Source organism: Carex rostrata, chromosome 20, assembly GCF_964058835.1.
Source record: "Carex rostrata chromosome 20, lpCarRost1.2, whole genome shotgun sequence".
Taxonomy (NCBI): Eukaryota; Viridiplantae; Streptophyta; class Magnoliopsida; order Poales; family Cyperaceae; genus Carex; species Carex rostrata.
Genome location: NC_135937.1, coordinates 9,009,405 through 9,061,816, shown reverse-complemented (window position 1 = coordinate 9,061,816; position 52,412 = coordinate 9,009,405). Strand labels below are relative to the sequence as shown.

Below are 52,412 nucleotides of genomic sequence, written 5' to 3'. Positions count from 1 at the left end.
TTTGTACATATCTTAAAAAAATAGCAAAAAAATTTTAAAAAAATATAAGATTTTGTGTTCAAATATATTTTAATATGAAGATCATATTGAGCAGTTCGGATCGACTGTTTAAACTTTGAAAATAAAGATAATGATGTTGGAGTATAATGGGGCACAAAACCAATGAGATATTTTAATCCTACTCTTTTTTTTTTTTTGAAAATAAAGATAACGATGTTGAAGCATAATGGGGCACAAAACCAATGAGATATTTTAACCCTACTCTTTCTTAATCGCTATTTCCTCGGAACATGCCATTCACTATACATGTACAATTCAATCAACAACCTAATTTGCATAATTTTAATTCTAAATCATAATAATAGGTGGATTGATTATAATACAAAGCAGAAATTTTGTTTTTAAGTTGCCATAACAAGACACGGAAAAACCAAGTGGAGAAGCGATGATGATTAACATTTGTCCCACATATATAATCTCAACTCCACACCTTCACAGGATGATAACAAGCCACCTGCCCACATATAAAATTTTCTTTGTTTGACAAAAATAATAGAATATATAAACAAAATTTGGAATAGATTTTGTTTTTAGTATAATTACAATCATATTCAAATTTTTTTTAAAAAAAAAGCAGAAACAAAATAACAAAGAGAAATGAGTTAATTATATATGGTGGAACCGGTATAAAAAAAATAAGGATGAGCAAAAAATCAGAGTAGAGGTCTAGAGGACATGCTTATAATTATTTAGAAAGAAGGGCATAATTTTATAATTATATTTCTTAGCAAAAATTGTCTACATTTCGTTTATTCTCACACTTTTTTTTGAACTTTTGCATATAATTTGTTGCACAGTTTTTTTTTAATTCCCTTTTTCTTTGTCTCTCCTCTTCTGCCTTCTCCCCCTCTTCTGATTTTGTCTCTACATCTTCTCCGTCACTATTGCCTTTCTTTTTGAACCTCCTCAGCCTCTTCTCCTCCTCCTCCTCTCCTTCTGCGACGCAATTTTTATTTACATGAACTCAATAGAGATATAAAAAATTTGCATTTTGAACTTTTTAAATACTTAATATGCTAGATATAATATGCATAAAGAATTGTTGCAAATACTCTTTAGTGTTGTTAATTGAGATATAAAAACTTGCGCTATGAGCATTTTAAAGACTTGATAAGCTACGTATAGATAATTTATATGTTAGACATAAAGACTAGATATGCTAGGTATAAAGACCGGAACATACTTTTTTGCAGTGTTTTAAATAGCGCGCTATAGCGGCGCTATAGCGCCGCTATAGCGTTTTCCGACCAAAAAAGCTATGGCGCTATGCCCAAATAGCGCCGCTATAGCGCGCTATTCCGCGCTATAGCGCCGCTATTTGAGCATAGCGCGATTTTTTTAACCCGTACGCTATTTCGTGATAAACGCTATTTAAACCATTGCTTTTTTGTATTGTTAACTGAGATATTTTAGACTTGCATTTTGAATATTTCAAAAATTTGATATAAAGACTTAATATGCTAGATATAAAGTTTGATATTGACTTGATATAGTAGTGACTTTTTAAAGGGTGGTTTCAATTATTAGCCACTAGTAGAAGTCTCGGAGAATTTAACTGGAAATTAATCTAAAAAATGTCATCATGTCTAAAATAAATTATATAGAGTGAGGCTATGAAACTATGTACAGTGCATATTGTTTCGTATTACGGATCAACATTTTTATTTTTAAAATTCTAATTGTTCATTCAAATTGTTCAATATGGCTTCTGTACTTATAAATTAAATTTTACATTTTTTATAATCTTTTTACAATTTGTTTAGATGCATGGGTGAAAATTCACGGTTTTTGAATGATCCAGAATTTTGATGTAATTTTCTGATCTAAGTGATATTCTATCCATTATAAAGCAGTAAAAAATAATAAAAACATATAAAATTTTGTTTGGAAGTACATATTTATAAAAAAAAATTAAATTAAACGGTTCAAATCAATCATTAAAACTTATAAACTAATAATTTGAATGCCTAGCGCATACCAATATGCGGTTATGCATAGTAACATGGCCTCAGTAATTATATATTAAAAATACTACATTTTCGACTTGGTCACTTGATCAAACTTTTGAAGGCAACATAGTCCAAATTAACTGTTATAAATAGTTATTATCATTACAAATTTGATTAGTGAATTGGTTCCAAGCAGTCCTAAATTTATATATATATATATATATATATATATATATAGAGTTAGGCTGGGTCCTATGGATAGCATAGTGGCCTCTATGCTATGGCTCAATATTCGAGTTTTCAAAATCCAAACGGTCGATCCGAACCGTTCATCTTATTCTCCATATTAATATCTGCTTGAAGACCAAATTTTAAAATTTTCTGAATTTTTTTACTATTTATTAAGCCACTTTGAAAATCGCTAATCCAACGGTTTTACTGTTTTGTGCAGCCACCGTTGGATCAACAATTTTGTAAAATACTTAATAAATAGTAAAAAAATTCAGAAAAATGTAAAATTTGGTCTCCAAGCAGATATTAATATGGAGAATAAGATGAACGGTTCGGATCGACCGTTTGGATTTTGAAAACTCGAATATTGAGCCGTAGGATAGAGGCCACTATGCTATCCATAGCACCCCAGCCTAACTCTCTCTCTCTCTCTCTCTCTCTCTCTCTCTATATATATATATATATATATAGAGGTAGTCTACGGTGAGTTGCGAAGTAAAACGCGTTTCTACTTCACGCTGTATTTTTATTTTGAAAGTCCAAATTACCGATCCGAACCGTTAGATATTTAATCCATATTGAAATGTGCTTGGAGACCAAATTTTACATTTTTTGGAATTTGTTTACTATTTATTAAGCATTTTTAAAAATTGTTGTTTTGCTGTGAACAGTAAAATTTTCTGAACCATCAGATCAGCGACTTTCAAAATTGCTTAATAAATAGTAAAAAAATTCCAAAAAATATAAAATTTGGTCTCCAAACACATTTCAATATGAAGAACAAGATCAACGGTTCGGATCGACGTTTTGAACTTTAAAATTGCAAAATATGAGCGTGAAGTAAAATAGTCGCTTTACTTCGCAACTCACCGTAGCCTAGCTCATATATATATATATAGAGAGAGAGAGAGAGAGAAAGAGGTGGACTACGGTGAGTTGTGAAGTAAAACGTGTTTCTACTTCACGCCGTATTTTTATTTTGAAAGTCCAAACGACCGATCCGAACCGTTAGATGTTTAATCCATATTGAAATGTGCTTGGAGACCAAATTTTACATTTTTTGGAATTTTTTTACTATTTATTAAGCATTTTTGAAAATTGTTGTTTTGCTGTAAACAGTAAAAAACAGTAAAATTTTCTGGACCATCAGATCAGCGACTTTCAAAATTGCTTAATAAATAGTAAAACAATTCCAAAAAATGTAAAATTTGGTATCTAAACACATTTAAATAAGGAGAACAAGATGAACGGTTCGGATCGACATTTTGAACTTAAAAATCGTAAAATATGAGCGTGAAGTAAAATAGTCGCTTTACTTCGCAACTCACCGTAGCCAAGCTTATATATATATATATATATATATATATATATATAGGCTGTGGTTAATTTGCTACCGGCAGCATTTCTGCCAGCGGTGCTGCCGTCCATTTTTCTGTTTTGTGATGTCCAAACAACAAATTCAAACCATTAGATGTTTAATCTATATTATAATCTACTTGGAGACCAAATTTTACATTTTTTGGAATTTTTTTACTATATATTAAGCTGGTTTGAAAAACGCTGATTTCAATGCTGCAGAAATTTACTGAAATCAGCGGTTTTCAAACCAGCTTAATATATAGTAAAAAAATTCAAAAAAATGTAAAATTTGGTCTCCAAGTAGATTATAATATAGATTAAACATCTAACGGTTTGGATTTGTTGTTTGGACATCACATGGCTAAATTGATATCTCCATATTATATCTAAATTACAGCCCTGATTTACACTGAAACATGTGCTTTAAAGCCTATAAATGTGGACTTTTTACTTATATTTCGATGAAATGTGGTACTGCTGTGCTTTGTTTGGTATTTTGCAGGAAAAAGGGCGAAAAACTGGATCTGACTACTTTTCATACGGCCCGTATGACATTTTGTACGGCCCGTACAGGATCTGCCCAACTGCACATAAGGTTCAACAACAGAGGCACAAAGTCTCCAAGGCAAAGCACAGGCATACGGCCCGTACGGGGTCCCCTACGGCCCGTAGGGCGCTAATTCGGAAAATCCAGCTGGAATCTGAAATGAGCATAATTTAAGGAGGCCGAAAAGGAAGCCTCTGGGGGCGCGATCTGGGGCATTAAATGAGATATTTCCTCACCAAAAAAAGGGGATTCACAACTGAAAATTGGACAACCTTTCTTGGAGCAAAAGACAAGAGGAGGAGAAGAGAGAAGTGAAAAACGCGAGTTTGCAACGGATCTTCGGATTTCTCCACTGTTTTGTCATGAACTCTTTTATTTTCTGTTATTTGTGTTATCTTATGAACATTAGTAGCTAATTTACTTTGTTTCTAGGGTTAAGATGTATTTTCTAGTTTGGTTTTGTTTGCATGCTACTTGGATTTTGTGTTGAATGCTTTGTTTTTACCTTGTTGAGTAGTATTTTGATTGCTTTATTTGTGCTTGCTTGAATTGATTAGTCATCCCGTTAGATGAATGCGCACATCTAAGTGTTAGGAGCCAAGTCTATGACATTTAATCCAACCGAATAAAGTATATGAAGTAGGGTGAAACCAAGGAGTACCCGAAAGGTGAAACTTTCCTTGAGGCGAAAGTCCTTGGATACTTTTAGTAAACCAACAAGTAACTTAGATAAATTAGGCCAAAATGCGAAAGTTGAGGTTTAACGCATCTAAGAGGGAAGTATTTGAGTCCGGTAATCGGGTACTAGGCCAAAATGCGAAAGTTGAGGTTAGGTATCTAGATCTGGTCGATAGAAACCCTAAACATTAGCATCAGCGCAGAAAACAGTAGCTGCAGCATTAACTCGGGGTCCCCTACGGGCCGTACGGGAATCCGTACGGGCCGTATGCCTCGGGGCTGAACAGAAATGAAGTCTGAACCCTGGAAACGCCTTTCTATCAATTAAAAACAACTTTAATTTTCTTTTATTGTCTTTTAAACTTGTCATAAATCATTAGAATTGTTAAAACTAAACCAAACCAATTTCTCTCACTTCTAGAATCTCAAGTGATTTTAGGATAAGTCCGGTCATTTTCTTCCGTCACTGTGGATCGATACCTGAGCATACTCATCGATAGGATAGTGTACTTGCTATCTGATTTGACAGAGTATAACAAAGGTTTAAAAGGTATAGCTTGCTATACTGAAACTTTGTAGCATATATTCTGTGCGAACAAGTTTTTGGCGCCGTTGCCGGGGACGGCAACGAAAATTCTAGACTTTTTCTTATTTTTGCTTGATTCTAGATTTTAATTTTAATTTTTTTTATTATTATTATTTCTTTTTCCATCTTTGCAGGTACATACTGGAAGAGCCACGGCCCAAGAACCACTACCATCTCAGAAGCAAGGGGCAAACTTCCAACACATTCGTTCCAGCACCACCACATCTGTCACCTCTCCGTACGGCCCGTACAAGATTCATACGGACCGTACAAGTCGACAACAGAGGCCAGACAGACCCAGAAGAAGACGCCATGGATCTGATGTATAACATGGCGACAAACCGACAGTGGTTTGGCTGCGACAGTTCTCGAGCTGGAGGAGGCGGTCGATCCAAAGTTGATCAGATCACAACTCTATTTGCTAAAGCTACCAAGCTGGAGGAGGCTATGCAAGAGGCTTTAGCCAAAATGAGCGTGAAGACAGTCAGAAACCATCAACCACAGCCATGTGACATGTGTGGGGATAGGAGGCACTCTTACGAGTATTGCCCACTGGCGGAATGGGATGAGGAACCCGAACAGGTCAACTATCTCGGCAACTACAATTGCAATTTCTACAACAATGCACCATTCGACACTTCAAACAACTGCACATTCCAATCAGATCCACCCGAACCGTACATCGCTCCCGCTGTGAGTGATTTCATGCATGAGCAAGGAAAAATGAACCAAATGATCTTCGAGCAATTGCAGGCTCTCAATGCCCAATTGGCCGGTTCAGTTGCTCAGAACATAAGGAATGAACAAATGAGTCATCAAGCTGCCTCTGCACAACCACCTCCTGGAAGACTGCCCAGTCAACCAGAAATGAACCCCAGAGGAGAGGTAAAATCCATAACCTTGCTGAGTGGGACAAACTATGAAGGACCCTCCATGCCTGGTACGGGCCGTACCAAATCTGTACGGGTCGTACCAAACCCTGACCATGCAGAACCAGCTCAACCAGTAACCTCATCTGACTCCACACCACCTTGCACAAACCGTACTAACCCAACACAGGTCGTGCCAAAGCCATCTGAAGAGATCCATGACCGTGCAGATCCAACGCGGCTAGTAGTGAATGTTGAAGATTCTTCCGACGCGGGCCGTACCAACCCAGCACGGGCCGTACAGAGAGAGCCTGAGAACCAGAGAAGGAAGGGGGACACTTTGCTTATGCTAGACCTTTTAAAAGAGGCTGAGAATCAGAGAAGGATGGGGGCCAAGAAACCACTTGGCACGCCCAGTGGGACACAGTACCAAGGACCAGCCATACCTGTCGAGCCAGAAACTGACCATACGGTCCGTACGAATCCCATACGGCCCGTATCGACCTCCCCTGAGATTCCGGAGCAGTCAGAACCTGATCCGATTGAAGTTGTGAATGAGAAGACAGACCATACGGTCCGTACCAATCCCGTACGGCCCGTACAAAATGAAGCTGACAGACAGAAAAAGAAGGTGGCCGAGAAACCACCACCCTACCAGCCACCTGTTCCTTTCCCTCAGAGGCTAGCTGAACCAGAAACATGCTGTGCAGTCAACGTGGAGGATCGATTGGCTAAGGGACAACTCCGTGAGGGATACGGGAGCTCAGTTAAAAATTACTCTGATTATTTATCTGAGTTGCAGGATGAAACAAGCAAGTTTGAGACGATCTGCACGGCAGACATGACGCCTATCTGTCTGGAAGAATTGCCATACGGACCGTACCCAGATCATACGGATCGTACCCAGATCATACGGATCGTACCCAGATCATACGGATCGTACACCAGAGGAATCTCAAAAAGAGAAGCTGGAGATTGAGAATGAACCAAAAGCTCAGGCTGGAGCTGAGGCATACGGTCCGCACAATATTCATACGGACCGTACAACCAACCAGACAGAGCAGATCACTCCCGAATTAAAGCCTCTCCCAGCTAACTTCAGGTATGAGTTTCTAGACCCAAATAAATCTTGTCCTGTGATCTTGAATGCAGATCTCAGCCCTGATCGGACTGCCACGCTCTTGGGGAAATTGAAAGCTCACATAAGCGCGAATGGGTGCTCAATCAAGGACTTGAAAGATATGGGGTGGATTTTTCTTTTGCAAGTGTTTGAGAACACGACACTTCGCTCAGATCCGCCCCCGAATCGCACCGCTGGACTCTTGGAGGATTTAAAAACTCAGCGAACTGTGATCGGGAACCTGATCGAGGAGCTGATGGGCACAAACCCAGCCACGTGTATGCACAGGACCTTACCAATGGATGATCATAGGCATACGGACCGTACAGACCAGCATACGGGCCGTACACAACCAACCTGGTCTATGCATTCTGTCCCTTGGTGCATTAAAACGAAAAAACCACCCGACCAGTATAAGAAAAGAATGGTGTATCCCTTCGACATATTCAACACGGCGCCCCACCAAAAACCACCCGACCCACCTCCCACCAATCGGTGAGGCGCCCCTGCCTCTTCCCTCACTCCATGTCTGGTTAGTTTTCATATTTTCTTCTATTTTATTTTTCTTGTGTGAATTCAAGCATTGAGGACAATGCTTCATTCAAGCTTGGGGGGTGGAATAGAAGAAAACTGTATCTGCATTTAGGTCATGTTTATTTTTCAAAAATTTATATTTTTAGGTGATAAATTTGCGTTATTGCTTGAGTTAGGGACTTTTGTGAAAATTTTTGGGTGTGTTTGGGATGACCTTGAGAATTTACAACTAACCCCACAATTGATCAAAGAACTAATTAGGAAGGGATGTTTTGAGAACTTGAAAATATGAAAACTTGAATTGTATCGAAAAGTCATTTTGAAACTGAACTCTGCCTTTTAAAATAGAGAATTGGGGATTTTAAATAATAGAAAGGTTGGGATATCCATTGGTATGAAAGAATACCTTGGATGTGTGTATTCATGATATATGCAAATGAAATAAATGAAAAGATGGAGAAAATAAGAGTACTGGCAATAAGTCCTACTGGGCGCCTTTGAGCTCGTCTCCCAAAGAAAAAAAAGAGTACTGGCACAATCCGACGGGATGCCTTTGAGCTCGAAAAGTTTCAAAAATATTTGCAGTTATCAACACATGAAATCCGCGACTTTCTAACCTAAGCTTGTTTCAAGCTTGGGGGGGCGAAAAAGGAAAAATCACCACAAACGAGGGCATAATTTCAATGTAAGAATGAAAAATTGATCAATTCAAGTAATTAGTTTTTTGCAAATATTAAAGCATCTCAAAATATGAAGTTTGATTAATCGATTAGTGGGGTGAATCAAAATTCATCAAGGAAAATCCAAATTGTATCCAAAAAGATTCTCATGGTTTTTTATAAGAGCAGTTCATGTAAATTTTCACATTTAGGAATTTATTTGCATTTAGGTAATCCAAAGACCAACCCTATACCCATGTTGGGATTTTTGCTTGAGGACAAGCAAAGTTCAAGCTTGGGGAATTTGATATCTCCATATTATATCTAAATTACAGCCCTGATTTACACTGAAACATGTGCTTTAAAGCCTATAAATGTGGACTTTTTACTTATATTTTGATGAAATGTGGTACTGCTGTGCTTTGTTTGGTATTTTGCAGGAAAAAGGGCGAAAAACTGGATCTGACTACTTTTCATACGGCCCGTATGACATTTTGTACGGCCCGTACAGGATCTGCCCAACTGCACATAAGGTTCCACAACAGAGGCACAAAGTCTCCAAGGCAAAGCACAGGCATACGGCCCGTACGGGGTCCCCTACGGCCCGTAGGGCGCTAATTCGAAAAATCCAGCTGGAATCTGAAATGAGCATAATTTAAGGAGGCCGAAAAGGAAGCCTCTGGGGGCGCGATCTGGGGCATTAAATGAGATATTTCCTCACCAAAAAAAGGGGATTCACAACTGAAAATTGGACAACCTTTCTTGGAGCAAAAGACAAGAGGAGGAGAAGAGGAGAGAAGTAAAAAACGCGAGTTTGCAACGGATCTTCGGATTTCTCCACTGTTTTTGTCATGAACTCTTTTATTTTCTGTTATTTGTGTTATCTTATGAACATGAGTAGCTAATTTACTTTGTTTCTAGGGTTAAGATGTATTTTCTAGTTTGGTTTTGTTTGCATGCTACTTGGATTTTGTGTTGAATGCTTTGTTTTTACCTTGTTGAGTAGTATTTTGATTGCTTTATTTGTGCTTGCTTGAATTGATTAGTCATCCCGTTAGATGAATGCGCACATCTAAGTGTTAGGAGCCAAGTCTATGACATTTAATCCAACCGAATAAAGTATATGAAGTAGGGTGAAACCAAGGAGTACCCGAAAGGTGAAACTTTCCTTGAGGCGAAAGTCCTTGGATACTTTTAGTAAACCAACAAGTAACTTAGATAAATTAGGCCAAAATGCGAAAGTTGAGGTTTAACGCATCTAAGAGGGAAGTATTTGAGTCCGGTAATCGGGTACTAGGCCAAAATGCGAAAGTTGAGGTTAGGTATCTAGATCTGGTCGATAGAAACCCTAAACATTAGCATCAGCGCAGAAAACAGTAGCTGCAGCATTAACTCGGGGTCCCCTACGGGCCGTACGGGAATCCGTACGGGCCGTATGCCTCGGGGCTGAACAGAAATGAAGTCTGAACCTTGGAAACGCCTTTCTATCAATTAAAAATAACTTTAATTTTCTTTTATTGTCTTTTAAACTTGTCATAAATCATTAGAATTGTTAAAACTAAACCAAACCAATTTCTCTCACTTCTAGAATCTCAAGTGATTTTAGGATAAGTCCGGTCATTTTCTTCCGTCCCTGTGGATCGATACCTGAGCATACTCATCGATAGGATAGTGCACTTGCTATCTGATTTGACAGAGTATAACAAAGGTTTAAAAGGTATAGCTTGCTATACTGAAACTTTGTAGCATATATTCTGTGCGAACATAAATATAGCCCCGGCAGCACCTCTGCTGAAATGCTGCTAGCAGCAATTTAGACAGACCCATTGAACCATAAATCTAAAATTCAAAATTCAAATGACCAATCGAAACCGTTCATCTTGTTCTCCATATTAATATGTGGTTGGAGACCAAATTTTATATTTTTTCTGAATTTTTTTACTATTTATTAAGTATTTTACAAAATTGTTGATCCAACGGTGGCTTAACAAAACAGTAAAATCAGCAGCCACCGTTGGATCAATAATTTTGTAAAATACTTAACAAATAGTAAAAAAATTCAGAAAAATATAAAATTTGGTCTCCAAGCACATATTAATATGGAGAACAAGATGAATGGTTTGGATCGGCCATTTGAATTTTGAATTTTAAATTTATGGTCCAATGCACAAACCCCTCCATGCATTGCAATGCACCATAGCCCATCTCTCTCTCTCTCTCTCTCTCTCTATATATATATATATATATATATATATATATAGAGTAAGGCTTGGGTGCTATGGATAACATAGAGGGCTACGGTGCTACGGCTCAATATTCGAGTTTTCAAAATCCTAACGGTCGATCCGAACCGTTCATCTTGTTCTCCATATTAATATGTGTTTGGAAACCAAATTTTACATTTTTTGAAAAAAATTTACTATTTTTTTAGCTAGGTAGAAAATCACTTGATCTAAAAAATTCTGCACCATTCAGATATTTGATTTTCTACCTATCTAAAAAAATAGTAAAACATTTCCAAAAAATGTAAAATTTAGTCTCCAAACACATATTAATATGGAGAACAAGATGAACGGTTCGGATCGACCGTTAAGATTTTGAAAACTCAAATATTGAATCGTAGCACCGTAGCTCTCTATGCTATCCATAGCACCCAAGTCTTACTCTCTCTATATATATACACACACTTTCATTACCAAAAAAAAGATAGAAGATAAAATACACTTTATTAATAAATTTGTTCGACCGTCAAAAGTTGGTTAAACGGTGGCCGATGACAGGACAAAAGATGACAAAACATGTTGGGTGTCTCGAGCAGGGTCCGAACCAAGCCACCTGTCAAAGACAAGATTTAATGACACGTTGCAACGAAATGTATATAATATAATTGAATGGGTGTCCACGGACCACGGTAGGCCATTTAATTTGTAATTTTTAAGGCGTATATATTGCATGATGATGATGAGAGAATTCAGTACATATATATTTACCCGTACTTGTTTCTTGTTACTATTTAAATTAGATTATAATAAGTTGCACATGCAGTGCAACCCAAATAAAAAATGGAGGAACAGATGTGAATTTTTTTTTACATATGACACATATGGCTGCTAATCATTTCATTAAGGTTCGGTTCAAACTCAGTTCGGCTAAATAAGAGAAGTAAAATGATTCCGCTCTTAACTCAGCTCAGTTCAACTCGGCTTGGCTCATGTAAACACTTAATTCAACTTGGTTCACGAGCTTACGAGCTGGCTCCTATTTTTAGTTGATGTTTTCATCAACTTAAATAGTGTAATTCATATTTACTTTTAAACCAAGTAGCAAGGCATATATAAATATTGCCTATTTTTCGCAAATGGTCCTGTTGGTGTCTGATATATATTTAATATACTTAAATCGTATGCAAATTGAAATTTATTACAAATATTTAACCACAAATTTTAAACTTCTCACTAACAAAATATTGTTACATCATATCATAATTTGTCTAATTTGTCATAAGTTACTTCTCAAAAAGAAAATTTCCTAATGTAACTATTATTCCCTCATTTTATAACACGTTTCACCTTTCAAAGTAAGAAAAATTATAATCACGAAAAAAAAAAACTAAACGGATCAAATTTAATGAATAATACCGAATTTCAGATCATAATACAACGAAACAACGACACTAATCTACTTGGAAAAAATATTAAAAAGAGAAAATATCCCTCTCTCAAATTTAGATGTTTTTGATGTTAAGGATTTTTCAGATCTAATTATGTTGGAAGAGGAAAGAAGTTCTGATACGACTCAAGCGATGGACCTTCTATTGTCCCTCGCTTAGGAAACACCAATATTGGAGAATTTGCAGGATTCTGACAATGATAACCCTCCATCTCCAATGTCTGGAGAAGAGAAAGAGAATAAAGACTTAATTATTAGATTTGTAGTATTTAGTTTTGTGTATATTATAATGTTTTGATATTTAGTTTTCTGCCTTATGTTTTGTAGATGTTATGATATATATATTTTGTTGTTGCTACTTTTGTGTGGTTTGAGATTCGTGTAGTAAACAGTTGAGATATTCCATAAAGTGACGCAAAGTTTGAGATATCTGAGAGGATGTTCGATCAGTATTTCTATTTGGACCAATTTGTTCGTTGAGTGACTGTGTCCATCAGTCCATCAGTCCACATGTCCATGTGGGGGTGAATTAATCATGAATTAATGGAACAGTCCAGATTTAATATATATATATATATATATATATATATGTCTTCAATCAGCTCCCATTTACATTTACTCATTCCACAAAATATATATCGATCTCATAGGCTGCGACTGCGACTGCGACTGCGCATTTTTTTCAGTTGCCTTGGTTTGGATTGAACTGTCGCATGAGGAAAAAGAAAAAGAAAAAGTAAACTCTGAACTTTGAAGAATTAGCACCTTGCCGCTGATTTTGCAAAGCGCGCAATTGCTGATTGTCCAGCTTGCACCTGATATCATATCATGGTCCTTTAATTTGTTTGTTAGCAAGTAGCAACTCACTAATATTATCACCAATTTCAGCAGCTTAATTAAATACATAATTAGTACGTATAATACCAAGACAACTTAAATAAGGTTTCTTCAATTACTCTAATCTATCATTTACCTATCATTTACGTACTTTTAACGCAATAAATTAAATATGCATGCATGGGATCGATGTACATCACAGCTTCTGTTATTGATTCTACTACTGTTCAAGTCATTACAATTTTTTGTGGCAGGTCAAATATTTTGGCTCTAGCTAGCAAGCTAGGGCTAATTAAATATTAAAAAAGAAATTGAGAAGCTTGTGTTATTTTTCACTTGCTATATATATATATATAAACGAGGTCTAAACAATGTTATCATTTATATTCAAGTTACATATATAGATCAAGTAAAGGAAATTAATTAAGGATCATAAAGCTGCTTAAAAGTGCTGTTCTTGTTAGTTCTTACCCTTCCACACAACAACGGTTGATCTTGGATTGAAAAATAAATCAATCTTTTTAATCAACTATTGTAAAGAGTAGATGATATTTTAGTTCATAATTCAGGACTTCACATTACATTGCTTTGAGGCTTTCACGCTCATCACAGAGCAAAAAAAAAGTAGACAATAATTTTGATTAAAATATAGTCTAAAAGTATTAATTTTTAACATCTCAAACAAGTAGTGATATTATAAATAGCAATCGTTTTTTTTTTTTTAATTTAAGTAGTGAGCGAATGTCGACTAGTGTAGTATTTTTTAATAACTAAAAAAAATTAACTACAGTACAAGATATATGTATAAAAAACAAGAATAGGATAAAAAAAAGGAATCTTGAAGAAAAATGAATTGAAAAAAAAATACAATAAAAACACCTAACAAATCCAGCACCGAAATAAATCTTATTTTTTTAAAAATACCCAAAAAAAAATTATTTTATTAAAAATAACCAGGTTCTGAGTGGAATTTTAAAAATACCCAGGTCCCAGATTTTTTCCGCGCTCTGATTTTTTTTTTTTTTTTTTTTATTCAGAGCGCGCAAAAAATTCGCGCTCCGATTTTTTTTATTTTTTTATTCAGAGCGCGGATTTTTTCCGCGGCCCGGATTTTTTTTTTTTTAGAATTTGGAGATAGAAAATATCCATGATTTAGTTTTTTTTATAAACTCATTTTTTTTAATAATATATGTATAATATATGTGTATGTATATATAATGAGGAGGGATCAAGTTACAACAATTTATGAGTTACAACAAGCATTATCTATATTTTTCAAGTCCAAATCGTCAATCCAAACCGTTAGATGTGATCTCTACAATAAAATGTGCTTGGAGACCAAATTTTACATTTTTTGGGAATTTTTTTACTATTTATTAAGATGGGTACAAAAACTAGTCAAATTCAGACCATTGAATTTTGTACCCATCTTAATAAATAGTAAAAAAATTCCAAAAAAATATAAAATTTGGTCTCCAAGCACATTTTATTGTAGAAATCACATCTAACGGTTTGGATCGACGATTTGGACTTTGAAAATGTAGAAAATGCTTGTTGTAACTCGAAAAAAATCTGCGACCTGGACATTTTTAAAATTCTACTCAAAACTTGGTTATTTTTAATAAAATAATTTTTTTTGGAGTATTTTTAAAAAAAATCGGGAAATAAATGGGTCTGGCAGAAGTGAAGGTTCGAAGAAGCTTCGTATTTGTGTGGATGATTGATTGAATTATGGAGCAGCAAACAAAAAATGAGAAGGATATATGTATGTCCGTGACTGTCATATTTATGTGGCCTAGGCGTAGGCCTGATCTGAGACTGAGACTGAGATGGCCGGGGTTGGGTCTCTGTCAGAAGTCAGAACTAAACTTTAACTAGCTAGCTAGAGGGAATTTTTTTATAAACCATAAATAGAAAAATAATTTTTAGGGAACTAGTTGTTTTTTTTTTTTGAAAAACCACAAAGACCGAGTGGAGCATTCGGTTTCCACTTTTTTTTTTCTCCAGACCGAATGCTCTACTCGGTCTCACCATTTTTTTCAATTTTTCACAGATTTGGCCACATAAGATCCGAATAATCCTTTTATGTTTATGTATAGAGGGTGACTTGAAATTTTAAAATCCAAAAAGTCGATCCGAACCGTTCATCTTGTTTTCCATATTAATATGTGCTTGGAGACCAAATTTTACATTTTTCTGAATTTTTTTACTATTTATTAAGTCACTTCGAAAATTGTTGATCCAACGGTGGCATAACAAAACAGTAAAATTAGCAGGCACCGTTGGATCAACAATTTTCAAAGTGGCTTAATAAATAGTAAAAAATTCAGAAAAATGTAAAATTTGATCTCCAAAAACATATTAATATGGAAAACAAGATGAACGGTTCGGATCGACTTTTTAGATTTTAAAATTTCAAGTCACTCTATACATATACATAAAACATATGCCACACCGTTTGCCGCACGAAAAAGTTGAAAAAAGTTGAAAAAAGAGTGAGACCGAGTGGAGCATTCGGTCTGGAGAAAAAAAAAGTGGAGACCGAATGCTCCACTCGGTCTTTGTGGTTTTTCAAAAAAAAAAAAAAAATCATACTGGTTCCTAAAAATTGTTTTTCTATTTATGGTTTATAAAAAAATTTCTAGCTAGAGTGCGTTTCATTACTTGCTATGCGAAGTTAACCACAAACATGCATGTCTTATTGATTTGATTGTGTCATTTTCACTGACGATATGAAATATATATTCTTCCTAGCTAACAATCTTATTTGTATTCTTTGCCTTTACACGTCGCAACTAGTTTTACGCACTTATTATTCTTCCCTGTTAATTAATTTCAGCCGCAACTAGTTTTACATATATATTAATTTCGGATGGGGATGGGGATGGGGATGGGGATTGGGGTTGGGGACAACAAATTAAGAATCCAAGTTGGTTGGTCGCTCATCTCATCTGTGATCTGTCATCTGTATCCAAAAATTGAATGTATCCAAATTCCAAAGGCCTAATCCCATTCTATCCGATGGTTGCCGTTGATTTTGTTAAAACCAGCGGAATGCACACGTACTGTACTTGTCGCTCATTAATTCTGTTGCCAGGAGGAAGCTGGTCGGAAGTTTCCTTCTCTTCTCTCTCTATCTATACTTCTATCTATACTTCTATACATGGCCACATGGGGCTCCAAATAATATACAAGTGGGGTCAAACTTCAAAGGGGTCGCTCTATTGGCAATTTACCAAAATGACAATATCATTTACAGAAGCAATCCTACCAGTACCAGTACGGCAATCCTTCTGTGTCTTTTTTTGTTTGTTAAAATTTGGATTTGTCAGACACAAAACTGGCGAGACAGCACCGGATTTTGTGTTGCAACTGTTAAACAAATAAATAAATAAACTCTATTTGAATTCCGGTCATCCACTCCAGTATGGTACGAAAAGAAATTAAATTATTTTGAGTTTTAAATCTAACCTATTTAAAAATAAATCTAACATATTCAAAAATAAATACAATTACTTAACATATTCAACAAATAAATCTAACCTAGTTATATAATGAATTTCAAATACAACTATATTTAAAAAAAAAACAGAAAAAAAAAAAATTAAAAAAATCCGAAAAAAACAGAAAAAACAGGAAAAAACAGAAAAAAAAAATTTGAAAAAACAAAAATAAAATCTATTTTGTTATAAAATAAATATGAACAAGCATAAAGAAGAATAAGCAAAATAGAGATGAAAAGATGTCAATCTCTTTATTCATACATTTCTCATATGTGTGTACAATACAATATTACAAAGCCTCTATTTATAGGCTACAAATTGTAAATGAAAAACCATCTAAATAAATAGAGAAATAAATTTCAATAGTGGTGGCCATCAATTCCAATTGTAGTGCATGGAGTAGTGGGAATAGTGGAGAATTAATGTTCGGAGTTATGGACATCCACATTAATATTTTATTCATAACACTCCCCCTTGGATGTCCATTACATAAGAATATGCCTCATTAAAACCTTACTAGGAAAAACCCTATGGGATAAAAACCTAGTGAAGGAAAAATAGTACAATATTCTTCTAAATACGCAACTACAGCCTTACCAGGAAAACCCAGTGGGAAAAACCATGGTTAAGGAAAATATAGTGCATATGAACTCCTCCTCATGACAGCATCAGTCAAGATCTTTAATTCGGCGAACTCCAATATTACGAACTAGTTTTTCGAATATTACAGTAGGGAGTGCCTTTGTGAATAAATCTGCTGGATTTTTTTCACTTGAATGAATTTGCTGAACATTAATAACATTATTCTTTTAGAGATTATATGTAAACAAGAATTTTAGTGAAATATGTTTTGTTCTATCTCCTTGAATGTATCATTCCTTTCATTGAGCAATACATACAATATTATATTCATATATGATCTTCGGGATCATTTCTCTAAAAGACAATCTACATGTCTGACGAATGTGTTGAATCACAGATCTTAACCAAATACATACTTGACTTGCTTTTGTGTATTGCTAAATTTTCTCATAGGTAGCGAAATATATGTTTAATTATATGCCAATATCTTCGCGTGAGAGAAGAACTCTATCTTGCTAATAAATTTACTATAAATGATATATCATGTATTGTATGCCATCAAGATAAGTGTTCATATTGCACTAAGATATGGTACTTCAGGACCAAATAGTTATTCATCATTTTCTCGAGGTCTAAATGATATTTATTCACATCTAATGATCTTACAACCATCAGAGTGCTTAATGAATGTTATTTATCTAAATAAAATTATTTCAGCACTCTTGCAATATAATTTTCTTGATGCATAAAAATATCATTTTTAAATGTTCAATTTGCAATCCAATGCAAAATTTTGTTCTTCCAAGATCTTTCATCTCAAATTCTTCCTTTAAATAATTTATTCTTTTGGAAGCTCTTCAGGAGTTCTAATGATACTTAGATCATCAACATAAACTGCAATTATAACAAAATCATTTCTATATCTTTTCATGAAAATACATGGATAGGTCGTATCATTCTTATATCCATGTTTCAATAAATATTCACTTAAACGATTATAGCATATGCGTCCATATTGCTTTAATGAATATAAAGATTTATTCAATTTAACTGAATAATGTTCTCGAGAACCTAAATTATGCTTCAAGCATCTTAAATCCTTCAGAGATTTTCATATAAATATCATTATCAAGCAAGCCATTTAAATAGGCTGTAACAATATTCATTAGGTGCAAATTAAGTCCTTCATGGACTGTCAGACTAATTATATATCAAAAAGTTGTAGCATTCACCACAGGTGAGTATATCTCAAAATTTCACCTTTCTCATTTTATTTTCTCATAAATATTCATTTATATCCTACTGGTTTTATACCTTGAGGTAGAAGTACTACAGGTCCAAAAACTTTTCATTTTTCAAGAGAGTTTAACTCTACCTCAATTGCACCTTTCTATTTTGGCCAATCATTTCTTTGTCGACATTCTTTAATAGACTTCTAGTCATGATCCTCAATATTTATTATGTTTAGCGCTATATTATATACAAAAATATTATTGATATCAATTTCATCTCGGTTCCATCTTATTTCATTCATGATATAATTTATCGAGATCTCATTATTTTCATAAATTTCAGATACCTGAGTTTCTGCTGGAACTCCAATATTACTTATAATTTTATTCTCTTCTGGAGTTTTATCTGAAATTATCATATCCTCGACTTGACCATTTTCATTCTTTGCTCCTTTTCTTTTTCGAGGATTTTTATATTTTTAATCTTTGGAACCCATTGCTTTTCCACGCTTCATGCGTGTTATAATTAGTCTGTCCAACAGGGACATCGACTTTAATTGGAGCATTAGCAGCTGGTACATGTGATTTGGTCACTTTCTTTGAGTCTGTGAATGTGTCTGGCAATTGATTCACTAACCTTTTCAAATGAATTATCTTTTGAACATTTAGTTCACATTCTTTAGTACGAGGATCAAAATAAGACAATAATAATTCATACTAATATATTTTTTCCAGCTGATAGTTTTCTCCCCCTAAGGTTGGGAATTTTTTATTCATCTAAATCACAACCGACAAAATTAGCCATGAATAAATCTCCCATCAATGGTTCTAGATACTATATTATATATGGAGATTCAAATTCAATATAAATTCCCAACTTTCTTTGATATCCTATTTTAGTGCGTTGTGGTGGAGCAATTATAACATATACCGCGCATTCAAAAATTCTTATATGGGAAATATTAGGTATGTGACCAAAAACTAATTATAAGGGGAAGTTTTAAGTTGGCATGATGCAAATTAGTTTTATTGTATGTAAAATATCATATCTTCTTTTTATATACGAACATCTACAGGATGTTTAACATTAATTTCGATATTGTCTAGATGTATTTTCATAATTGGATTATGCTCTTTAATCAAATCTATTTAGCAAGTAATTTCGCAAACGCCAGGTTGCGATTTGATAATAAACATACACGTGACCATCTTATTGATGCATCAATTAAAATAATAAAATATTCAAATGGTTCACATGTTGGATATATTGTTCCACAAATATCATATTGTATACGTTCTAGAAATAAAACCAACACAAAAAAAATTCATCAGATTAAAGAATCTTCTAGTTCTTTGATGAATGTTCATAATAATTATCTATTATTTTTCGCATCACTATTGATCCGGAATGGTCCAACCGGTCATGCCAAACTATAAACATATTCTTGTATGTAAACTTCTGGTTTACAATAACATGTGTTTCAATTGTACTAATATATGTGTAGTACAAGTCAGAGAAAAAACATATGCAATTTATTTTCAATATGCATTGTTTTTCATATATTCAATATTTTTTTTTGATTAGTTATCTCAATATGATATCCATTTCGGCGGATATTCTTAAAACTTAATAAATTTATTTGAGACTTACAAGAATATAATACATCATCATCAATATAAATTTGTATTCCTCCATGTAACAACAAAATAACTCTTCTGGAGCTTTCAATCATTTTTTTTTATAAAAATAAATAAACACCATTTCAATAATAATCAATAATAAAAAGAATAAATAAGTAGTACTAAAAAAATTAAACATAAATAAGCAAATTTTATCTTACATTTACATTTTTTTATGCACTACAATCAATATAAATAATAAATAAGTATTAATTTATTTTTCAAAATAAAGAATGAACAACTATTCATTTTTTTTTTATCTAACAATTTTCCGTAACAACATAAAAGATAAAAATTAAAATTCCACCTTATAATGTAATACCTCTAATGAAATAGATAAGCTTCTTTAAGCCATTGTATTAATAGAAACGAACAAACTTCTTTTAGGGCATTGTATTAATAGAAAATTAAATGATTTATGAAAGTAAATCATCTCTTTTCAAATAATTTTGTATAAGTTTGATATACTATATTTTTTTTTCAAACAGTGAGGGCTCAATTTTTCGTAAATGTCACCTATTTTATATATCTCTTTTTCATCATTCAAATAATGTCAAATCATTTGACTAAATTGAGTTTGTCCATAATAGTTCAATATAATGTTTTGACGTACTACAGGTACATTGGCGTACGACAGGTACATGACTAATAATAGCAGGAATTTTCTTATTTGTCATTCTCTTCACTTTCTAATTATTTCTCCACTTCTAGTGGTAATTCTTTTTGTTCATTTATTTTTTCACTTCTAGTGGAATGATGCACTTTTTCTTCATTATCACGTCCATATCTAATAGTTTGTCCATCATATTATTTTCCACTTCATGTGTAACTATTATTTTGTTCAACCAGAACAAGACATGTGGCTTCAATAATTTATTATAATTGAACTTCAGGTCAATTGATAAAATTGATGAAATAGCTTCAGGCCAATTTCATTAATATAATTTATATTCATATGGCTTCGGGCCATTTCATTAACATAATATAATGTAAAAGATAATGTATAAACTCAAAATATTTCTTGAATCGTCTTCGGGAAGAGTACATCAAAAAATTCCACATCATATAAATCTTATTGAAATCTTCTTCAAGAAGATATATTGAAATATTCTCATATTAATTTTTGTGAGCCACATAAATCTTCTTCAGGAAGATTAAATTATTAAAAAAAAATATGAACATCACATTAATATTTGCACATTATTTAAATTTTTTTTCATTATCTTTCCACTTCAGGTGAAAATATGTGTTTTTGTAATAATCACCATGATAATAAACTCATTCTTGTACGTCCATGTCCACAAGTTTTTTTTTTTTCAAATTTATTATTATATATTACTACATTTACTTCAAGAAATGAAGCATAACAAATTGAATTATTTTGTCCAACAACTCATTATAATCTCTTCAACTATAAAGAGATGATAAATCAACTTAGAATATCTCTTAACTTCTTCAAGAAGATTAAATTATTGGAAAAAAATATATATAAACATCATGATAAATTTGCGCATCATATAATTTTTCTTTATATCTTCTTCAGGAAAATCTTCTTAATATCTTTTGAAATCTTCTTCAAGTTGATAAAATGGCTACAATGGCTTCGGGCCAATTGCTCGGTGCATTTTATAAAATTGAAAATTTTCGTAATATCTCTTGAAATCCTCTTCAAGAAGATTCAATTATTGAAGAAAACAAATATATGAAAAATATATGAACCACTATACAATATTTGTACATCATATAAATCTTCTTCAAAAAAATTTTTCTTTTAAATCTTCTTCGGGAAGATTAAATTAAAAAATGCACTTCATATAAAATTCTATGAATCATACTAAACATCTTAAAATAAATATAAATAAATTGATAACTTATTTCATTTAGCAATTACTACGAAATATTATTTATATAAATAAAATTGAAATAAAAGTTACTAAAATTACCTCGAATCTTCAACTAGTAGAGCTCTCGTGCTGATAACGTGTTATAAAATAAATATGAACAAGCATAAAGAAGAATAAGCAAAATAGAGATGAAAAGATGTCAATCTCTTTATTCATACATTTCTCATATGTGTGTACAATACAATATTACAAAGCCTCTATTTATAGGCTACAAATTGTAAATGAAAAACCATCTAAATAAATAGAGAAATAAATTTCAATAGTGGTGGCCATCAATTCCAATTGTAGTGCATGGAGTAATGGGGATAGTGGAGAATTAATGTTGGGAGTTATGGACATCCACATTAATATTTTATTCATAACATTAAAAATAAATCTAACATATTAAAAAATAAATACAATTACTTAACATATTCAAAAAATAAATCTTAATAATAAATCTATCATATTCAAAATAAATATAAATTATTCAAAATAAATCTATCATTTTAAAAAATAAATCTAACATATTCAAAATATTTCACATATTCACAAAAATGAATCTAACATATTTTTTTAACCTATTAAAAATAAATCCGAATTTCAAAAATAAAATCTAACATATTCAAAATAAATCTAATTATTTCACAAGTTCACATAATCACATCTAACAAATCTAACATAAATTAAATAAATCTAACATTCAATAAATCTAACAAATCTAACATAAATTAAATAAATCTAACAAATCTAACATAAACTAAATCTAACATTCAATTTAAATTATACATTTATCTACAACAATAAATCTAATATCAAATTTTAAATTACTCTACAAAAATAAATTAATCTAACATAAAATAAATCTAACCTTTAAATTTCGCGGAAAAATCTTGCGGGAGGTGCCGAACTTTGTAATTTTGATACCTTCGTAATTCCGTAACGGGTTTAGCGAACCTCTAATTCCGTTTGCGTATTTGTAAAATGAATTAAATTACAACCATATGTTTTTTAAACAATAAATTTAAAAATTGAGAATAATGAAAAATGAGAATTTGAGATTGAGTTTGAGAGATTGAGAATTTGAGTTAGAATGTGGAGAGGAAGAGGATTAGAGGGGTGTATTTAAAGAAAAAATTGGAGAGGGAATAAAATTTGAAATAAAAAAAAAAACCGGTTGATGTGACCCGGGTGGGTTCGGCCGGGTTTGATTTGACCTGGACTGGGCCCCTCTTGAACCGGCAGAAAAATTCAAAAGAATTTGAATTTCAAAAACTGGGTCGGGTACGGGTTATGGGGACGGGTACGGGCAACCGGGTAAAGGCTGGTAGACGGGTACGGGTACAACGGGTTTTTTTTTAAATTATGTTGTCCGGTCCGTTTATTACCCGTACCCATCTACCCGTTTGTACCCGGGCAACGGGTACGGGTACCACGGGTAACGGGTACGTGCCGGGCAAAACGAGTTCAATCCCTAACGGGTTTAGCAAACCTCTAGTTTGGTGTCACTTGCCAGATGGTTGTTGTATGCATATGATAATATGATTGCAAATTCTAATGATTATGTTTGGTTGTAGGGTCAGACCAGGTAACTAATAATTTTATTTTACATTTAAACGGTTAATTAAGAAATACAATAAAAAAAATGAAATAAACTCTTAGTTAATTTAGAATAAGTTACTTCATCATTTTTTTTAGGTGAATTAACTTATTCCACCTTCAAATATTTACTCCACACTTACATCACCAATACAATTCACTGTTATAGATGAAGATTTATTTTTCAGTATCTTACTCCTTCAATCAGATTAATTTAAGCTATTAAATAAGATGTAAAATATGAGGAATAAGATGGAATAAACAATTTTTTTATTTTTTTTTCTAAATTTTAAGTAGCATTAAACACGATCTATACTAACTAGTTTTTTTAAAAGAGGATGATATTATGGTAATTTATTTTAAATTGAATTATCACAATTTTTTCATGTTAATAATTTAACAAGTCAAATCCCAAACTACATATTAGGATCGTTGATCATGATCTAAAATGAAGAAATGAAATTCATGCATAATACATACATACATACATATAAAGTATTAAATTTGCTTAATTCGAACTAAATTGAAATTAAGATACATTAATTAAATAAAGTGTTGTCGTTTTTAAGAAACATTAATTCTTGATATTTGCCAAATGAGTACAAATAGTTGTAGATCTGAGATGCAGATCGATGTCACTTAAGAGTTGCGACAGAAATCTATTTCCAATTAATGATTGAGATCTATAATGAATTATCTCTATTGTTGTTGAAGGTTAAATTATCTCTATCTGACTATCTTGAAGGTTGAATATGGAAAAAATAGTGAAATAGTGCAGATGTTTGTGTTTTTTTGATGAGACTGCTCATGCAGATCTGATCTGTGAAGCGGGGCCACAAATAACTGGGCCTTTAATTTGTCCTTGTATAGTCTTCGTCCGTGGTCCGTGGTCCGTTGGAAGTTTTGTTGCTGCTCAAAACAAAACAAGGTACAGGCCTACAGGGTAATTCCGTTGCGTGTGTTCTTTTTGCATGCACTAGGAGTCTAGGACTAGGATCGATAGTAATCTGGAGATATATTGGACAAAGGTCAAAATTATAATAATTGTGCTAACGTCAGAAAAGTTACTAGTTTTAAATTTTACATACATATTCATTTGTTAATTACTATTCCAACTTTCAATTTTACTATACAGAAACATATAATTAATACACAACACGTACATTATATTTATATATATCGATCGTTTAACTTTAATTGATCGATGTACATATATATATAACTAAGAATACAATAAATTTACAACATCGATCATGATAAATATATATATAATCTCCCAATTAAATCACATCACAGATTCACAGGTGTTGGTGTCAGTGTTTGTTAGAACACGATATATCGAGACCGGTACATCGATCATGTATACAATCAAGTAGTTAGGATGGGAGGCAAATACTCAGACTTATTGCCGAGGACAGCAGCTTTGGTGTCCAGGAAGAACTTCATGCCCGGGGCCGGCAGTACCGTCACCTCTCCATTATTCGAATTAATTCTAATAGGGTAGCTTAGTAAATGTCCCGATAAGTCACGTTGTACTGTCGGACTGGCATATTGATCCCAGTATTCATCTGCTATCTGATTCACCTTCTGGATGCAATCCAGGCTCTCTGGTTGGAGGAATGCGTTGTCCAGTAGCTTAACGTGCTCAAACCATAGCGACATGCGAAAACCATGGATCTGTCCTCTCGCCATCTGATTGTAGGTTGTTAGGTGATTTGGTTGGTAGGCTCCCATGGCAATCTCAGAATCTCTACCTCCATCCATGGACCTCTGATTAATGTTTGCTGATCCGATGATAATATACTCATCATCAACTGTCAATTAATTAATTATTGGATCATCAAGCATATAATTACATGAAATTAACAAGATTTGAGATTATGCAAAAAATTAAGAAGAAGCAAATTATGTTACCGATCATCATCTTGGCATGGACATAAATCATGAACCTTCTAGCTTGTTGTGCTCTGCTGTAGTCTGTATCAGGGTCTGGTTTCTCAGTAGGCTCATACTCTCCATTTCTATACATCTCTCGGTTGCCTAGACAATAAAAGCTCAAGTAATCCTTAGGATTTGCCCAAATTCCCTTAGAACGAAGAGCCAATGTGATATCATTATACATCATCTCGATCGTCCTACGCTGCCAATCCAGGATGGCTTGGACAGATGCACTCTCCGGGATACCCTCTGGCCACATTGGAATAACTATATACACGGCAAACCTCTCTCCGGCCTCAATTTTACTGATTATTTTCAGGGAAAGCTCCCTTGGGATAAGATGGAGTGCACCTATATCCTCGACTTTGACCCCGTCATTGGGTCTCCATGCATAACAACTTCCAAGAAAGTATTGGTTCTCAATATATATGAAGTTCTTCGCTCTTCGTATGGCGTGAATATAGGCATCTTGAATACTTCGCTCGATCACTTGGTTCTTGCCCGTGATGAGACCAAGAGCACATGCATCTTTCGGAGCCTCAGGAAACCCGACAACTGCTCCGCCATCAATTGATCTAAACACTTGCACATTCCATGTGTCTTGATCCTCATCTTCCATTAGCATCTCTAGGTCCTCTATAGCAGCGGCAGAGTCAAGAGGTATCAATAGATCGTCACCGGAACCCTGCTTCTTCCATCTATCTTCAAAATTGCGGAGCACGTCCCATGCAGCTGCCCCTTCCAGCCGACAGTGTATGTCGTGCCATGGTTCTCTCGGTCCCCCTTTCTTTATTGATGACCCAACAAAGTTAGGTTGATGAAAATCATCATAGTGTGTTGTGTTGAGTGTCTGGAACAATGGGTGGTCTTGCGTGTCATATCGTCCATCACAAAGGTCTATACCTCCGACAAAGCTCACTATTTTTACATCGTTTTGTTTTGTTCCTCTCGACCACCTTGCATCTCTATTAGAACCACAATCGACGATCACTGTTTTCTGATGGTGTGTGAACATGGATGCCACCTCGAGATCCTGGACGTAGCTTCCTCCTTCGTCGGGATTACGGGGGCACAAAACACATTGTACACCGGTGCCCTTGAAGTAGCCAGCGGTGTCTTGATCATGTGTTGCCATCAACCCATCCCTTTTGATTGGACCAAGGCCTAGCGATGTCCGATCATCCCAAACCAACAAAAGCACTCTAACACCTTCTTTAGCCTTCCTCTTTAGCAGCTCACCAAGAGTTAGAGAAAGAACAGCATCCCCTTCACGATCAGTCATCCGTGATTGTGGGTCTCTTATTAGGGTGATGTTCGCATTAACAGACCAACCGGTTATGTAAATAAATTGTTGGGCATAGATAATTGCATCAAAGACATCCTCCCAACATTTACGACGCTCGTAATACTTGCCATCAGATAGAGTGATGCGTGGATTAAAGCTTCTTGCGACATATGCGTCTTGATAAAGTGTAAGCTTACACCCGCGTCTCTGCGGGAAGAAAGTGTGTGGGACCCCGGGGAAATTCGGGCCTCCGATCCCTTTACCCCAATTCAAAATAGGATCAGATGACACCGCAACATATTGCACCTGAACATGTATCTTGGCTCCACCATCTACTATTTTATCGCCGTTGTAAATTGCAAGCCATCGGTCTACGTTCTCATTGTCTAAAACTTCTTGCACAGGGAGGTAAGCCCTTCCTATGAGGGTTGCTCCTATGGCTTCGGTGGACTTGACAGTGAATATGATATGGGTTGTGTGATGCGCACAATACACATGGAAAGACTCGTCCCATCGTGGATTTGTGGATTCGTTCGTTACTACACGAGTCCGCGCAAGTCTTGCCTTCTCCACATCTAGTGTTGCATAAAGCTTTCCGGATCCTGTGCCAATGTTAACTTCTACTCCTTGAATAATCTGTCATTGCAGTTTAGTCATGATATACATGGCATGTAATCAGGATATATATAATCTGGGATATAAATAATGAAATAAGTCACCTTTGGTTGGCAAAACGACAACCTCTTGACCCATGAAAATCTTTTCTTAAACTTTCTTGATATAGTCTGCAATTTCAAAATGAATGTCATTTATTGTATCACTAAAACTTGTCTTAAAAATGAATGCTTTGTTAGACTGTATTAGAAATAAAATGAACTCAAATAATTGATTTTGGGCTATAATTGGTCAGAGCATCAGCCTGGTACGGTACAGGTTATTGTGAGGAACAAATACACTGTATACTGGATTCACAATTAGATGCCAATAAGCCTCATTAACTCAATAAATGATCAAGAAAGAAACACAAGAATTTTCAGCATACTGGTAGAGAATACCAGTGCACAGATACAACACTGGAGCAGTTTTTGCTAGCTGCCAGGGAGAGAGATCTGTAAATACTAAATACTAAAGACCCCAGTGCCCAGCAGCTAAAGAGGATCACTTTTCATATATAATTATTTAATTAGGTGTCTATATGTTTGTGGCCAGCACATTTAAGCTAGAACCAGAATGTTGTTTTATTAAACTCAATCAACTGATCAACTCTGTTAGACAGAGACATGGACCAAAAGTTTTTCTCTATTAATGAAGTCTTGTATGTTTTAACAGATCGTATGCTAAGTTGGATCACAAAGTATGGACATCAAATGATCACCAAGTCCATGGACCATTTTTATTTTATTTTATTTTATTTTAATTTGTATGGGCTCACAAAGGCAATTAGAAGGCTCAAACTGTTCAGGTCCACTAATTTTGCTATATAACAGGATCAGGCAAATATATAAATTATGCCTTTTAATTTTGACGTGCTTCAAGGAAAACACATATATAAATTGTAATGTATCCAGCAGTCTTAATCAGACTCGGTGCTATATTGTACCGATAAAATTTAGCAGTACTTGTCAATTGTATTCCTTAATTAAAAAGCAAATGCAAAGTTAAGAGTGTGTGTGTGCACGTGTAGCCGTTAAAAGTACCTTATGGAAAGGCTGTTGAAAAGCATCACGACTTGCCGGCGGTACAGAGAAAATTGCCTCAGAAATAGTGGCTTCGATCATTCCATGGAGTAAAAATGCAGGTCCTGCCATTTATCGGTCTCCTTAATTTAAGTTCCTGTCACTATATGATTAGATGAATTATTAATTCTTTGTTAAGGGGATTAAAAACAAACAATCTGATGCATGCACAGGTGATATATATACCATGGAATTAAAAATACAGATTAATTAATTAATTTGGACATACCAGGCTGCACAATTTGGAAATTCTTTCTCCTTTTCAAGAGAGCTAGATACAAGAATACATTGGTGACATACTTAAAAGGAACTAGTTAAGAAAATGCCCGCCTTCTATGTCAAGAAAGAGATAAAGCAAGACATGACCACAAGGAAGCAAAGGTAAATGTACATTCAAAGCAAAGCAATGCAATAGCAAAGAGGGGGGGAGAGGTGGGGGCAAGGAATAATACAAAAAATTAATACTAGCTAGGGACTAGGGTCAGGGGCCAGGGAATAAATCTAATACTTAATCTAGGGACTAGGGATTTGATTTGATGGGTACGTAATCCATAATCCAATAAAAATTACTTAATTATTTTAGTATCCACTATCCAGTATTGTTTCAATATTAAAATATTGGCAAAATTAAGAAACAGCTAACTAAGCCCAAGGCCTCGGCCCAACACTAGTGCGATTGTTGCCAATCGACACAGTGAGCATGACTTAAAATTAATTAATTATGGTACGTTTCATAGCATATGACCTGTGAATCTGTGATTGTGATGCTTAGAGACCAACCTATATATATATATATATATATATATATGGAGTAAGGCTTGGGTGCTATTGATAGCATAGTGGCCTCTATGCTACGGCTCAATATTCGAGTTTTCAAAATCCAAACGGTCGATCCGAACCGTTCATCTTATTCTCCATATTAATATCTGCTTGGAGACCAAATTTTACATTTTTCTGAATTTTTTTACTATTTATTAATTATTTTACAAAATTGTTGATCCAACGGTGGCTGCACAAAACAGTAAAACCGTTGGATTAGCGATTTTCAAAGTGGCTTAATAAATAGTAAAAAAATTCAGAAAATTATAAAATTTGGTCTCCAAGCAGATATTAATATGGAGAATAAGATGAACGGTTCGGATCGACCGTTTGGATTTTGAAAACTCGAATATTGAGCCGTAGCATAGAGGCCACTATGCTATCCATAGCACCCCAGCCTAACTCTATATATATGATATGCCACCTGATGATCGGATGCTATTGGGAATGCTTCTTTTTGGTTGGTATATAGTCTATTACTCTATTATATAATAATTAGGTATTTGATTGAAACAAATAGAGCTGGTGTGTGATTAATTGTATCTCATAAATAGAATCTATATATATATGAAGAGAAATGAGAAATGATCAAGTTCCATGATCATAAAGTAAAGAACAAATTACTGTTACAGCAAACAAACGTATGGTTCCCGTTCAACACAGAAGCCTCTAACAATTACAACAATAATTAATCACACACATGCATTCACTTAGATCTTCTTTGGGGCAAATCTGGACTTAATCTTATCCACTTCTTTGGTTCCAACTTGGAATGCCTTTGTCAATACACTATCTGGCACCTCTGGTGAAGCCCCGAAAAGAGTTGTCCCAATCGACTGTGTACCTGGTAACTGACTGTTAAAAGCTGCTATGACAGCGGCTGGTTCGGCCCCATTGTTCTTTTGAAAATGCACCAAGCCTCTTGGGAAAACAAAAACCTCCCCTTTAGTTATATTCTTGGTGAAAAGCTTGTTGCTTGTGGTGATGAATCCTACTTTGAGTTCCCCTTCCAAAACAAATATTACCTCGGTTGCACGCGGGTGTGTGTGTGGTGGGTTTAGGCCGTCGGGTGCGTAGTCAATACGTGCTAGGGACACACCGAGGGTGTTTAGTCCGGGGATTTTTTCTACATTAGCGCCAGTAACTACGGAGCCCATGCTGGTGTTTGTAGCACCAGGATTTGCAAGGCCCTTGAAAAAGAAATCATCTGCTGTTATATCTGCCTTGCAGGGGAACCCATTCACCTTCAGATCTGCGCGCGGTTATATATATGATCACAATTAATATCAATACCAATAATTCTTAATTAAGAAGTTGATATATATTAAGTTTGATAGAAACATACTATAATTGAACATATATAATTATAGAGTCTAGACAAAGTAGAGGCAAGAGAATATTATTAATTTATCATATATATATATATATACTAAATGTAGCAAAAGTGTACTTACTGGAATTGAGGTCAGCAACGCATACATCTTGCAGCAGATCAGGATCAGCTGCAAGAACAGTTGTAGTGAAGAGGGAGAGAAAGAGTGAGAGAGAGAAACAGGGAAAAGAAGAACAAGGCTTATCCATGATGCTAATTAAATTAAAAGGGTTTGTGTCTTTTTTTTTTCTTTTTTCTTTTTTCTTTTCCTTTCCAAGCCAGTGTTTGGGAAACTTGGGTTCATTGCTTTGGTATTTATACTTTTACACCCAGGGAGTCGCTATATGGCACATTCCCATTTTTTTTTTGGTGATTTTGTCGATATAATAACTAGTCTAGCATTAAATTCATAGACAACATTTTTTGTCAATCATAATTTCATAATTTTTTTTTAATTTAATAATTCAGTCAGGAATTATTCAAACTTTTAGTATGATGATTATTTTTTTTGCAAAATGTATAATACAGATTAATTATGCTCGCTATAGTTATTTGTAGATTGCTACTTAACTCAAATGTATAACACAAATTAATGTTTATGTACTGTAATAGTCATTTTCTTTCATTATAAATCATTACCAATCAGGAATTAATATTGTTTTAAGGTTATAATTTTCTTGTAAAATGTATAACCCAAACTAAAAAAAAATTGCTAACCATTCATAAATTGTTACTTAATAGATAATTAGTCCTAATTATACGGAAATCAAATATTTAGTAAATCATCAACAATCAAATTTATATTTTTCATTTTAATCATGTTGTTTTTTTTCTTATGTATAAATAATGATAAAATTCACCGAATCTTTTTACAGTGCCTAGAAAGCCAGTTCGAACTGATTAATTGCTAGCTTGCTCTGTAAAAATTAACATATCTAATTTGGATGGGTCAAATTCTTATCAAGATCATGCATCTATTTGTAATCCAAGTCCACCTGTTATATTGTCTTCAATTTATATTGTTTCTATGATTTGGGAGTAAAGGCAAAGTAGCCCTTTCATGTGAAGAAATGTGAAGCGATTGGTGGCATGGAAAATGGATTTGAAAAGGACCAAAAAGGTACATGAAAGAATAATATTGATACGGAGAAATTGGAGAACATAATCATGATTAATTACTAGGATTAGGAGCATAATTAGATATAATTATATTCCCACCAACTGAAGCTAAGAAGTGAGTAAAGGAAACCTCTTTCAATACGAATCATGCATAGGAGGAGATTATTAAATTAGGAAGCGTCTAATTGTCCACAGTCTTTTGTCCACCATTTGTCCACAGCTTTAACTTGCGCGAATATTGTAAAATTACTTCTACATGCTGTATAATTATACAATATATCACATAAAATATATCAGTTAATCACAAAATATCCAACAACTATTTGAAGTGGTCCCATGATAGTTAGAAAAAGATTGCAACTTGCACAACAGGACAAAATAAATGTACTTTCAAACTGTACTTTCAGAAATTACAGTTATAGGAAGTTATTGGCAGTTAGAGTTAGTTATTAGCGGTTATTGGCAGTTAGAGTTAATTATTAGCGTCCGCACTGGGTTGAATCTTGTATACTGTAAAATTGAATCTTGTATATAGTAAAATTTTCAATTGAATCTTGTATACTGTAAAATTGAATCTTCTACACAGTAAAATTTACAATTGAATCTTGTATACTGTAAAATTGAATCAGCAGAACTGTAAAATTGAATCTTGTATACAGTAGAATTTTCAATTGAATCTTGTTCGGATGAGTAAGAAGCCTCCCTATCATCTCTTTCCTCTAGATTTTTACAAGATGAATACTGTAAAATTACAAGACGAATACTATAAAATTACAAGATAAAAACTGTAAAATTAACAAATCAATACTGCAGTAAAATTTACAATTGAATCTTGTATACTATAAAATTGAATCAGCAGAACTGTAAAATTGAATATTGTATACAGTAGAATTTTCAATTGAATCTTGTTCAGATGAGTAAGAAGCCTCTCTATCATCTCTTTCCTCCAGATTTTTACAAGATGAATACTATAAAATTACAAGGTAAATACTGTAAAATATCTTTCCTCCAGATTTCCACAAGATGAATACTGTAAAATGACAAAATGAATACTGTAAAATTAACAAGGCAATACTGTAAAATCAACAAATTAATACTCCATATCGCCTCTCTATCATCTATTTTCCTCCAGATTTTCACAAGATGAATACTGTAAAATGACAAGATGAATACTGCAAAATTAACAGGGCAATACAGTAAAATTAACATATCAATACTCCATATCGCCTCTCTATCATCTCTTTCCTCCAGATTTCATTTGAAATGCTATATCTGTTACTGCATACAACAAAAACAACAAATTCAACAGAAATAACTTACTAGATTTGAATTTTGCCGTGCTCTTCAACAAAAACAACTTCTATTCAATCGTGCTCCACGATTGAAGGTTCCATTGCGATCATGTATAAAAAATGAGATCGAGTCAGTAATCTCAATTAAAATCGACATTGCAAAGCTAAAATGAATTAGAAATGTACAATATTTCTTACCAAAGCTTGAAACAATGCATTCACTGTTCGGAGTAGCGAGCCGAAATCGAACCAGTACTTGATTGAAGCAAATATTTTCATCTATTCACTACTTTTGTTAACCTGGTTTGATTAATTGAGCCAAGGGCTTCGACTATGCTTTCAAATGAAATTATGTGACCCTGATCGGAGAGATCGGAGAGAGTAGATAGAAGGAACAGCAAGAGAAGAGAGAACGATGACATAGAGACAAACAAATCTGTTTTGTCGAACCATCGAGGAGTAAGCGCGCGGTCTGACTGGGGCAGAGGTGGTCTCGCCTTCCAACTGGAGGCGGTCAATCTCAACGTAGATGTGAGATCTGACGATGACGATCTGACTAGACAGATATGGCGTTGGCAGAGAAAAGTTTTTAGAGAGAAGGAGATATGAAATTAGATACGAAAGGAGATTCTTAAATAAACAAAAGTTGAAGACCGACAGTTAAAAGCAGTTAAAACCTTATCTAAAACATATGAGTAAAATTAGTTAAAAGACGGTGAATAAGGTGCTGTGGACAGATGGTGGACAAAAGTCAGTGGACAAGAATCTTTTCTCATTAAATTAATTTAACAAATAATTGGTACTAAGCATATATATATAGAGCATAAATAATTTGTCCAAAGAAAACCCCCCCCCCCTTAATGAAGTGATGAAGAATGTTCATGAAACAAATAATTGGTACTGAAACGCCAGCTTTGAAGCATATATAGAGCATAAATAATTTGTCCAAAGATTTTTATTTTTATTTTTTTTATGAAGTGATGAAGAATATAGGGGAAATTAGATCCATGCCACTCCAAAACGGTGAATTTAGAAAAATGTCACCCCAAAGTTTTTATTTTGCTAAATGCCACTCCAAATCTCATATATTAAGAAAAATGCCACCCTATATAAATTATTATACATTTGTATTAAAAAATAAACAGAATATATTGAAGTTACTGAAATAACCTTCATCCAAATTTATCTTTCTCCTTACAAGCTCGACCTTTCCAGAGAAATGAAGCTGTGAGAGCTTGCTCGATGGAACTAAACCTTTTGCTCATATGGGAAATCGAAGCAACACAGGCATACAGCTAATGTTTACACTAATGCACATGAAACTTGAAACTGCAAACCTATAATAGCAGCGAAGGGAAACTTCTCCAGACTATTTAAAATCAGTCAGGTTGAAATACTTAAAAAGTAAAATCTCATTTTTCCGGTCCTTCTGTCGATTGGATGTCTTGTTTAGTAGAAAGCACTCTATCAAGGATTTCATGAGTGACCTTGATTCCATTAGTCTTCATGTCAGCCACAACTGCAATGGCTGCGTCAAACTCCTCCAAATCAAGGACCTTGATTCCATTAGATTCCATCGGTGACCTTGATCCCATTAGTCTCCATTAGCTCAATGGAAGAGAGAAGAGGAGAGACTCGACTGGGAGAGCTTGCTCGACGGAAGAGAGGAGATGGCTCACCATTTCTTTTGGATCGGGTCAGACTTAATGGGTTACTGTGAGGGCATTTTTGGAATATACGAAAATACTACTCAAAATACAATATATTCTATTTATTTTTTAATACAAATGTATAATAATTTGTATAGGGTGGCATTTTTCTTAATATATGAGATTTGGAGTGGTATTTAGCAAAATGAAAATTTTGAGATGACATTTTTCTAAATTCACCATTTTGAAGTGGCATGGATCTAATTTCCCCAAGAATATATGTTCATGGATCCCACATTATAATGTATTCACTGAGCTAGCTACTAGTTGAGAGTTCATCAAAACATAAATTTATTTATCTTGAGTATGCTTTTTAGACCCCGATTATGAACATAAATATAAATCGATCAGTTAATTACTAAAACCTAACCTGGAAGAATAGGGCATAAAGAATATTGGCTAAAAAGAAATATTTTTTTTGAAATTCTGATGAAAGCTCTCCCAAATCATTCATCATATTATGTTAATTGAAACTAAATTCAAATGTCACTTGAGAAGCTAGTGGAGTTGGTCCCAACATAAAATTATTTATTTTCAATATATATGCTTTGTAGACCATGAGATGAACATGGAAAATCAGTTACCAAAATACCAAATATATGTTACTTCCAAAAAAAAAAACAAATATAAAATTTGGAATCCTGGTATATTTTAATATGAAGATCATATTGAGCAGTTCAAATCGACTATTCGGACTTTAAAAATAAAAATAAAAATGTAAAATATGATTGGAGTACAAAACTAATAGTATATTTTAACCCTACTCAATTAAATAATTGAGGCAGCTGGATAATTAAGTGTTTCGTATGGTACAATAAACTATGTTGTTGGGCTTTGGTTCAGGTATGGAGACATTTGTACTATTTTTTTTTTTTTTTAAAAAGTGGGTAGCTTGGAAGGCACCTTTATTCACCATCACTTTAATCTTTTTTTTTTGTAATATAGGTAGCATGATCTATATATAAGAAATAAGATAACAACTAACTGGGCTTAATTCGCTTGATAATTAAAATCTACCACTTTGGCATAAGCTTGTAATATTCTAGGCATCCATTTTGCAATTTTGAAGAAAATATTAGCACCAAACCCCTCCAACCAAAATGAAAAGGGAGGGCTAACAATTACCAAGTACCAACAACTATAAAACTATTAAAAGAAAACAATTACAAACTACGCTTCCTTTTATGTTTAGTAAATAAAAAAATAAACAAAATTCACAATACTCATTAATTAGCTCATACTGTCATACATACAGAAAGCAAAAAAAAAAAAAAAATGAAAAAAATGAAAAAAATGAAATTGACACTTGACAGTTGACAGGCTGCTTTTCTCTTTACTTCAAATAAAAGCGTGCAATTGCTTCCCTGTTTACACTTTACAGGATGAAAACCGGGCATCCTACCATCTAGGTCAGGTCTAGGTAGCATTCTTTAAATTTTCAATTTCATCATTTTCTTTCTCCCCCTCCCCTTGTAAGTTGTAACCTTGTTTCATTTGGAAAACATGTAAATGAAGTAGATTTGTCTTTTCTCTGGACCTTAAAAAGAGGAAAAAGATTTAGATATTTTGGGCCTGGCCCATTGAAAATCATAAGCGTTTCTCTGATTTTGGTGCACGCGTTCATCTATTTCATCATTTGTCTAGCCTTCCCAATGCAAGTAGGCCAGGCCACTTAGGGGTCCAAACGGATTGGATTGGATTGGATTGGATTGTGATATATAACCGTTTTTGTTTTTATTTTTATTTTGAATAATTTCCGATCCATGTGCACCCCTAAATGCAAGTTTTCACATTTTTAAACTTGATAGTTTATTGGTTTAATTTCTTATATGCCCTTCCACTCTTACTTATTTTCTTATTTACCCTCTAAGACTTCAATATAGTATATTTACTTCTCAACTCTTCTCATTCTTTCTTATTTACTCCTTACAATTAGTTCACACACTTTAATTTTAATATTTTCCATTATACCCCTCTTTTATTTCATCTCCTTCCATTAAAGCAAATGAAGGCATGGGAGAGAGAAGAGAGACAATAGTGGTTATGCATTTTAGCACCCCACTCTAAATCCAGTAGGAGTGTAAGACTAAACTCGTGATCGGATTAGTGGGTTACTGAAGCATATTCTTTTTGGCAATGTTTGCTTTGCATTTCTTCTCTCCTTTACCCTTCAAGGTCTCTACTCGTCTAAAACTTTCTCGACCAAGTGCAAAAAGTAAACGAGAGTCCCAAACCCGCACTACAACTCGCACTCTGATCTGAATTGTTGCGAATAAAAAAGCTTCGCTAGAGAATAGCAAAGGAGAAGCTCAAAAATGGTATCCTTCTCATCCTTCGCATTACCATTGTCTTTCTCACAAGTGTTTCATTTGCTTTAATTGAAGGAGATGAAATAGATGAGGGGTATAATCAAAAATATTAAAATTAAAGTGTGTTATCTAAATGTAAATGATAAATAAGAAAGAATGAGAAAAATTGAGAGATAAATATAATATATTGAAGTCTTGAAAGATAAATAAGAAAATAAGAAAATAAGAAAGAGTTAAAGAGTACACAAGAAATTAACCCTCGTTTATTTATTCATTTATTTAACTATGATCGTACGCTGATTTTTCGTTGTCTTAATAAGAAAAATTGAGCAGGTCGGCTTACGCGTTGATTTGAACTTTACAAATAACGTAGTTGACAATTACAAGTAGATAGTTGACAATAACAAGTAAATATGACTAATACAAGAAAAAAAAAATAATAATAATAGAATTGACAAGTAGCGCACCAAATAATTGATAGTCATAGACTCATAGTGCAGATCATAAATATTATATTATATATATAGCTAGCGCATGTTGATTTCTTGGAAGCTTAATTTCAATCGTCGACGATCGAGTGGGGATCGAGGGGACAAAAAGCTTAACCAAGTCAATTAAGATCGATCCAAAAGAACATCCTTAATTTAATTTGTAAGATACATAAGATATATACCAGCAATTGAGACATATCGATCTTATATATTATTCAAAACAAATTAAAGAGAAAATTAATTTCTCCTTATTAATTAATAATTAACTGATCGAGTTGATTGTGATTAGCTAGAGTTCGCTCACGTCACGCCTCTTGCTCACTAAAAATCATTGCGAATGATTCTAATTCAACTCGAGATTCATTTTTCATTTTAAAGTATAACATATCTGCAACTTGTCTCATGGTCTAAACATGCATGTTGTACACTTGTACGTACGTACTAATTAAATAATTTTTTTCTAGTTGAAGCTAGCTAGGCAAACAACCTTACTATAATTTAATTATTTGAAAACAACTGATCATGTATATATAATTTCGGGACACTAAAATAAAAATAAAAAAGGGAATATAATAAAGAAAAACCAAATAAAAATCTTCAATTGCAACACAAGCAAGAAGATCAATTAATCCCAGATAAATTCTCTTAAGCTATATATATATATATACACACATATACATATATATATATATAGAGGTGGGCTACGGTGAGTTGCGAAGTAAAACGCATTTCTACTTCACACCGTATTTTTATTTTGAAAGTCCAAATGACCAATCCGAACCGTTAGATGTTTAATCCATATTGAAATGTGCTTGGAGACCAAATTTTATATTTTTTAGATTTTTTTTGCTATTTATTAAGCATTTTTGAAAATTGCTGTTTTGATGTGAACAGTAAAAACAGTAAAATTTTCTGGTTTAAAATTGATCCAACGGTGGCTTAACAAAACAGTAAAATCAGCAGCCACCGTTGGATCAATATTTTTGTAAAATACTTAATAAATAGTAAAAAAATTCAGAAAAATGTAAAATTTGGTCTCCAAGCACATATTAATATGGAGAACAAGATGAACGGTTTGGATCGGTCATTTAGATTTTGAATTTTAGATTTATGATTAAATGCACAAACTCCTCCATGCATTGCAATGCACCATAGCCCATCTATGTGTGTGTGTGTTAATTACCATCTTTTATTAATTATTACTAGCTACGTACTACTGATATTATTAATCATTACAAATTACGTTTCAATTTTCCAACAACAATTTAAAAAAAGAAGATTCTTAATTAATTAGGATCATCTATATATCATTGAGTCATGTGCATAAACGTAGAAAGGTCAAAGTTAAGGTTGGTACATTGCAAATTCATGTGCACAAAATTAATATGATGTTCATATTAATATGTGTTTGGATATCAAATTTTACATTTTTTGAAATTTTTTTACTATTTTTTAGATTTATTGAAAATCACTGTTTTTGGATGGTCCAGAATTTTAAGATCAAGTGATTTTCTAAATATCTAAAAAAATAGTAAGAAAATTTCAAAAAATGTAAAATTTGATCTCCAAACACATATTAATATGGAGAACAAGATGAACGATTTGGATCGATTGTTAGGATTTTCAAACTTTTCAAACTTGATCGATGTGGACGTCCTCTGGTTGACCAATGACCATTGGCCTGCATCCAACTGAATCAATCAACAGTCAACCCGACCAAATTTAGGAACATGATTAGTACAGGTTCATCCCAGCTAATTAAGTTTTCTCCGAGAAAAAAGGTTGGATCAAATTAAATTAAAGACTAAGTCAACAACTCAATGATTGAGTTTAGCTAATTAATTAAGGTGATATGAATAACATAAGATTTCCTGTGTTATTGTCTCAAAAATCTATCATATATATTAAGTTCAAACGATGAATCTAATCCGTTTAAACCTATTTACTTCGTCATTGATAGCATTTAACCGTTTACATGCAAAATTTATAAATTTTCGAATTCATTTAGTATAAAGTCAAGCGGTAAAATTAAAAATGATGATTTTTAAGTTAATTTTCATACATTTACTTTTTATTTTTTTTACCGTGGAGTTTATACTAAAGAAATTAACAAATTTATAATTTTTTTATGTAAACGCATCAATGATCGATGAAGTATATTGATTTTAACAGATTGTCAACACAACAGAAATAAGAGAAACCCATTTTTCATTGGAAAATTTTCTTCATGTTAATTTGCAATAGGTTGATATTTTCACCAACTTTTTCAAAAAAATAATTACATTTAGTTGACAATTTTTGCCTAACTTGTACAAAGCCATTATTCAATTAATATATTCCACACAATTTCTTCTATAGAAATTAAGACATGCAAATCGTAGCCCAATACCTCTGATGAACAGTACGTAATTAATTCTGACATTTTTAGTCAATATTTCTTGTCAAAAACAAGACTAGTTGGCATTATATATTTATATGTACACCTAATTAAAGAATATAAAATTAATTCTTCTAAATTAAAGCATGTACTTTTTAATTAGTTCGTTCTTATCTGCTTTTGGCCGGTTGATTTATACAAATTCTTCATTAATTATGAATAGCACACAGAGATAAAAGGACAGGTTATGGAATATTGAATAAACATGTATGTGCCTATATAATAATCAAAATAAATTTTGCAATATATATATATGAGTTAGGCTGGGGTGCTATGGATAGCATAGAGGCCTCTATGCTACGGCTCAATATTCGAGTTTTCAAAATCCAAACGGTCGATCCGAACCGTTCATCTTATTCTCCATATTAATATCTGCTAGGAGACCAAATTTTACATTTTTCTGAATTTTTTTACTATTTATTAAGTATTTTACAAAATTGTTGATCCAACGGTGGCTGCACAAAACAGTAAAACCGTTGGATTAGCGATTTTCAAAGTGGCTTAATAAATAGTAAAAAAATTCAGAAAAATATAAAATTTGGTCTCCAAGCAGATATTAATATGGAGAATAAGATGAACGGTTCGGATCGACCGTTTGAATTTTGAAAACTTGAATATTGAGCCGTAGCACGGGAGGCCACTATGCTATCCATAGCACCCCAGCCTAACTCTATATATATAATGGAATTAAGTAATCCTGCAGGACAGCTGATCTAACGGTGGCTTCTGATTTTACTGTTTTGTTAAGCCACCGTTGGATTAACGATTTTCAAAGTGGCTTAATAAATAGTAAAAAAATTCAGAAAAATAAAAAATTTGGTCTCCAAGCACAATTTAATATGAAGAACAACTTGAACGGTTCGGATCGACGTTTTGAACTTTGAAAATTGAAAAACGAATTGGTAGCACCAAAGCTCAGGAACTACTATTTTGATCTTAGCCAACCTATATATATATATATATGCTTAATGTTGATGCACATTTTACTTAATTTTATGGTTCCTCCTAACTCGTACAGGCATCCAGTCACTAAGTATTGATGGCGAAAAGAGCACTCTTACAGTGGTGGGTGATGTGGATCCGGTGTGTATCATCTTTGCTCTCAAGAAGAAGAAAAAAATTGCACAGATCGAGAGTGTTGGGCCAGACAAAAAACCCGATGAAAAAAAACCTTCACCCAAGAAGATAGTCTCTTGCTGCACTTCATGTAGCTCTAGCCGGGGACCGTATATGCCCCCGTATGGCACTGTCGTCTGGCATGAAGAACCACAGTATAGTGGCTGCATCATTTCCTGATCAACTTTTTCTATTGTAAAATATATATATCTACAGCTAAGTTTTTCTGTATGTATGGTATGGTAAGTAGTTAGTGTTCTACAGTTTAATTTGTTTCAGAAAAGAAGTTGTGATGTGCGTAGCTGTTCTTCTTAGTACCATTTGGGGGTTAGCGATTGGGGGTGATATTAGTTAAATTTTGGGAGGGCGGTGGTTTGTTGAAATTGATTTTTGTTTCCTTAATTTGTGTAAAGGAATTAAGGAATTATTCTTCTAAGTAAAACTGTCTTTTATGTTTAATATTTTCACTAATTATTTATATATTTCTTGGGTTTGTAAACGGCTACGGTTGGTAATAGTCATTTTCGATTTGTTAACAACTCCCACCAAGATAATTTATAATACAATTCTCTTCCTCGGTATGTCCTTGTCCTATAGTCACTAGTCTATTACTTCAATTTCATTATATATATTACTACTTACCACTGAACTAGTTTGCAACTTGATTAAATTAAATCAAATTCAACTTTACCAAAATTGTCTGTAACCATTACAATTTATATACAAATTTATCAGAGTAATATACATCTATTAGAAGTTTGTTAAGTCTACAACATAAACCTAAGAATAATTAAAATAACTTGTAGAATTGTTAAATTTTGTATGATGTCTGTTAAATTAATTTGGTAGCGTAAAAAATTAAATCAAGAGTATTTTTTTTAGTTATTCAAAACGTGCTACAATAATATGTTAGTATCCGTGAGGGTAAAAAATATCTATTAATGAGACTAAGTAAGCCAATATAAATTAATTGTTATTTCCAATACTCAGTACCGCTATTAACAACGAGACGAGAGTATCTATGAGAATACCATCACTACTAAACACTTTTACACTCGCAGATACTCACATATTATTGTAGTTAACTAAAATCTGTGGCATATTTTTGTGTCAGTGGTTAATTGTATCTTTCATCTTATCCTTGCTATCATATGTCATCCCCTCAGACAATTGATGTCTTTCTCCCTTTTAATTTACAAAAGAAACAACAAAAATTAAACAACATCAATTTAATAACAACAATTTAATAATTAAATTAAAATTAAATATAAATTAACAAACATACCTCACAAGTCACAAAAAAAGAGCTATCGACCTCTTCAAACCCTGATGTGTCATGAAATTGCTCAAACGGATGTCTTTCCCTACGATCCACTATAGGCCACTTCCGTCTACTAAGCACAGGAATACCAGTATCCTCATCACTGTGATCTGATACTCCACCGTTCCCATTATCATCCTAATTAGCCTCTGCCTCCCTTTCTTCAGGATCCTCGTCCGTATTATCACCATAATAAAGTCGTTCTGGAGTTTCAGATCAGTCCCTCTCAGGTTGGACTCGGCTAGAGGACGAGGATGGAATCGGGGATCGACCCCTGTCAGATTGGACCCTACTAGGGCCAGCTACAGATGGCGCTCGACTAGGACCCGCTACAGATTGCTCGAGCCCCAAACCCTGAGTCAACTGCAACAATTGTCTGTTGTTCTGTCTGGAGTTCTGTCTAGGGTTTTGTCTGGGGTTGGCTACCACATATAACTCTAAGAACTTGAAAGGAGTGGTCATATTCATTGTCATATTGACATATAACCCCCAGCTGCTATCGTCTTGTACCAGAAGCTGTTGGAACCATGTTTGGTTGCCTTGGCCAATATTGATTCTTGCGAAAATTACCAGTTCATAATTACAGTGGTCAATACCGAGTTGTTGGTACACTTCCCTATTTATACCCCTAAAATCCAAACCTAAGCCGATATTGAACATTCTCGGTATTTGGTGGCTATAATAAGCGCCATTTGGTCCTTGTAATACTTCACCACCAAAATAACAAGCAATTCCAATCATAATCGGTTGAATGAACCGAATATTACAAAATAATGCACTAAATTAAATAATACTAAAAAAAATATTTTTTTTTTAAAAAGGATGGAAAAAATGCACCTTTGCTGCTGCCTTTGGTGAAGAATGAATGGAGAATGGAAACATAATCGATATGATGTGTATATATATGCTAAAGGTATGAGTGCGCAGATCCATCGTGCGAACGGGTCGGTGCGCAAAACCATTTTGTGAACGGATCCGTCCGCAAAATGATTTTGTGAACGGGTCAGTCGGAAACAGGTACCAGCGGACGGGTCAGGTCGGAAACGGGTCCACGGGTCGGTCCGCAAAATGGTTTTGTGAACGGATCGGTCCGCAAAATAATTTTGTGAACGGGTCTTGGAACGGGTCGGTTCGCATAATGGTTTTGTGAACGGGTCAGGAAACGGGTCGGTGCGCAAATTCATTTTGTGAACGTGGTAGAATCTTAAATTTATGAAATCCGGTGGTATTTATTTAATTCCGATTTATTGGGGTGGTACTTAAAAAAACGGCATATTTTTGTTAAACCAACAATATTAGTCAATTCTTCCTTAATTTTTGTTCACATGGATATTAGTCAATGCATCCTTAATTTTTGTTCACATGGATATTAGTCATTACTTAATTTTCTTTTTCTTTTTCTTTTTCTTTTTCTTTTTGTTTTACATGATTTTCTTTCATTTTCAGCATCATGTTACAATTGATACATATAACTGGTACGGTTAGTCCATTGTTGAATTTGAAATTGGTTTTTTACTTGTCAGGAAATGCAAGAAGGAAATGATCTAGTGCCTTGATCAGAACAAGAAGAAAGAAGAGAAGAGGCTGAAAGAAATAGAACATTGCTATTTTTTTTTTGGTTACACAGTGAAGACGGTAAATAAATTAAAGAAGAAGAACAATGCTATGTTAAATTTTATTTTTTTCCTCATATTGTTGTTTCTGTTTAAGATGGTATTTATGAAATATGATTTAGAAACTAAGTTTATTGTTTTCGGCATATTTTTATATGTTGCTATTTGTAAGGTTCTGTAAGAAATATGATTCAAATAACATGTATAAGATAATAAAATAAAATCAAACTAACTTATGTAAGGTTCATAAGCAAATAAGAGCAGATACAACATTTGAAAATTGATATAGAACATTACCTAAATTTTTATTGGCACCAATTCAAGAACAGAATGCAAGATTTAGTCAGTAGTACCAGTTGGTACCAATGCAAAAACAAAAATTAGAGTAACTAGAAGTGTGCAACAATCTTATAAGAATTGAAAATCTTACTTAAAACAATAACTGAACAAATGCATGCATCATTAACACTTTGTATTTACGAAAGTTCACAACATATAGACATTCAATTTGCATTACATGCAAGACGTTCTACTGCCAAAAATTACATTAAATTCATACAATGGACATATTACCAAACCAATAATTGTTTACAAAAAAAAAAAAAAAAAGTCAGAAGACTAAAATTGAAGAAATATGCCTTGTTTCTTCTACTTATTTCTTCAATATTCTATCTTCAATTGGTGTTTGAGATAGATTGGCTTAATTCATCGCATGGAGTTTGACCCTTCTTGCAAAAGATGCTGCAAAGAAAAGAATCATCATACTTGTTAATTTGGATGCAAAGAAAACAAACTAATTACTTCAATTTTGATATGAAAGGGTTGAATTATAGCTGTCAGTGCATTTCCCTTATATACATATAACTGGTACTGTACTGCTACAACAAGAAGATCTGTTAATCATATCCCTTATCTTCAGATTTTTCTAGGCATTTGTAATAGTCATATTCACCGACATTAAATCAAAGGAGTAATGGGAACCACACTCATTTCAGCTTCTATTATAAAGAGTAACCCTTGGAAAGAAGTAGTATTCCTAAATTCAATCCAGTTAGACAAGAGCATGATGTTTTTCTCAGAAGGTTCGATTAATGAAATTAGATTCATTTTGTCCTTCTTATTATGACATGACTATGACTCTACTCTAAAATAGGAGCTTGCAATTCGTAATTTGAAACATCATTCCCTTCTAATATATCATAATAGCAAGTTACAGATCAGCCCTTGAAGTTTTTTTTATTACATTTTAAGGGATTTTCCATAAAACAGTGAGCACCATACGAAATTGAAATTGAAGTTGAAATTAAGAAAACAAAATGTAACAAACTGCGGGCATTCAAATGAAAATGAATGTCACCAACGTCAGTGAAAAATCATATAACATGGTAAATTAGTTTGGTATTATGTGCATTTTACAAGTGCGCCAATCAGATAAATTTGTTTGCTTATCTCAAGAATGTGATGAAGAGTATAATAAAGCATCAGAGTTTATACAAGAGGAAAGGAAATGGAAAGAAATGGAAGCCATGGTCGCTGGATTTAAATATAAATCAAATTTACAAAAAAGGGCTACCTGTAGAGAGCTTCGTCGAGAGAGAGAAAGAGGTTGCCGATGTTGCCGAAGAGCCACCGGACTGAGTGGTGCCGAGAGAGGAGAGGAGAGGGCCGATATGTTTTGGTCTGGGCGGGTAATGGGTAGAATACGCTGTGAGAGAGAAGGGTCAGTCGACTCTTCCGCTGTCGTTGGAGAGGAGATCGGGGAGAAAGATTGACGCTTTAGGTTTTCGCCAGGAGAAAGAGAAGGAGAGGGGTTGGGTCGCGTCGGGCTGTTTTAATGGGAGATGTCCATTTCCGAAAATTAGAAACAGAACTTTAAAGGGGGCTAACTGGAGATGTCCAATTCCGCATTTTTAACATCTCATCATCTCAGATCTACACGATTTTTGAAGTAGATCGGAGGGTCAGAAACGTGAATTAAAACAGACGGTTTAATTTGTGAAGTAGGGTAGCATTACTCTCGGCCATTTTTATTAATAACCCAAAAAAAAAGATTTTTTACAAAAGTAACTTCAAAATCTGAGTTTTTCCAAATATAACCAAACCGCCAGGCATGCTGGCGGTCCAGTTCCTTACCAGACCACCAGGAACCTGGGCGGTCCAGTAGGGACCAGACCGCCAGCGTTCTGGGCGGTCCGCTTTTTTTTTTTTTTTTAGAGATCTGATTTTTTTTCTTAATATTTTCATTTGTGAAGTTTTAGTTTTTTTTGCTTAGAGTATTTGCCAAAAAATAACGTCATTTAGGGAGAACCCCTGAGCATCCGAAGCATCAGAATTAAAAAAAAAACATCGTTTAGTGCCTCAAAAATGCAGTTTAAGTTTTAGTACAACGATCGGTATTTTTTTTAGTTAAAAGCCTAAGAGATTATTCAAGAATTCTCTATAAACAGCCGACACTAAAGCTAAAAAAAATTCTCAGTTATTAGTGTCGCCTATTTATAAACAGCCGACACTAAAGCTAAAAAAATTTCATTTTAAGTCCCGCGCACCTCTTTCAAACGCACGCCTAGGGTTTAAAACATAGCCTTCACTTCGCTTCACGCTTCTCTCCAATATGATCTTCTCAAACCTAGCCGCTTCTTCTAGGCAAATACCAGAAGATGTGATGCAATATGGTCTTGCGCATGCTTCACGAAAAGGGGCGTAACTTTTGATCCGTCCGTCGGATCGGGCTGAAATTTTGACAGGAACTCCACAACCCAAAACCGAGTCTTCCTTCATGGACTTTTTGATCGTTTTGCCCATTTTTGAGCTCAGATTCGCGATCCGAGTCTTCCTTCATGGACTTTTGGACCTTTCTTTATAATTTTAGAGTTTTTAGGGTCTTTTATGTTTTTTTTTATGTATTTTCTGTTTTTAGGGTTTGTATTTAAACAGACGCCATGTCTTTTATGTATTTTCTGTTTTAGGGTTTGCACAAACCATTTATAAGAATAACAATAAATGAGCAATTTGGATGATATTTTATTTAGTGAGTGTTATTTGTAAATTATGATGAATTATTTGATATCTTTGTTTTATATATAGTTCAGCAAAAATATATGAGCATTCCAGAACAAAAATTTTCATTTTTAGAATTTTCTATGATTTATAGTGAATTTTTGGAATTTTTTTTTTTAAAAAAAAAAACATTAGTGTCGGCTTTTTAATAAATAGCCGACACTAATGCCTTACTTTTAGTGTCGGCTATTTACAAAGTATTAGTATCAGCCCGATTAGTGTCGCCTAATGTCCGACACTAATACCCATAAACAGCCGACACTAATTCCAAGTTCTCCACTAGTGAATAATCCAATTATTCTCTCTCTCGCTCTCCAATTATTCTCTTAAAAAAAGTTGTGAATCAAGACCAAGTCCTTAATTAGTGTTATCTTTAGACTCGTGATATCCAACTGACAAATCAATTTAAAGTTATAAAGAGTTACGACATCACTTATAAATATATCAAATGTTTTATTTTTTGGCAAATACCCTAAGCAAAAAAAACTAAAACTTCACAAATTAAAATATTAAGAAAAAAAATCAGATCTCTAAAAAAAAAAAAAAAAACGGACCGCGCAAAACGCTGGCGGTCTGGTCCCTACTGGACCGCCCAGGTTTCTGGCGGTCTGGTAAGGAACTGGACCGCCAGCATGCCTGGCGGTTTGGTTATATTTGGAAAAACTCAGATTTTGGAGTTACTTTTGTAAAAAACTTTTTTTTTGGGTTATTAATAAAAATGGCCGAAGGTTGGTACATTGCAAATTCATGTGCACAAAATTAATAATGTCAGCGTGTTCAGATTAAAAAAATGAGAAGCTTAATTCTGACAGCAAGCTAGGCACAAGGTCCGGTACATATGGAATTCATATGATCTCCATATTTAATATGTGTTTGGAGATCAAATTTTAATATGTTTTGAAATTTTTTTACTATTTTTTTAGATTTATTAAAAATTACTTTTTTGGATGGTTCAGAATTTTAAGATCAAGTGATTTTCTAAATATCTAAAAAAAATAGTAAGAAAATTTCAAAAAATGTAAAATTTGATCTCCAAACACATATTAATATGGAGAACAAGATGAACGATTTGGATCGATTGTTAGGATTTTCAAACTTTTCAAACTTGATCGATGTGGACGTCCTCTGGTTGACCAATGACTATTGGCCTGCATCCAACTGAATCAATCAACAGTCAACCCGACCAAATTTAGGAACATGATTAGTACAGGTTCATCCCAGCTAATTAAGTTTTCTCCGAGAAAAAAGGTTGGATCAAATTAAATTAAAGACTAAGTCAACAACTCAATGATTGAGTTTAGCTAATTAATTAAGGTGATATGAATAACATAAGATTTCCTGTGTTATTGTCTCAAAAATCTATCATATATATTAAGTTCAAACGATGAATCTAATCCGTTTAAACCTATTTACTTCGTCATTGATAGCATTTAGCCGTTTACATGCAAAATTTATAAATTTTCGAATTCATTTAGTATAAAGTCAAGCGGTAAAATTAAAAATGATGATTTTTAAGTTAATTTTCATACATTTACTTTTTATTTTTTTTACCGTGGAGTTTATACTAAAGAAATTAACAAACTTATAATTTTTTTATGTAAACGCATCAATGATCGATGAAGTATATTGATTTTAACGGATTGTCAACGCAACAGAAATAAGAGAAACCCATTTTTCGTTGGAAAATTTTCTTCATGTTAATTTGCAATAGGTTGATATTTTCACCAACTTTTTCAAAAAATAATTACATTTAGTTGACAATTTTTGCCTAACTTGTACAAAGCCATTATTCAATTAATATATTCCACACAATTTCTTCTATAGAAATTAAGACATGCAAATCGTAGTCCAATACCTCTGATGAACAGTACGTAATTAATTCTGGCATTTTTAGTCAATATTTCTTGTCAAAATCAAGACTAGTTGGCATTATATATTTATATGTATACCTAATTAAAGAATATAAAATTAATTCTTCTAAATTAAAGCATGTACTTTTTAATTAGTTCGTTATTATCTGCTTTTGGCCGGTTGATTTATACAAATTCTTCATTAATTATGAATAGCACACAGAGATAAAAGGACAGGTTATGGAATATTGAATAAACATGTATGTGCCTATATAATAATCAAAATAAATTTTGCAATATATATAATGGAATTATGTAATCCTAGCCTGCAGGAGTTTGTGCCGCAAAATTAATTAATTCTGTAGAAATTTTAATCAAACCTTGATCTTATCATTTTTCATATTAATCATTGATAAATTTAATTAAACCTTGTAGTGTAGTGTACATGTGTGTGTGTGAGGTATCGATCAAATCTTGCTTTAGGTGACAAATTAAATCCTAGTTTTGTTAGAAGAGAATTAAGCTTGTAATTAATTAATTGCTCCCTAGCTAGCTAGATGTACATTAATTCTGTCACTTAAAACTAAACTGGGTTATTAATTTTCAAGTGGTAAAATGGATTAAATGGGGCCATGCACCTCAAAATATAAAACAATAAAGAGCTGGCTAGCTAGACTTGGTCAATAGCCTTATAAAATATTGAAAAATTGTAACACAGATCTATATATAATCTCATATCGTGGTACTAGCTTTTAACAACAACCATCGTCTCTTTTAGACTTGATATCATATCATCATTTCATTTGTTCTGCTTGATCCCAAATATGAAGGTATATATACTTAATGATGCATTTTTGTCATATTCCGATATTGAAGGTGCCCTCTACCACAAGATAAAATGCTGTTTCTGGTTAATTTTGTATGCATAAATACATAATTAATGCATGCCAATTCCTTTCCATAAATTGATTCCAATTAGTTTGTGTTCATGATTTTATTGTACTTCTTTAGATATATAGTTTTGCGATATATTGTACGTATTTACAGTAATTTAATTTATAGGTTGTATTATTGTGATGATATATATCAATCTCTAACTTTGTTTTATTTACTAATTTCTCTCATGTGTACATTGATTAATTAAACAGAAGATTGTGGTGAAAGTGAGTATAGCATGCCAAAAATGCCAAACTCGCATCATGAAAACAGTCGCCCAACTTGAAGGTCCATCTGCCTTAATTTCTCTTTACAATTTCTAGCTGTTTATATATATATATGAAGTAGCGTAGCTTTACTATATATATATATATATATATATGAGGAGGGTTCAAATGCCTCCATGTTTTTGTGCCTCCATCATGCCTTCATCTCTCTCTATCATTTTCAAATTTCAAACAGTCGATCCGAACCGCTCAACCTAACCTCTATACTAAAATATGTTTGGAGACCAAATTTTATATTTTTAGGAATTTTTTTACTAATTTTTTTGGAGACCAAATTACTAAAATGTTAATTTCTTTTTTATCATTGAAATTTGTGGAATTATACAACTTGTTTGAGAAAATTTTATTTTTTATTAATGAAACTGACAGAGTTCATACGTGAGTGCAGCAGGTTGTTCTTGTTTGCCCAAACTTATCAAAACAACTTGTTGTATTTGTTCTTATATCATAATTCTATCAAAACCAAAACTAGCAAATAACAAAACAATGTAATATATGTTATCAACATCAAAAGAATACATTTCAAAACAATTATTAATTCTGCAAATAAAAAAAATTCTTTTATAACATCAAAAGTTTTTACAAATTACAAGCACCAATTCCCAACATACCCTCAACAAATTACTTTGATTCTTATCAAAGATTTTATAATTAGTTTAGAAGATACAATCAATCTAATTTCAGCTTTCAAATATCACCAAAACGGCGACCTTTACAATTTAGACCCTAAAATCTTCTTCTTTTTCTTCTTCTTCTTCTCAAAACAATCCATTTTGGCTACTCATTTTGCCTACACAAACAAAATTAAGAAGGGTTAGATATTAATCTACAAGACACCATATTCTCTTTACAAAATCCATCAATTCTTATTAAAAAAAATAAACCATATCACAAAAGAACCCTAATTAAAGTTAGCACAGGACCATATTTTAATTTTCTTAGAGTTAATATATATGCACCATAAGCACAAGGTTCTTACACAAAAGTACAATTAACAAAACTACACCAATTAAGAACCACAATTTTTCCTAGGTCAGCAGCTAAATGTCCTACTTCCTCGGCCGTCTTATCTATTGCTTCTAGAGCTGTCTCCGCTGCTTCCTCTGCCTTTTCTACCACCTCTAATTTAATGAAAATCATAACAAAAATAAATAAATAACCAGTAGAACTCTGGATCTGCTCTACTGCCATCTATTGTACTGGTATGTAGCTTGTACCAAAAAATGCTAATGTGTCAGTTAGGAAAGAGAGATGGTAAGAAGCATTACCTTCAACTAGGGGTGATTAATGAGCGAGCATGAGCGAGTTAGGGTATGCTCATGCTTGCTCATTAAGTAAATGAGCGAGCTTTTAACGAGCGAGTTATGAGCGGCTCACGAGTTATGACTTATGACTCATAACAAAATTATATAGTGTGTCCACGCATAACAAAATTTGTTAAAAATCATCGTAATAAAATCCAACAAATTGTTATAATTCATTTAAATGAGTGAGTTGTTATGACTATTACTTGTTTTGGGCTTTTGGCGGAGGTTTTAGTTCTGCCGATTTACAAAAAAAATGAATATGAAATTATGAATATTAGTATATTACACAGGATTAAATGTTACATTGTACTCATTATATTACACATAATTAAATATGAAACTATGCTCACTATCTATCAATTTTAATGAGGCAAGGTTGATGTTATACAGAATTACATAGGATTAAATGTGGCGGATTAAATGTGGCAGATTAAATGTGGCAGGGATTAGGTGTGGCAAATTCTTAATGAGCGAGTTATGAGCGAGTTGGGTCATGCTCATGCTCGCTCATTAAATAAATGAGCGAGTTGTTAATGAGCGAGTTTAAATGAGCGGATAAATGAGCGAGTTTAGATGAGCTTTTAATGAGCGAGTTATGAGCGGCTCACGAGTTATGAACGATTTACTCACCCCTAACTTCAACCCTTTTAATTCTTCTGTAAAGTGGCACAGAGAGAAATACTGCTACACCAATCAGCCATGTGCTCCTTCAATATTATTTCATTTATTCATTACATACATTAATTCAATATATGCAGTGATACCCCTACTAAATGTCTTAATTGACATACAAATGTACAGATTTATGTACAACTGAGCTTCAATTTGACCAACCTTTGTC

General features: G+C 33.4%; 2 protein-coding genes across 2 annotated transcripts; both read right to left on the bottom strand.

Moving 5' to 3' along the window:
• Positions 1-24,645: 24,645 nt before the first annotated feature.
• On the bottom strand, positions 24,646-28,640 carry LOC144572566 (phospholipase D alpha 1-like). The gene is made up of 4 exons (XM_078322189.1): positions 28,498-28,640; positions 27,520-27,585; positions 25,492-27,436; positions 24,646-25,391 (listed from the first exon to the last, which is right to left on the bottom strand). Exons 1-4 carry the CDS (start codon positions 28,606-28,608, stop codon positions 24,946-24,948), a joined length of 2,568 nt encoding a protein of 855 aa, XP_078178315.1. The 5' UTR covers positions 28,609-28,640; the 3' UTR covers positions 24,646-24,945.
• Positions 28,641-30,065: 1,425 nt separating this feature from the next.
• LOC144572567 (germin-like protein 5-1) lies at positions 30,066-30,975 on the bottom strand. Its single transcript, XM_078322190.1, has 2 exons — positions 30,810-30,975; positions 30,066-30,607 (listed from the first exon to the last, which is right to left on the bottom strand). The coding sequence occupies exons 1-2, from the start codon at positions 30,934-30,936 to the stop codon at positions 30,066-30,068; spliced, it is 669 nt and encodes a 222-aa protein (XP_078178316.1). The 5' UTR covers positions 30,937-30,975.
• Positions 30,976-52,412: the final 21,437 nt, after the last annotated feature.

Excerpts from the sequence above, each read along its gene's own strand:
- LOC144572566 (XM_078322189.1), bottom strand. The coding sequence starts at position 28,608 with ATGGCAGGACCTGCATTTTTACTCCATGGAATGATCGAAGCCACTATT. Across the intron at positions 27,586-28,497 it reads TTCAACAGCCTTTCCATAAG|ACTATATCAAGAAAGTTTAA; the intron begins GTACTTTTAACG and ends TTGAAATTGCAG. Across the intron at positions 27,437-27,519 it reads TGTCGTTTTGCCAACCAAAG|ATTATTCAAGGAGTAGAAGT; the intron begins GTGACTTATTTC and ends CTGCAATGACAG.
- LOC144572567 (XM_078322190.1), bottom strand. The coding sequence starts at position 30,936 with ATGGATAAGCCTTGTTCTTCTTTTCCCTGTTTCTCTCTCTCACTCTTT. Across the intron at positions 30,608-30,809 it reads CGTTGCTGACCTCAATTCCA|ATCTGAAGGTGAATGGGTTC; the intron begins GTAAGTACACTT and ends AACCGCGCGCAG.